The 70,107-nt window shown below is 48.1% G+C and overlaps 2 protein-coding genes across 2 annotated transcripts; both read left to right on the top strand.

Annotated features, from left to right (window-relative positions):
- Positions 1–12,799: 12,799 nt before the first annotated feature.
- Positions 12,800–49,262, top strand: SYT17 (synaptotagmin 17). Its single transcript, XM_054391195.1, has 8 exons — positions 12,800–12,814; positions 15,882–15,899; positions 17,270–17,418; positions 22,422–22,570; positions 22,983–23,602; positions 35,140–35,260; positions 36,052–36,207; positions 49,066–49,262. The coding sequence occupies exons 1-8, from the start codon at positions 12,800–12,802 to the stop codon at positions 49,260–49,262; spliced, it is 1,425 nt and encodes a 474-aa protein (XP_054247170.1).
- Positions 49,263–53,803: 4,541 nt separating this feature from the next.
- On the top strand, positions 53,804–61,288 carry CLEC19A (C-type lectin domain containing 19A). Its single transcript, XM_054391309.1, has 5 exons — positions 53,804–53,894; positions 58,834–58,999; positions 59,480–59,573; positions 60,348–60,480; positions 61,209–61,288. Exons 1-5 carry the CDS (start codon positions 53,804–53,806, stop codon positions 61,286–61,288), a joined length of 564 nt encoding a protein of 187 aa, XP_054247284.1.
- The last annotated feature ends 8,819 nt before the right edge of the window (positions 61,289–70,107 follow it).

Raw genomic sequence — 70,107 nt, 5'->3', positions numbered from 1 at the left:
TGATTGGGTTTTTTTTATTAAAAAGGGCTTCCAGGCTCAAAGTGGCAGCTCATTGTAATGAGACATTTATAAACTCATTTCCTATCCAAATACATTTTTGCTTTTATTGTTGCCATAAAAAGTTGGTGGTTTTGTTTTAATACTTTATTGTAGGAATGAACAGCATCTATGCCTCGAGATCTAGTTTGAAAGCATCTGTGCCTCAAAATCTACATTCTTTGTTACCTCTTTTTTTTTTTTTCAGTAAAAGCTACCTGCAGCCACAAAAGTCTGATCTGCAGGTTTATGCACACTATAGGAGCAGATTACTCAAGTGGCAAAACCATGGGAAAGCAGGAAGTCCACACCTTGGGAGTTGTGCAGAGGGATGCAGGAGGAGAGCCAGGAGGGAGACTAGAGTGTGACTGGCACTGACCCTGCTGTTGTTGAAGTTTGAAATGGAGCAGGTTGAGGTTTGTGGCTGTCTTGCCACAAGGCTAAGAAGGATTCAGTTGTTTCCCTGTCTCCAGTTTCAAGTTGCTGCATAAAATCTCTTTTTTTTATGGTGCTTAATGAAGAGCTAGGACTTCATTTCACACTATCTGTGTGAGCTTTTCAGCATGGCATGTACAGACACATCTCTTCCAGACTTCATAGGCCACACTTTATTAAATTATGGAAAAAGTCCTGCTGAAGTCAGCAGGAGTTTTGTGGACATGCCAGCAGGTTACCTGTCCTTCATTAGTCTTTGATAAGATGCCAGAACTATACACTTGGGGCTTGTGCTGATGTTCCCTATTAAAGAATGAAATAACAGCAAGACCACTAGCTTTTTAATCATTAAAGCTAGATTGAAAATAGCTGTCTCCAGATCTTTGCATGCCTGCCTCTTGCCTTGCAGGGAGTAGCTTCTGTAAAAGAGGGGCAGCAGTGATTGGTACAGTGCTGAGGCAGCCCAGGTGACTAACAGACTTCTCACCAGCCAAGACTGGAAGAATATAATTTCTTTAAAGTCAACACTCAGTCACCCAAATCAGCATGGAGGAAGTGTATTTAGATCTTTACCTCCTTAATAACGTTGTCTCTTACTAATGGCTTGCTTTAAGAACCATCCTCTGGTCTCCATTCCTTGCTCTGCAATACTTCTGTTTGAAGCCTGAGTTTCTATTCAGCAGAAAATCATTAAAGAAACACAAGAGTTTCCTTTCATGATAAATCTGCTAACAAAAAAATCAACTGGCCTGAGGACTTGCATGCTTTAACACTTTAAACTTGGTGTTTAAAGAAAAGCCTGTTGGCATCCAGCTCATTGCATAAATTGTTTAAAATCTTTCCATCCCTGTGCAAATACTTCTCTTGTAAGGCAGCCAAGGTCAGTAGTGAATTGCTGATTAAGTACTGCTAATGGCAGTTAAAGCTGCCTGGAGGGGAAGGGACTCTCATTTGTGTTCCTTTGTCCTAAGGCTCCAGAAGAGTTCAGAAGGGAGAAATTTGCTTCTTTTTAGGCTGTTTCATTTGCTGTGTCACCTTTAGATATCTGCCTGGTGAGTCTTCCCTGAAGTAAGTGGCATTCTGACACATGATTATTAATTTGAGCAGCTGCTAGAAAAGCAACCAGCCCCACTTTTGTAGGGCTTGTTAGCACTGGAAAGCTGGTGATTGATTTAGGGGCACAGACCTGCACCCCTTTGAGCATCTGGGTTCTCTTTCAGTGCTTGATGATGCTTCAGAGCACAGCACTCTGCTTACTGGAAGGGTCTGAGTAGCTCACCACTCAGAAATAAGCAGGGTATGGAGGGCTGACCACAGATCTGCCTGCACATTATATTACCATTGTGGGTTTCTCCAGCATATGGTATGCCTAAAGAAGAGACTACCTGTACTCTCCTGTGTTTGCCTGCAGTGTCCTACTTTAAATACATAACCAAGAATTGGCATCTTTGCAACTGCTCCTTCAGCAGCAGAGCTGTTTTGTGTCTGTGCAACAGTCTGGGAGGATTCAAATAACCATGTACAGGCAAAACTAAAGGTGGTTACAAATGTGTGTGCATCAAACGCCATCCAGTACCAGTCTTCTGTGTTAAGCCTTTTTTTTTTCCTTTCCTTTTAAAGGATACCAATGCTGATTCAGAGCCTCAGGCAATTTCTGAGTACTCAAGTTACAGGCTGCATTGCCTGAGACCCCTGGGAATTTCCCTCTCTACCCCTAAACCAAGACCAAAGCTGCATAGAGAATACTCAGTTCTCTAAGCTGTCCTGGATATAGTAAGGCTTTGCTAATGTTTTCATGATACTCATGATCCTTTGTTGGCTCCTATCCCTGCCAGAGAATTCATTACAATAATCTGTGAGGGGGAAAAAAAGGAGTAAGGAATCAAGAAGACAGGAGTGACAGGGATTATGCTCTGGAGGTTACTAGCTATCAAATTAAAGAAAAAAAAAATCACCCTGTATTGGACTTCTGGGGGAGAAAGTGGAAGAGTTCACCTGAAGTCCTGCTATACTCAGAGAAACCCTCTTCTATAGAAACAGGAAGAAGAAAAGTAGCAAAACCCAAGCAGACAGCCCACTTCTCCACGGATGTTTCAGCCTGCTGCTTGCAAGTTTCAGGTAGAGGGGAAGAGAAATTTGGAGCTGAATTCCCTGTCAAATCAGTGTGCTTATTAGCCACACTTCAGGGGAGGGAAAAGGAGGCAAGGGAGAGGGTAACTCTTGGCTTGCTGCCCCCAGTGTTTGTGCAAAATTAAAATGCTGGGATCCAATGCTTCCATCAAGGGGAAAGCATTTGGGAAGGGTTTATGAATGTTTCCTGTGCTATCCCAAATGCCAGTCTGGGATGACTAATTTTAAAGACAAATCCTGGTGGAAATTCAGCTAGCTTACACATGTCAGGAACCATCACAATATAAACCCCTACAACATTCCATTAACATTTCTCATCTTCCCCATCATATCACTTTCACCCCCTTTGATCCTCTCACCTCTTAACATCTACCAACCACACAAACATAATCCCCTTCAAATAATATCCTCCCCCCCCATCCCATCTAAACTTTCACACACCAACCATCACAATTCCTAACACCCATTAACTTCACCCCACCTATCCATCCTTCTAAACATTTCAACCAAAACCCACTTATATCCTCCATTCAAATATTTTCTTATACACCCTCTCCCCCCCCCCCCCCCCACTCCCTCTAACCACCTACCCCCATCCCTTATCATTAAATTTTCAAAAACCCTTTTAAAAATACTCCCCCCCCCCACACCCCACAAATCCCTACCCCCCCCCCCCCCCCCCCCCCCCCCCCACCCCCCCCACCCCACCCACACCACCCCACACAAACCCCCCCCCATCGCCCCACACCCCACCCTTCTCCCCAAACCCACCCCACCCCCCCCCCCATTCCACCCCCCTACTCCCCCCCCTCCCCCCCCCCCCCCCCCCCCCCCCCCCAGCCCCCCCCCCCCCCCCCCCCCCCCCCCCCCCCCCCCCCACACCCCCCCCCCCCCCCCCCCCACACCCCCACACCCCCCCCCCCCCCCCCCCCCCCCCCCCCCCCCCCCCCCCCCCCCCGCCCCCCCCCCCCCCCACCCCCCCCCCCCCCCCCCCCCCCCCCCCCCCCCCCCCCCCCCCCCCCCCCCCCCCCCCCCACACCCACCACACCCCCCACACACCCCCCCCCCCCCTCCCCCCCCCCCCCCCCCACCCCCACCCAAGCCACAACACACCTAATGACATCTCCTGAATGTTTAATATTAAAAAAAAAAAAAAAAGAGAGAGTAGGGTGTGGGGAGGGTGCAGAACTGAGGAGAACAGCAGCAGTAGACTCACACAGACCCAATAAACCCATTTCTCCCCTTTTATTTCAGAGTGATGTTTTCCAGAGCACTGCAAGCAGACACTAAACTGCCTGTTGGCAGGGTGGCTGGGTTAAGAGGCATGGTGCATATGAGGCATTAGCTGGTAAGAAAGCATCACCCCTCTGTCTCCTCACTGCTGCCCAGTCATCTGCAGGTAGATGACTAAATAATGCAGGCTGGCACTCAGTTGTCATTTCTGCTGTGAGAATGCAGGAGATCTTGATAAGAATTTGGCAAATGGTCCATTTTCAAATGTCACAGGAGTCTAATTTGTTCAGGAGCAAAGCAAGTCTTGGCCAAAACTATGTATATGCCCAAGGATTAGTTTCTTCTATCAGTCTGCTTATCTCTCAGCTCCTGGAGTGGCTGGCACCTTGAAGGGTAGAGCAGCAGCAATGCAGCTTCACTGTGCCATTTACCCCTTGCATTTTACAGGTCCTCCTTAAAAAGTTTCCACTCTCAGTGTAGAGACATGGTGGGTCCTAAAGGATGCTGGTAACAGAACACACCACCTTCTGTGGTTTGCTCCTTGGAAATGCTCCTGGTGCTCCAAGGAATCACATATCTCTGCAGAGCTTGTGTGAGCAGCAGGTTTGTTAATTTCTCTACTGACATAATTCTCACTAGCCTAAACATTTGCAGGGTCGCAAAACAAACTTTCAACACCCAAATAATTCCTCACAGGTGCATAGCATAGCTATGGTCTTCCAAAATGATCCCTCTGTTAAGTGGCAATTAAGAGCTAATTATCATGACATCTTGTGGGTTGAGATTAGTATCCAGTTTAGAGTGATAACAGAAACATCCACATAGATAAGATGGAGGAAAGGTGGTGGGAGGAAGGGGAGAGTAGGGAATGCAGCAGCTGTGCTGCCAAGAAGGACATGTGTGCCATCTTGGAGAAGATGGTGACTAACTGGGTGGTCAGCCCTCAGTGGAAAACTTTTTTCTGAGAGTTGACTGGGATTTGCATGAACTTCAGCCAAAGCTTTTTGGGTTTGTAGCTTGCATGGGAGATGTAGTTTGAGTGCTGCTTTCTGCCTTCTGAAATGCTGGCTGGTGAAAGTGCTGTTCATCCATCTCTGGAAGCTGGAGGGGTATAATGTCTGCTACCTGGAAAAGGGCCATTTTGGGGGTGAAGTTAATCTCTTTGGCTGATAAAGGGCTTTATAATGAGTCCTGCATATCAAAGGGCTCTGGCAGCACATCAGTTCGAGTATCTGTTTGCCTGACTGCCACTGGAGTGGCTGCATGTGAAGTGCACAGGTATTTTATTTGAATAAAAATCCTTGCTCTCAGTTCTTAGCAAACACAGCTGCCCCAGAAACTTAGCAGAAGGTTAATATAGGGTGCAGAATGTGCTGCTCTGCTTGAAGACAGGAGCCTGCACACACTGGGATATACTGGACTGGCTACTCTGGCACATCCTTGCCCTTGTGAGCAACTAGGATCTGCTTTCAGCAGATTCTCCCCCTCTGTTATGGGCCTGGGCTTGCAGAGGAGGCAGCGAGCGAATGGATAACTCCCTTCTCCCTCCCACTCAGTGTTTTTATAACCTTTGAATGGCATCCTGGTGGAATGGGGACAAGATGGTGATCACACACTGGCCACAGCTGCCCCACTTCTTCCAGTGGTGGAAGAAGCCAGAATGAGAAGAGATTTATTTTTTTCCCCTTTGTGCTTGGAAACTTACTTGTCTTGTTAACCAGGTCCCCAGTTCAATTCCATAAAAAGGATGCTGCAGGGAGGAGGACAAGCAAGCTTCCTCCCTTGGGAAAGGGCTAATGCAGTCCTTTGACTCATTTAAACTGCCTTTCTGGGGTCAGTGAGCATGCAGTGTGTCACCTGTGATGGCAAGTGATATGAGCTGAGCTATTGGAAGCAGACTGGGCTGGACCCACACCAAATCATTACTCAGGAACAGAGACATCTTCCCTGATGGCATCACTTTATCAGCTGGAAGTTACTGGGCATAATATGGGGGAAGAACATAATATGCTGCTAGCTATGTAATACATGGGGGGCAAACCCAAGACCAAATGTGTTACCACCTAATATCTAAGGAAAGGTTTCTTCAGAAAGACAGGGGATGCCCAGCATCAAGGAGGAATTTTGTCACCTGGATTTGAGCAGAGTTATATTTCAGGTTGCTGCAGTCTGTGATGAAGACAGGTTTGCCTTACAGGTACAGCTCTATATCTGAACAGCAGAGAGCACAGTGTGTGCTCCTGTGTATAGTGATTGTGGGTTCCATTAACGTTCAGGGATGAGATTCCTTGTGAGCTGGAAATTTTAGTTGGGAAAGGACTCAGTTCATTCATTTTGTTCTTATTTAGCTGGATTTGCAGCCTCCCTCTTCAGCAGAGCTGTGTCCTAGTGAAAACACTGCAGAGTAAATGTGTAGGAATGAGGAAGAAGGAAGAAGAATTGAACAGCATAAACAGATGTGTGAAGCTGTGGTCCCTATGAGGAAGAAGTATTCAGTAACTCCACCTCTTTCCCAGCTATAGTATTGCAGTGCTTTAAAACACTTTAGAACCCACCAAGCTGAGCTCTAGTGAGTGACTCAGTATTTTGCACATCTGCTTAATGAGATGGGAAAACCAGATGTAATGGTCTGCTGCTGGGAGGGGACAATTGGAAACAGAGCCTTTTGTCGTAATAGTCCTGCTCTTTTGAGCCTGTTGAATTCTGACACTGTCATAGACATGTTTTTGCAAAGGATGATTTGGTGTTTGTAGCAGAATGATCCCAAACTCATTCCTGTAGCTGTTCCTCCTCAGCTCAGAAGTGGGTTTCATTGCTGTTGATAGTAGTTTTTTCTTTTTTTTTTTTTTTTCCAAAAGCTTTAAGCAATCCCTATTTTTCTGTTTTGGTCATTTGTTTCACAATTTCAAAGCTTTTTTCTTACTAGCCATCTTTAAATGCTTTTAGACAACTTTTGCTGTCTTTCACAGCTGCACAGCCCCGGGGCTGTTACAAAGCCTTGCTGATTTAGTTGAAGAAAGCCTGCTTGACCACATCTGTTTCTGTGTTAGCTCATGGTTTAGGTGACTGCTGGAAAGGAGAAAAGTATAAATGCCAACTCCTCCCCATCCTCTTTCTAAGTTGGATCTAGTTTTTGGTGTTCCTATGAATAGGAAAGGAGTGTTTAAAATTGTGACTTATTTCAGTGTGAATCAGCTTCCAGGGGATGAGACATCTGTGATTTTGTAATGCAACATAAACACTCTCAGCATTTATCTCACAATTTTATCCTTGAGTCTCAGAGGGATGGCCTTGGGTGAGTGTGAGACTTTTTAGAAGATACTCTCTTTTTAAGGTGGGCACTGCAAGGATCTTGAATATTTATCTCTAAAGTTGTGTCGCTTTGGAGACCTGATTTCTGTCACCTGTTTGCTCTGCCCTCTCTCCAGGGTCACACTACATTCTCTGGGTCTTGGGAAGCCACATCTGCAGCTCCTATCCAGCTGTTCTTGTTAGGAATTACTCTTGTTCTGCTGAGTTTGGCTTCCTGAGAAATAGGGATGTTACCTCTTGGCTTCAGGCTGATGTTCCTTGTTTCTCAGTCATTAAAACAAATACTAAGTAAAATTTTTCTTTAAAAATAGAGCTCACTTCCTTAGGAATTTGCTTCAGTGGGGACTGTGAGATATTCCCTCTGTAATGATTTACATTACAAAAATAGCTCTGCCCTGTGTCTGCAAACAGTTAGAAATGTGAGCCTGGAAAAGAAATCTAGCAGCTGAACTCCTCAGCCCTACAGCTTGAATAAACCAGTAATAAACCACATGAATTACAAAAGCAACTGAAAAACCCAACTTGCCTATAAATACAGTGTTCTCTCCTCGGAAGTCTGAAAATACACCCAAAGTGTACTGTATCCAAGCTTTTTTGGCCTCAATGCAAGGAGTGAATTCCAAAGCAGAAGAGTCCTGGTGCTGCTGTGCTTTCTCCAGAGGACTCTCCTGCTGCTGAAATGGCACTGAGTCGCGGGGCCCTGTGAGCAAGCGAGTCACAGGCCACAGAGGTCCTGTCTTTATTGCTACATCAGGTCAGTGAAAGAAGACCTCAAATTCATATCCAGACATTTGACCCCGCAGTCACCATCTGCCTTCAACACCCTCAACTGGTAACACTTGGGCTTGCACATGGGGACATGGCGTGAAGCCACCAAGGGCTCTGGTAGGACAGGGCTAGTGCTGGGACCTGGTCAGCATGTTGGGGTGGGCGCTCCCTGTGGGGACAGGTTTCCTTTGAGCAGGAACTTGGACTCCAGTTCTTGAATTACTAGTACGTGGTGCCTGCTCCCTGAGAGGCTGTGTGCCCTTTGGCTGTGGTTTTAAACTCTGTTTACTATAGAAATAGCTTCAGTAGGTTATGCTGTGTCATTCGGTTCCCTGCCAGAATGTATGTTCAAGAGAAAACAGAAAGTGTGTGAGTGCAAGTGAGTAGCTCTAGTTTTTATGGCATAAGCAGGGCCATTATAAATTAGATGAGGCAATGAGGATCTGAGGATTTTAGATCAAATTTAGCCACTTTTTTCCTGGAGATTTAAGAAGAAAGAAAAATGTGCTTTTACTAATATTGCCAATTAGGGAGCTGCCAGGTGGCCAGTTAGGAACCCAGATGCCCTGCAGAAAAGGCAGCATCAGCAGAGGCTGTTGCTGAAGGGAAGCTGAGGAGGGCTTTCCAGGGCACAGTGACAAGCTGGGGCAGGGCCAATGGTTTCCTGCCAGCTGCAGGCATGATTTGGGTATGGGAGATGTGACAAGACAGAGATCCTGGGGTAGGTAATGCCAAACAAGAAAGGATAAGACCTTAGGCAAATTGCAGAGAAGGAGGAGGGGAATGCAACGAAATCTAAAAAAGCAGTTCGTTACTGGAAGTGCAGAAGCCTGGGAAATGGTGTCTTGGCTTCAAATCAGGCAGGTTCACAGGTGTCCATGGAGTTGATGGGTTAATTTAGAGGCAGTGGAGACCAAAAGGCTGGATGAGTCATGGAAATGATTTGTAGTGCTATCCCCTTTTACCACTAGCTGGAATCTGTGTCTGTCACACTGATGGCAGCCCAGATCCTGTTGGAAACTGCATGGTCGCTGGCACCAGCCCGGCTGCAATGACCCTCGCATGCCTCGGGGGGACCCGAGCTGGGGACCGAGGTACTGCAGACCCCAGCTTCTTGCCGATCCCTGGAGCACATCAGGAATGATCTGAGAGAGAACCTTTCCATACTCTAAACAAAGCTTTCTGGGCATGCTGCTACGTGGGAATTTGGGAGAAGGGATTGAAGGAATCAGCACATAAGCTTGGGCTGCAGCTGACAGGGTTTAGCTTGCAACTTTGCCATCATCAGGAAGCAGAACCCAGCTCAGGTCACCCAAGATGTTTTCTTCACGTGTAACAAAGCATGACATACACCCTGGCAGTGAGGCAGTTTTAGACAGGACAAATGCAGGTTCCTACTGCAAAGTCAAAGCTAATCCTTGCTGCTGAAAGACTGTGAGGTGTGGGCCAGCAAGGCAGAGCTGTCCTGCAACCTGTCCTTTCTTACCAACACTGTTGGGTCTTTGCTGGCACACAGCTGGGAGTAAAGGCAGGTGAGCAGAGTTTGCTGCTTTCTACTTTGACAGCTGGGGTAGTTCTGCTTCTCAGGGCCTTGCTTGCCCTCCCAAATAGGGGTATTTATCCAGTTCCTGCTCCCTCTGGACTGCCCTGCTTCTGGTTGCCCAGAACTTCTGTAATAAAACCTCATGGACTTGCCTCTTCAGGGTACAAACCCAAGGCAGAAAAAAAAATGAAAAAACACAGAAGGAAGCTGCATTTCTATGAAACCTACAAGGAGACAAACATACTGTTAGAGAGAGCTCTGGAAGAGTAAGTTGAAGATGCTTTGTTGGAGGAATGATGCTGAGTGGGAATGAAGCTAATCCTGTAATGATGAGAGAGAAGCTGGAGCTTTCTGGACAGCTAACAGCAGTGGGGAAACACCAGCTACAGTGGCTTGCCATTTATAAAAACATCTGGAGATAAGAAACTTATTTTAAGGCAGAGTGGAGCTGGGTATTCCAGCAGGCTTAAGTGAGATGATAAGGATTTGGCATATGAGCAGAGTAAGACATCTCGTCTTGCACCACTGCTGTGCTCCTTGCTTTCCCCCTTGCAACAGAAAGCACTGCCAGTTGTTTTAGAAGGATTCAAGTGAAAATCCTTTGAAACAGCCATCAGGTTTTCTTCTTTCCCCACTGCTCATCTCTCTTAACTTTAGGGCACAAAGCAGCTCAAAGTCTGACTAGGGTTTGGAAGACCCTAGTTCCTGGTTCTGGTTTGTCTTCAAAGCTGCTGAACTGATTTGCTGTGCTGGAGGTAGATTTTACTACAGGCTGGGCTGGTTGTAGGGATTCAAGTGCATGGTCTGGAGCTAGCTGCTGTTGTTCCTAACGAGTATTAGCATCAGTAAGAACAGATATCCATCATAAATTTGTATTCTGCAAAAGCAGTGTTAATTTGCTTGTTGTCTGTGTAGAAATTTGGCATTTGCAAGCCTCGCCATCTGCATTGCAGCCATTACATGTGGGAAGTATGGAATGTGTCTTATCAGACACAGTGTGCGCTGCAAAGGACATCCAAAGGTTATGTTGTCATCATGTCAAATGGGTCTGTTTATTCTGAGTGCTGTGGGAGCAGAGCTTAATCAGAGCATCAGCCATATGCAGATTTGAAATTAGATTTTACAATAACCACCTGTCTGCTGTTTCAAATCCATCATAGCCTTTGGTTTAGAGCTGTGTTTGCTCAGTGAATAGACGTGCTGGGAGAATGTAATCCAAAAGCCTTCAAGCAACAGTGTGAAAGGCACTTAAATGCAAGTGTGTGCAAGGGGAGCACGTTTGTCTTATGGCTTTGTGCTACAGTCTGCTACTAAAGATCATGGGGGGGGGGGGGAGTGTGAAGAAAGGATTTTTTTCCATGGAAAAATCAACAGTAATAGTGCCACCCCCCCCCCACCCCCCAAACTTCTTTTGCTTCTCTTTTTGGGTTCATAATGCTTATATATGCCAGGCACTAAACCAGTGGGTGACAGCTGAGGCAACAGTTCATCTTTCTCTGTCCTAAACGTTTTCAAAGGAGTAAGCACAAACATGCACATAATGTTTATATAGTGAGGCATGCCACAGTTCTTGTGACTCACAGCATTTTGCCTTTAAGGAGTCAAAAACAAAAAAAATCTGTCTGAAAAGTTTAAGCCTCACCCCATGACGCTGTAATAAGGAAAAACAAATAAAAATCCCTGAGTTCATTTACTGCAAGCTGCATCAAGGCGGTTGTGAGTCAAGATGAAAAGAGCAACAATATTCAAAGTAAAGGCTGGCATTTGAAATCCCAGCACTTGGAGAGAAGTGGAATTAAAAAGAACTGCAGAGCAAAAAACTGACAAACAGCTTGTACCATGGTTTAATCATATGCTTTAAACTGCCTGAAAGAAGTAAGTACTTACAGGTTTTTTTTCCTGCTTATCTCCACCGTGGTAATTATTCTCCAAAAGTGGTAGCTGCCCTCTCTGGGGACAAAAGGAGAATTTATTTTTTAAATGCAGAGTATAGTCCTTCCCACAGAAGTCAGCGGGAGTTGCACTGAATTCAATGAGAACATAAATCGGCCATTAAAGGAGGTCAGCAGTGCTTTCCAAAGTCATCCTGCCTCAGCAGCTCCCTCCTTAGCACAAGGAGCAGTACTGACCCGTGCTTTTAGGCTGGTCAGCATCTGCAGCTGTACCTATCCCCTCCTCCAGAGCAGAGACCACCATTCCAGTGTTCTTAGCATTCACCACAGTGAACTGAAATGTAAAGGGGTTGATGTGAGTCCGGGAAGTGCCCTGTAGCACATAACTGCTGACATACATCTGGGCGGAGCTGTAAGCCTCTGCCTCTGTCCAGGGTTTACTGTAAATCCATGTGCCTGGAAGGTGCCAGAAGTGGATCTGGAGAGTCCTCCAAAGCTGAGGGCAGAAGCCTTTGTTTACAATTGCATGTTGGGAAGCCTCTAATTTGTGGTACCAAGGTGGTGCTCAAGAGGAACGCCTTAGACCTCCACCTTTTCTGTGCTTTCCTTTTCCAAGCAAGAGTTTGCCCTCAAAAGAGCATTTTCCCTCTTGAGTTCTCCAGGTCCAGCCACCCACGTGTTGGGATCTGCCCATTGCGGGACCACATCCCCTCCCACCCTGCCTCTGGCTAGGACTAGGACGGAGACATAGATTCATGAAGCCAAGCGATGCTCAGAGTGGTCTGTGGGCTACAAGCTTGCTCTTTACACCAGCTTCTCAGCTCGGGAAGATGCTGGCGTCTGTGCTTTAACTTTGTTCAGCTCACAGAGCACCTGCATCCGAGTTGAAACTCAGGTGTGTTGACGGCATCTCCTCACGCAGCTAACTCCTGGAAGCGCTGATATAAAAATCATGTTACCAGACTAGGCCACCACTCTCGCACTGCTCCGCCACCTGCGCGCCTCTACTTCCACCGGCGGTTCCCGCTCTCCGGGGGCCGCGCCATGCTTCCCACCCCGGGCTGTGTCCCCGGGGCCAGGAGGGGTTTCCAGCCCTGAATTTCCGCGCCGGGCCCTCTGGAGGTCAGTGTTCTCCCGCGCTGCAACGGACCTGTTGCAGGCCCGCGGACGCTCCGCGGGCAGGGCCGGGCAGGAGCCGGCCCGCTCCGAGCCTCCGCCAGCCCCCTCGGAGCGCAAGCTCCACGCGTATTCTACCGGCCCGGCCCGTCGAGAGGGGCGTCGGGTCCCCGCGTCCTGCGGCGACCCCGCGGTGCCTGCGCGGCCGCGGAGCCGCTCCTCGCCCCCCCGCCCGGGGCGGTGCCGCACCGCGGGGCGTACTGCGGCGCGGGTGGAGCGGCGGGAGCGGCGCGGCGGGAGGCGCCGTGCGCGCCCGCGGAGCGACCCGCGGAAGATGGCGTACATCCAGGTGGGTGCGGAGCGACGCGACCCCGGGATGATCCGCGTCCCTGGGCGGGGCGGTGGGGTCTGGGGCGTCTGCGGGACGGGCGCTGGCGCCGCGGCGGGGTCCCCCGGCTCCGTGCCCGGCGCGGGTGCGCAACTTCGGGTTAAGTTCTGGGGAGGAGTTCTCGCGGCAGCGCCTGGGGAGGGACAGGTGGTGCTGGGGCAGGCAGCCCTCGGCCGCTCCTTTCTCAGCCGGGGGCAGCGGGGGAACCCCGAATGGGTGCGCGCCCGGCCCAAGCCCGCACAAGGACTTTGCGGGGAGAAGGATGCTAAGCCCCGCGGGCAGGATGCGAAGCGCTGGGGACTTCATCGGCACCTCTAGCCTAGGCATAGCCCGGCGGTGTGGGGGTCACTGATGCCCTAGCTGGCATCCCCGCCGCAGCGTGAGGCGGATTGAATTTCGGGCCGGTTTAACCCCGGCCCTGCAGCTCCCAGCAGCTGTCTCCCAGCTGTAGCTCTGAAGGCTGCCGCCCAGTTTCAGGATGAGCCCGAGCGGAGCGTTTGCAGCGGCGGAGGGAGCCCGCTGGGGCGTTGATGGGGACACCCGCTGGCAACGCCACCCGTGACCCCCGCTCCAGTGCGGCCGTGCCCACGACTCGCTGCAGTCGGGGCAGAGCCGCGGCTTTTGGGGACCCTCGCCTGGCGGGGATCTCGAGTGGTGCCGGGTTGGCGCTCTGTCTGCCAGGTGGTGTGCTCGGATGGGGAGGAGGACAGCGGGGGCATGTCGTTATCTCCATCCTGTGGTATTAGTCATGCTCGGGGGATCACGCCATCCCTAGGCTGCAGTGGTCACTGTGATGTGGCGTGTGAGCCTTCCTTGGGGATGTAACTGCAGGGGCACAACACGGTCTGTCACCAGTGGGCACCCCACTCTCCTGCACCATCCCTGGGGACACGGCCGTGGCGGGCTGTTGTTTGCTGGTCTCTGGACCCGGTTGTGACTGGTGGCTCGGCTGACTCGGAGCAGGTGCTCCCTCCACGGGCCCAGGCAGAGTAGGGGGACCGAGCTTCTGCAGCAGGGTGTGGAGATGGCCTGGGCTGGGTGTGAGGCAGGGGTACAAGAGATGCGGCAGGGAGACAACGTTAGTTGGCCCTCCATGAGGGCTTAGTTCTCTCTGGAGGCACACATCTGGTTTGTTTCCTGCTTGCCCAACTGAAAACAAGGTGGTGGGGCACGATGGTGCTTTCCCAACCCCGGGAGCTGAGCTCTCCTGAGGTGCTAAGTCCATTGTAGCACCTTTCCTCCCTGGGATCCCCCAGAACCTGCCTGCTAGAGCATCCTTCCCAAAATCTCAGCCCTTCCTCAGCCCCGACCCTTCAGCTTGCTGTGAGCCAGGTGGATGAGCACAGCTTGTCGTGTTTACTTTCCTTTCATGGGCCCTTGCATTTGAGCCACGATGTCACAGGTTGCTTGTTTAACTCTCATGCACTATAATCTTCAGTTCTTACTGCTGCCCTTCCTCCTGTTTCCTGGTGGAGATTTATGGGTGGTCACAGACTCACTTCATTAAGGTGCCTGTCGGACCCCTGTGTGTGCTTTCGGGGCTGGTGGCACTCCAATACGGTTTCACATCGCCGGTGGCTGATTGTGACCAGGAGGGCTTTCCGACAGGAGCCTACCGTGTGGCCCTGCGGGCCCTTAGGAAATGCCCCCTCCTTCACACAGCACGTGCTGCAGCGTTCCATCGGGTGGCACGGATCCAGCCACTTCATCTCAGAGCGGTTTAAATATTCACGTTGCAGCTTTGCTAAACCTCTGCCACTTTGGCTGCAACATCGCATGAATAAAGAATGATGAAGCCCTTTAAACCACTTAAGAGTTTTCTTAAACAGTCGGTCTGTGGGTATCTGGTAATCACTGTCTTGTCACATTGTGCTGCAGCATTTCCAATCTCTTAATCTCTACTTCTAACAAGAGGTGGCCTTTTCACCAGACACTGGTTTCTGAGTTTATAAAGGGAGGCTTGTGCCCAAATGTGATCCGTGGGAGAGCTCTTGAAACTAGAGGCGATTCCTACATCCCAGCTTCTTTACACAGGACTGCTCTAATCTCTGTCACCAGCATAGAGCTAGAAACCAATTTCTGTGTGGAGCAGAGTGGGTGGGTGGGTGGGGTAGGTGTTTTTTTTTTTTTTGTTTCTTTTGTGTGGTGGGTTGTTTGTTTTGTTCAGGGATTCCCCCTACAAAAAGGCAGCCAGGACAATTAGGGTACTCTTAAATGTTGTCAAGGGAAAGCAATGGGAGAGAGATTTCAGCAGGCGTCTGAAAACCTACTAAATCTCCATGAATAAAGTGAATCAAGTATAATGTTCTCAGGGTGGCTTTGGGAATAAACTGCTGGCTTGCAATGATTTCTTCTTTGCTGTAGATTTTTTTTTTCTGTGACTTGGGGAAAGTGGATGCAGTGCAGGTTTTTAGTGTGACTCAAGTTTTAAGTGCTTCTATTTTTTGTGTTCTTCAAGTCACATCTGAGGATGAGACCAAAGGTGCACAGCTACCTCAAGTGATGTGTGTGTAATGGAGAGTATTCTGAGCCTGGAAATGCTGGTTTAACAAGTTGGCATCAAAACTGTTGATGTGGACTGAGTCTGGAGGAAAGACTCTTTTCCACTGTGGCATCTAACTGGATAATTTGGATGTGGTTTGCTGGCAGTAGTTGGTGTAATTAGAGAGAGGTTATTAAAGGGGAAAAAAAAAAAAAAAGTGGTGGCATCTGATACCCCATTAGCAAGGGACAATGAGCAGGATTTTTGTGCTCCAAGATGGGTTTAGGGAGTTTGTTCCTCGGGAAGGAGGAGCAGAGGGAGCTTAGTGGAGAAGGCCTGTAAACAGGAGAAGCCAATGCCTGCTCAGGAGACCTCTCCTGCCTCTAATATCTCCAAGGTACTGTACTATCTTCTCAGAAATTCAAGCTCATCCCAGGCCAGGGCATGTCATGGCAGAAAATTTAAAGTTATTAGAGCATTGCTAACCTGTTTTTGTCTTTTTCATTTTGCTCCCCTTTGCTTGATCCTGGATGTCTAAAAGGACAGTTGGAACCAATAAATGAGGTGAGTTATCTGATGATTCACTCTCTGCTCTGTCTCCTCACTCCATCCTGAGGGGATTGTCTTGAATTTTCTGACTCTGCTGATGTCCTAGATATAAGTAATGCACTGCATTTTGGGCTGGTGATTCTTTTGATCTTTTTTCTCCCCCAATGTTCAGGTTTTGTTCATGGGAAGAACTGTGTGTTTTACTGGAGCAGAGAGCAATGTTCTGTGGAGTCTCCTCTGTGTTTCTAAGAGGAACCCCCCCATTGCATGGTGTCATAATGCCCTTGTATCTGCACATTTGTGAATACTGCAAGAGTTGCCAGTTTTTTGGGGGTTATCTATGGAGAAAATTGCCCTTGCTTTATTCCTTCAGCTTCTTGGGGACATTTCAAGGTCACACACAGTTGTAAAGCAATTTGACCCTGGATGTGCAGGCACTGTGCTCTTCTTGCAGCTGTGTGTGTCCTCTCTGACCATGGAGTTTTGCCCTTTATTAGCAGTGCCCTTGTGCTGCTTCATGAGTCTTACTAGCTGCAGATGTTGGAGCTGGTATGGGTGGGAAATGGACTAAGATTTGTTTTCTGCTCCTCTTGAAGCAAACAGAGCTGTGAAGTGGTGACAAAGATATAGGGATAATGTGGACATGGGACAGCATCTTGCTACCCCTCCCATGGGGTGCTCACACCCTGTGGCAGTCACAGCAGAGCAGCACTGTTACAGGTGGTGCTGCCAGTGGAAACCTAAGGAATGAAATACTTTTCTAGGTCAAGTAACTTTTGGGAAAAGAAAAGTCATTGAAGGTTTTTCATTAAATTAATCATAAGAGCATAGGGGAGGCATGAGGATAGTGTGCTTCTGTTACAGTGGCAAGTTTTTGGGCTGTAATGCTGCATGTATTTAGATCATACAAATACCACCTACTGATACGTCTGCAGGGATGAAATGTGTTCAGATTGCTGTGTTAATTAAATAGACCCTTGATGGATTAAATCAGAGCTTTCCCTTACCTTCTGTTTCTAATTCCTTCTGTTGTATATTTGCTGATCTATTAGTTTGTTGATGTGTGTGAAAGAATAAGCATGCTTTCACTCCAGCATATTGCTGTGCCATAGTGTTTTGTAAATCACCCTCTTGCCAGTCTACATAATAATACATTGCTGCTAGAGGGGAAAATACCTGTGGTGAATGCTTATTTTCTCCTGTCTAGTTATGACATCAGTGTAGCTGGGCTGATAACTGCATAGCACTTGTCTGTTGATACAGGTGAAATAAATATAGTTCTTAATGTTCTCTTGCAGGAACGCCACCATAAATACAGCTGAATGTTATTTTTCAATAGCTATTGATGGGTTGTAATCTTGTACTTTGGTTTCCAATGGCTTCAGGGTCTCCTTGCTAGGATCTCGGATCTCTTGCTGTGCCGGTGGACTTGTAGAAACTGTTGTCAGAAGTGCTTTGACTGCACCTGTTGTCAAACAAATGAAGATGAAGTTGAAATCCTGGGACCTTTTCCTGCTCAAACTCCAGCCTGGCTGTAAGTTGAGAGGCACAATTTCCTAGCTTTCCCTCAGGAGCAGGGCTACTCAGCCCTGAATGTATATATACAGAATGTAAATAGGACATTCGGAGGATACCACGGAGAAAGGAGGAACCTTGTGCAGGGGATGGGAGCTTAGGCTGCTCAAACAGCAAGGTGAAAAAGGGCACCCCTCTTAGATCAGGCAGTCAGGTTAGTCTTTGTAAAACACTTTTCTAATGGGTAAGGCAGAAGTGATTTTGTAAACTAGCTGATAACTGGTTGAGCTGTGCACCCTTTCTAAAAGATGCTGTTCATCTTCAGTCCTATTTCCTCTTCAAATGGACCTGCCCTTCTGAGCACTTCAACTTGGATGAAATCCTCATGAGGTCGTTTTGGAATATTTTCTTTTCCTAGCATGAAGGTGGTTATCATACAGGCAGACGAAAGGCATAGCCCATACGTGCTCTAAAGGGGAAATTAATTAAAAGTTTCATTTGGCAAGACTTGATCTCCTGCGTCAGCTTGGTGCTCATCAAGATTTCCTCTCGAATCGTTAAAGAACAAGAGAGGCAGCACCAGGTTTTATCTGGGGCTTTGATTAGTGCATTTGCAGATCTATTACAGAGAGAGTCAGTGAAGCCTTCTCTGTTCTGCTTCCTTTCATTTGGGAATCTGCAGCACAGAGGTGACCCCTTAGCGGCATTAGTGAAAACAAGAAAGGAACGAACAGAGGTCACCTGTCTTCTAGTGGCTACTCTGTCAGCTGGGCTGTCTTCTATGAGAGCAGATGACTTGATAGGCACAGCTTCAGTTTGTTCAGAAGCTGTGGCACAGGAGATGCCTATTTAGTGTGTCATATGATGCTCAGAAGTTGGTATACAGGCACTGAGGCGCTCAGTTAATTTTATCTGCTCCTCTGAGTACCTACTGTTATTTTGTGTCAGATCTGGAGGGTCCGTGTCTTGATGCTGCAAGAACTTACCTCACATTTAAATCACAGTCTTGTCTATCTTCTCTTTTGAATCTGTGTAGAATAGGGTGGTAATTAATACTGAAGCAAGGAAAATAGAGATATCCAAGATGTGTTGGTGTTGTCTTCAATATGGAGCAGCATATTGAAGAGTATGATACGTGCACAGAAGTGAATTCACCTGCAATCAGTGGGGAATGGAAACAAAAATCAATGCTAAATAGGAAAGCACTGTGCAAGGGGGAGCACAGTGATGAGACTGCAGCACTGAATGTCAAAGGATTGCTGCAGGAACAGTTACATACATGAGAAACAACTAGCTGGGTTTGTTGTGAAAGGATGCTTCAGAGTTTCTCTGGTGTGCTGAGGGGCAGGAGGGACATCATGTGTTTGGGAGTGTGGAGTGATTGTCCCATGGTGTAGTTTTTGACTGCTGGATCCTTCTGTCTTCAGCAAAGAGGCATTGTAAGGATTGAAGGTCTGTTCTTCTGATCTCAAAACATGGGTGTATGGTAATAGCAGATGAGGAGACTATGCCACAGGCAGAGAACATGGAGACCTTTGGGCTCATAAAATGGCTGTGGTGTTTTCCCCTTGTCCTGCTCCATCTGAAAGCCTCTACAATGAACTTACTGGACTAGTCATAAGCAGAAGAAAAGGAACTCTGGGGGGAAAACAAAACAAAACAAAAACAACCCAGTTTTTCAACCATGTTGCCTTTTTATGCTGAACCTACTCATGCTAGTAGCCTTGGGTAGAGCCCCTGGGACCACAGCCTAGGTCATGTGTCTGTATTTCCTCCCCTCTTTGTGTGATCCTGGTGTAGTTAGGATCTTCCTGTTCTGCTCTAGTGCTGAAAGAAGATGAGTTCCCAGAGATAATACCTGAGAGGGGCAGCAGGAACCAAAGAGGAGGACACATGAGAGAGGCAGCTTTGCTTTTTGAGAAGGTGTGGATGCTGCCATGCCTTGGTATCAGTGAAGCTGCCATCTCCTCTGGCACTGTTGCAAATCCTGTGGTCTCTAAGGATGTCTGTTAACACATGTTGGTGGAAAGCTGGAGATCAAGCTTTGCTTGCTTGGAAAGGCTGTTGGCTCCTCTTCTTGAGCTGAGAAGGAGCCAGACTGGTGCCAGGGAAGATGGAGATGCTTTAAGCTTCCAAGGTGGAAGCTGGTGAGGAAACCCAAGAATGAGTCAAGTAAGGAGGGCAAAGGATGAGATGAAGGAAGGGAAAGGAGACAGGGTTATGAGAAGAAAGAAGGGAGAAAGTGAGCCTGTGGAGGAACAGGAGTCTGAAAGACAAAGAGGATTAGTAGGAGGGCCATGCTTTCTGTGTGTACAGGTTTAGGGTGGGAATGATCCCATGCAACCTTTGGCTCAGAATTCAGAAGCCAATTCAGGTTTCTATTGTTCACTGTGTTGGTTGTAAACTCTTAAATATCTGCATGTGTTTTTGGAAGTAGGAAACAATGTCTGGAGTTAGATGTGTGAGCAGAGGAAGAGTTTGGGGTTGGTCTCAGAATAAGGTGTTTAATAGATGTGCTTTTTAAGTTCTTAGAGATCTGTACATGCTAAGTGACCCCTTGCCCTTCCCCCCCCCCCTTATCTTTGAGAAGGTGGCTTTAGGATTCAGTGGAAACCCTCACCATGGAAGATGGATTTGATATCACTATGCCTTGCATTTAGATGTATGCATTGAGTTTGGGAACAAATCAATTTTATTGTATTTCCTGCTCACAAGTATTTTAAAATAGATCTGGGTTTTCAGCTGAGATCTTTTAGTCTTGCCATTGCTTCATGGGCTCAGGACACTGGTGTAATGCAGAATGCAGTTTGCTTCTTCCATGCCCTACACACCCAGAAGACTGCTGTTATGGTCTTCACTGGCCTACTAACAAACACCCAAATGCCCTGTGCTTAATAATCTATCTTGTATTTTTTCCCTTTGTCAGCCCTGAGACACCTTAGTGTCCTGCAAATTCAGGAGGGGATGTTGAAGCTGCAAGTTTGAGCCCTTCTGGGGAGATTGTTGATTTTTCTCACTTTCTAAACTTTTTACAGTGGTGTCTTAGGAGGAAAAAATTACTGAAGTGAGGGTGATCTTAGTGACTTGAATGCCTGATAACCTCTTGTGTCATGAGGAGCATTTGTATCCTGGTCTTTTCAGAAGTGGTCTGGGAATGAGGGTGTGTGTTGGAGCTCCCTGGTATGGACTATTATATACAAACCCCAGAGATAAACAGCACAAGCTCTGTGAGACTGGATTTGACATCAGGATGCAACTCCTCTTCCTAAAGGTTCAGATTAAACAGAAACAGAGCTGCTTTAACCAGAGCCAAAATTTATTTGAGGAAAAATTATTGTGGCTCAGTAGCAATTTCCTTACTAAAGGTCATCTGTATGTTATTAACTTACTATTACGTTTACCCATTGTAGAACATCCTTAATGCTTCTCTTCCTGATTCCCTTTTCCCTCTGCCTTCTCCTCATTCTGTGCATTTGCTTCTCAAACACTGGGACATCCAAATGCTACTGGGATTGTGCAGACCCTCATTTCTGCCTGAAAAAGCTATTTGTGTTCCAAGTACGTGATGATATGTCAAACCACACGATCTGGGCTGTGGAGCTGTGCAAATACTGTGTGCTCCTTTTAGCACAGGGTTTGGTTGGGGTTATTAACAGACTGGTTTGTTTTTCATGTGGATGAGCTGTGTCACTCTGCTTTGGTGAGATTTGCATGGATCCTGCTGTGAACTTTGTGGGTTTGGATGAGAATCTCCAGTTTAAATTTGTTTTTACATTTGGGGGCCTTTTCTCCAAGTTGGCTGCTTTTTGCAGAGTGTATTTATTGCTCTACTCAAGTCATTGGTTACTGAAGCAAATGATTCAACACATTACATTTATGCCTAGGCCATGCATGTGGAGGGTGAATCAGGAGCAGAGCTCACCTTCCTTTTTGCTTTGCTCATTTCACAGATGCTTTCCTCATGATCTGCTGCTATTTTATGCTCTGTCTCATGGGTTAACCACAAGGCTCATTTGGCATGATACACTACACATCACCCAGCATTATGTGATTTCATTTCCACCAGCTCCCCTCTGAAGGTGCACTTGCAGGCTTTATCTCTGGTAGTTGCTACTGTCTACTTTGGCTCTTCCTTCAGGCAAGGCTGGGAGGTCAGGACTGCTTTTGTGAGCCACTATGGCTGTGACACATTGTGTTGTTTTTGTTTTTTTTTTTTTTTTTATCCAGAACATTGTTTTATATGAAAACAAACACTATGTGTACATAAATAAAACCAAATTGAAGTGAGACCTATGTGTGGACTTCTTTGTGATGCCAGTCTTCTCAAAGGTGCCACAGCTCTCATGGAAACTTGCTTTGTTATTCACATCCTGGCAACTTCCCTGCTCCCACCAAAACCCTTGGGCAGTAAAATTACTTTCTGGTGGGAATCACTTTGGGTTTATAGAAGTGGATGAAAAGCAGCCAGTTAGTTGAAAATTCATGTCAATAAATAACTCTTAATGAATTGCATTTGTAAGAGAGGGATTTGAAACCTTAGTGGTGCACCTGCAAAACAGCATCTTACTGAGAGCTGTGTGGCAGGTTTGAGAGGTCTGAGCATGGTGGTTTCCCATGCTGGGTCATTCATAGTGAAGTCTGTGCTTCCCAAGTGTAGCTGTGAATTAAGGCCAATAAGCTACTGCTTGGGGTTTATGGTTTGTAGGGGTTTGTTTCTTCTTTCTTTTTTTTTTTTTTTTTCTTAAAGACATATAATGCCTCTGAGGATCTGAGCCACATGTGCCTGTGTGCTCCAATAATGATATAAGTGTTTGAAAGACAAGCAGAGAGATAAAGAATCTGTTTCCTATGCAGATCTGAAGTGAGTTGTTCAACCTTTTGCTTACCAGATAGATCAGCAGATATCCCACAGCATCCAGAGATGTGAGCCCAAGATTAGAGCCAGAATACCAGAACGCATTTTACTCCTAAATATACTCCTTTTGCTGGGTTGACTCACCCAAAGGTCTCTTGTTATAACAGGATAAGCAGCCAAAATGAGGAGAAAGATGGAGACTCTGATAATACAATCAGTGAGCTGCCTCCCACTCTTCAGGATGTTTCCCCTGACAGAAGGCGGTCATCCTCAGATGCATCACGGTCCACTTACAGCCTCACGAGGCGGATTTCAAGTAAGGTCGTCCTTCCAACACTAATGTAATTCTTGTGGGCAGGAAAAGCTAACTCTAGTGCTTGCTCTTTCATCTTTGAGACAGGGAATCAAGTCAAGTTGAGGGTACATTGATTAAAACCTCCTTCTGTCCTGCAGGAAGGCAGTGGAAGGGGGCAGCTCTGTTTTTTCTTGCTGAAGCATGCTCTTGGTGAAAGTGTTTATGGGGGGATATGTAGCTGAGCTTGCACTTCAGTGTAACTAAGGGTACTGTTAATTGTTGGTGATGTAGTGCTGAAAAGTCCCATTGGGGAGCCTGCTGTGCTGGGCATGGCACGGACACAGAATAGCTGTACCTGAAGAGGCACAGCTTGCACCTGTAGTGGCTTCAGCTGAGTTTCTAACAGTCATATTTGTGCATTTCTCCCATTTAGGTTTAGAGTCGAGGAGGCCAAGCTCTCCGTTAATTGACATTAAACCTATTGAGTTTGGAGTAATAGGAGCTAAGAAAGAGATAGTTCAGCCAACTGTCCTGCGGAAAACCTACACCCCAGATGACTATTTTAGGAAATTTGAACCGAGGCTGTACTCTCTCGACTCCACTAGCGACGATATGGACTCCTTGACGGACGAGGAGATCTTATCCAAGTACCAGCTGGGCATGCTGCACTTCAGCACGCAGTACGATCTGCTGCATAACTACCTGATCGTGAGAGTCATCGAGGCCAAAGATCTGCCTCCTCCGATTTCCTACGACGGGTCAAGGCAGGACATGGCTCACTCCAACCCCTACGTGAAGATCTGCCTTCTTCCTGATCAGAAGAACTCCAAGCAGACCGGAGTGAAACGCAAAACGCAGAGCCCGGTGTTTGAGGAGAGGTACACATTTGAAATCCCCTTTTTAGAAGCCCAGAGAAGAACTCTGCTTTTAACCGTAGTGGATTTTGACAAATTCTCACGCCACTGTGTTATTGGCAAGGTGTCAATGCCCTTGAGCGATGTAGACCTTGTGAAAGGCGGACACTGGTGGAAAGCCCTTGTGCCTAGTTCTCAGGTAACAGAACTTGTCAGATTGTTGCCCCAATTTTTTTCTCACTCTGTTTGTCACGGTTCCCTTGCTTGTTGGCAGGTAATGGAGGGGGGTTTCTAATTAGTCATTGTCATCTCGTTAATGCACCATCTGCTGGGTTGAATTAATGTGGGCCTGTAACTGGTCTTACAGCTAATCCTGTGAGGTCAAGGAGCTGCCTTTCATATTCAAAGGAGGTGACATGACAAAAGATCCTGTGTCGGCTTTAATGAGAACAACTCAAGACTGCTTTGGAGGTCTGCACCTTTTTGGAATATTTTTCTTGTCACCACAGTGACCTGCATCCATTCCCAGACACTGCAGTGACACCATCCTGTCTGGGGCACTCCTGTGGTTGATAACATGACTCCGCTCTGCGGACACGAGGGGAGCTGCTGGTGTCAGTTCAGTAGTGATTTGATTCAGTAAAGTGCATAGAAGACAATCTCTGCAGACTTGTGGCATATGCATGAGCAAAAAATGGTGAGAGAGTGGTAGATTTATTTCTGTCTTTTTTTTTTTTTTCTGTCCCCTGAAGGAAATAAACCTGCCATAGATTTATATTTATTTTTTTCTGATACAAGTGGCATGTTGCATGCTTCTGTGTTTGAGCATGTGTTTTAAACTAGATTCAACTGTCCCATGGAATGGGAAGAGAAGATGCACAGAGTCTGTGTGCTTCCATGTCTCTTCTCAGGAAAGGACCCTGGTCAGTGCCACCTGCTTGCCAGTCAGTAAAAGAGCTGTTCAATCGGAAGGTCTGAGCTTTGCAAGCAGGGACAGTGGTTAGTTCCCAGGTTTGCTGCTGGCAGTTACCACCAACATAGCCAGAGGCACAGCACCTTGTAAAGAGCCAAACTAAGAGCACATCATGAGCAGCATCTCAAGCATTTGAGCTAAGGACCAGAGTGCCACTCAAGGTTCATCTAACAGGGTTGCTTCTCCCAGTTCCTTGCCAGCTCTGAGGTTGCAGTCTCTAATTTTTAGAGCCTTTGCTGAATCAAAATCCTGTGTGAACTTGGATGGTCCCAAGTTCAAAGATGAACTCATCCAAGAATGAATGCTTTGATTTTTTTCACAAAGGATGCATAGCCAGAGGTATTAGATGAGATGAACAGTAAATCATTGACCTCACTGCTGATTAATGGTCCAGGAGTCTGATTTCAAGTGGAAACTTGTGATCAGACACTTGTGGAAATAAAATTTGTTGAGCGGTGTTTATAGATAAAGGCTGCTGCAGGGTCTGTGACTCTGCTCTGTGTGTAGAGGGGCTGAAAGCACTTTGAGTGCTTGCTCAGACCTTCTGCAGTGTTTGAGGGGTAAGATCAAGACCTCAGTAACTGCAAGAGAGCAGACTAGATTGGCTGTAGCTGGAGCAGGGGCATTATGAGATTAGCCTGAACAATGTTCAGGCAAAAAGGAAGGTTCTGAAAGTTGTCCCGGAGTCAAAACTTAGGATCACTGAGCCTGTCTTTATGTAAGCCTTGTGTTTCTGGCAGTAGGATCTGCTTTGCTTTGTAGTGTGGCAGTGGGGTGTGGGGATGGCTGTGGTAGGAAGTGGATCATAGGGAAAATGGACAAGGACAGATGTTCCTGGGCTCCCTTCACTCACTGCCTGGGCTTTTTTCACAGAATGTTGTAGGGGGGGTTGTTGGTGGTGTGTTTGGTGGTGTTTGTTTTTTTTTTTTTTTTAATATAGAATTGTTAGGGTTGGAAGGATCCTCAAGGATCATCTAGTTCCAGCCCCCCTGCCATGGGCAGGGGCACCTCACACCAGATCAGGTTGCCTGGAGCCACATCCAGCCTGACCTTAAAAACCTCCAGGGATGAGGCTTCTACCACCTCCCTGGGCAACCTGTTGCAGTGTCTCACCACCCTCATGGTGAAAAACTTCTTCCTAACATCCAATCTGAATCTACCCATTTCTGTTTTTTCCCATTCTCCCTAGTCCTATCACTACCTGGCACCCTTTTCTTTTTACAAATACCTAAAACGATTTTGCGTTTCTTTTTGGATTAGGGTTCAGCACAGGCTCTGTGTTGTGTATCTGAGGACAGAGCTCTCCTCTTTGCATCCTGTTATCTGCCTGTGATTCACACCATGCAGCCTTGCTTCTCCCCCCTGCTTTTGCATGATAAATACTTCTCTGTATTATGTATCTCTTTATTAGTAACATGGATTCATTCCACAGCTAATAAAGACTTGATTAGACAAGATCATCTCTGCCTTGGTGTGCCAGGCGTGGAGCCAGCCCCTCCTCCCTCCCCCTCCAAAGTTTCATTGAAAGCTGCTGCTGTACTCAGCAGTGCTGTCTACTTCACCAGGATTCAAGATAAACTATTTATGCAGATATTGGCATTTCTGATTATTTATAAAAGGAAAGAGGAAAAAGAGAAAACTCCATTTGAATGGGCAGGCCTGACCTTGCAGACTTGCATTAATTTACTTGCTGTCATGTGGAAAAAAATTAATTGAAGCAAAAAGTCCTTCACACCTTGGTTTGTGAAGTGCCTTGTTGTGGTCTTTTCATGCTGCTTTGTTCTTTTTGCATTAGCTGGCACACTGCAACTCCAGATAGAACATCAATACTTGTACTAGGAAATCCAGGGAGGATGTGTTTGGTATCATCTTCCCATGGTTTCACAGTGATTAAGATTTTTCCTTTTTTTTTTTTTTTTTTAAAGTTTATTGAATCAGGTATATTTTTTCTTAATGGTGATTAAAGTTCAATTCATTGATCAGAGGGTTGAAATAAATCCTGGAAGAAATAAAGCAAGAAAGCTTATTGCTCTGAACAACTTCATTTTTAATGTCTTCAATAATGGTGATGCTTGTGCCAGAAACTTGTGAGGGCTTTTTGATTGCTGGTTGAAAGATTCTGCCTGTGGAATGATAGATTTGACATGTTGACAATTCATACTTTTTTTTAATATACATCTTACTTTTTTTTCCCTTATTATTATTATTTTCTTGTTGGATTGAACCTGAGTCTGCTGAAGTGTACTTTGTGAGATCATGACAGACAGGAACAAAAAAGCCCTATGTGCGACAGTACTTTATTTTGCAGAAGCTGTCTTTGGGCTCTGGAGAGCAAGGCAAAGCCTCTGTGGTGCAGTTCTGATTGTTAGTCGATTGCAAATTTGGCAGGCTGGGTTGGCTGCCCCGGGGCTCTGACATGAAGCAGCAGCTGGCAGCAGCATCCCCCCAGTGATAAAGATCATGTTGGAGAAAACGCTGAAGCAGGTGCTTGGAAAACCAGTAACAGGAGGGAGAGGAAAACAGGCAGTTGTAGATGTGATATGTAAAGAGGAAAGACACAAAATGTGTAATTTTATTTTGTTGTGGTTTTTTTTTTTTTAATTGGCATTTATAGATAGAAAGATGAGCTGGAGAGATGGAGGAAAGTGAATACAGATGGCAGGAGGTGTGAAGGTTTTTCTCTTTATACCAGTGGGAGTGGGATGGGACAAGGTGTGTGGAAAAGCAAAGTGCCTAAATGGTATGGGTTAAGATCTGCTCTGCACTGGCTGTATCCTTCTGGAGGCCATTGCCATAGAGTGTGCTGATAAAGTCAGGTGCTTAGTCCTTGTCCACTATCATCCTGAGCCCCATGAAACCCAGAGCTGGGACTGTGTCAGCATGAATGAGCCCTACTGAAAACATGGGGGATGCCAGGAATCTTTTGATGCATGTGGTGCTGGCAGAGATGGGTGGCTTTCTCCTGGGCTGAGGCATGGTCCAGCTTGTGCAGCCAGTGGTTCTGTTGGCTTCACTGAAAGATGGACCAGGATCACAGGACCACAGGATGTGTTAGGGGTTGGAAGGGACCTCCAGTGTTCGAGTCCAACCCCCATGCCAGAGCAGGACTATAGCATCTAGTGCAGGTTGCACAGGAATGCATCCAGATGGGTCTCCAGAGAAGGGTAAGGTCCTTAGGTCTGTGGATGGGATGTAGAGCTCCTCAGTGGCTGACAGCCTGTTGTCATTAGTAGCAGAATATCTTCATGATTTAGTTGCTTGTTAGCTAACAGCATGAGAACTTGTCTTGGGTGTAACGAGGTGGGCTGTGCAGTATTGCTGTGCTCATTATGTTGGCCATGGCTTGTCAAATTTGGGCAAGTGGAATGCTGTCCTCTCAGCCTTGAGGAATCAGTGCCATAAACTACTTGATGCTAAGCCTCAGGCCGAAGCCTGTATCTGTTCATAAGTGTTGTGGTTTTTTTTTTTTCGTTTGGATCGAGCACTTAAGGGGACTGAGTCCAAAGCAGAGGCAAGGAGGAGCTGGCATCCCACTTGTCATCAGAGCCAATAACTAAGCAGAAGGACTTAGTCCTTGTAGAAAATGTCAGTGCAGGTATTGCCAAATTCTTTTTCCTTGCTTGTTCTGGGAGGCTTTTTCTTGCAGGGTAATTAAAGCGTTTCTAAAGCACAGTAGCTGTTCATGGAGTAGCTCTTCAGTCCAGTCCCCATAGGAACACTCTGCACTCCTTAAATATCCCCTTAAACGTGTGTGGCTTTGCTTAATTACCATGAATGAAGTTGGCAGCCCTTGCTGGAGCTGGGCTCACATTCACACATTTCACTGATAAGAATAATTTTGAAACACATGTTCAGGACCCCAAGTTTTGTTGGCATATGATTCACTTCTCTTTTGGCAGATTTGAGTGGGCAGGAATGAAATGTTTTAGGCCAGCAGTAATGAGAGCTTGGAGATCCTTCTGCAAATGGGGGGAAAAAAATAAAAATTGGCTGGTCGTGGTGGGAAGATAGCATGAAAATTCCTTCTCCCCTCAAATTAAGCCAGTTTTGTAGTGAAGGGGTGGGGTGTGTGTATTGGACTTGTTGTTTTTTTTTTTTTTTTTTACCCTTGTGCTGTGAGTGCTCTAGAAGGAGCTGCCAGCTCCCTATGGTCAATATGGAACGTGCTCCACAAATGGAGTGGCTTTGTTATGGCAGCTCTCTGCAATTTTTTGATTCCCACCTTGGGGATAAGCCTATGACAAGCACTGCACTGTTGTTCTTACCATGCCATGGCTGGGAAGGAAAAGAGAAAGGAATTTGACATCCTTGTAATTACTCATTTCAGAGCATTCATTCTGGGTGCTATGTTACATTCTGCTGTGCAGCCAGGTGGTGATGGCATGTGGCTTGGAGACCTTCAGTTGTGTGTGTACCAAGTCAGTTCTTGGCACCCTTGTTCCTTGGCTTATCCACTGCAGCTCTGACAAGGAGCCATGCTTAGGGGGACATGGATGATGCTTTATGTTTGGTGGCACAGTGTATTATTGAAAGTAATGTCAGCATCCATCTCCTGTGCAGATGTAAAGCAGCGGACGGGCAGAGACTTGGTTCAGAGAGCTGCCACAGCAGTTGGCTCAAGGTTGTGTCAGCATGCGACAGGGGTCTGTGTTCATGACAGTCACGGGAAATTAAATATGAAAGTGATGTTGTCAGGGATTTTCTTGTTCTTCCTTTTCTTTTTGGCTGTCCAAAACCTTAGCAGCTGTTTAATGAAAGGAGCAGTGCAGAACTGCTGCTGAGGATCATGGGTTGGTTACGTCAGGCAGTACTTGTTCAGTGATAGGAGGTTAAAATCAACCTGGCAGCTTTCCTGTGTCCAGTGGGTGAAATCCCCTGGGCAAAGCCTGGCTGGAGGTGCGCTGCCACCACCCTGCAGGTCACTGGAGCTGAAGAATGCATGGTGTGATTTGTTGTTGTATTTTGGCTTTGACATTCTACCATCTTTCTTTCACTCTGCATCTTTCTTCCCCTGATCATTTCAGTAACTTTCTCTCTCCCTGCTTTCCTTTTCCAGTCCTTAAAGCTCTAGTACTGAGAATTTTTCTCCTTGTTATTTTTTTTCTTCATCCTTATCTGTTGACTTCCAGCTTCATCTTGGTTACCTCATCCCTTCTTCTCTGTGCTGTTGGCTCCTTGTCCTTTCTGCAGAGGACCAGGATTCTGCAGCGTGTATTTTGCTGAGGAGGAGCACAGAGAAAGGGTCAATGGGGATCATGGGCAGGATCTCCATAGGAAATCTTCCCAAAGGTCTTTGCACAGGAGAGTCTGATGTCCACCCCAGCTGATGCAAAGCCATTAGCCTTTAGAATGGATTTTGTGACTCTTCATCATACTCAGTTTGTTACATAGGTAACAATATTCTTATCCATTGGTAAGTTGGTTTGTGGTTTTTCTTTCTGTGTTTTGTTTGGTTTTGTTGGTTTTTTTTTTTCCTTTATTTTTTTTTTCAGGTTCTAGTCCTTAATAGCTCAGCCTTCCAGAAATAATTGCTGTGTGTCACAGGATGCTGTAGAAAGCCTGTTAGAGCAAACTGTTCTAAACCATCAGTTTTCTAATGTGCCTGGAGGTACCATCACAGATAACCTTGAGGAGGAAAATCAATCTGAAACTTCATTAGAAACGTTGCATAGATGTTTGTGCTGATGTAATGTGCTCTGGTTCCCGTCGGGAACCAGGAAGGGTTTCAGCTGCAGAATGTTGCTCCTGTTGTAGCAAAGCACAGCAAACAGTCTGGGTGGGGGGTGCTGTGTGGAGACAATTGCCCTGATCCAAACGAGATGTGCAAATGGCATTAATTAAAAATTCCTCTTCCCTTGGGGAAGCCTCCTTGTGTTTCACAGATGACAGAGGGGAAAAAAAAAAAAAGTCTCACATGTCTGGTTCAACCCAAACGGTAACTGCAGAAGGTTCTGGATCTACAGGCAAGCCCAAGGTTGCAAGCCCAAGGGCTGGCTGTGTAATGCAGCTGTGGAGAGGAACAGCCAGGAGTGAAACGTTAATCGGAGCTCTAGCAGAGTCTTGGACATCCCAGACTTGATGTCTCTCTGGCACATCATCGAACAGGAAATTGCTTTTCCAGGGTCATCTGGGATCTCAGCACAAATCAGCATAACAATGGTGACTAAAATGCTGTCTTTGCAGGCAGTGCCTGGGTGGGGGGGACACTTCTGCATGCTGCTTAGTCAAAGCAAAACCAACAGCAGTTTAGTTTCCTGGTGAAAAGACCTAGGAAAGGTAAAATTCAGGCACTTCCTTTCCCTGTGGTGGATGACACCTCTTGTGCATCCCTCTTTTCAGCTCGGCCCCTGTGTAGGTCTGAGGTTTAGGTAGACTCCAGTGTGTGACAAAACAAAAGCCATGCTTCTGTGCCCCCAGTTTCCCAGGAAGACGTCTTAATGCCACTGCTGGTCAAGGTGCCTGTGAACAAGGTGAAGGGCATGGGGGTCATTGGCTAAGGCAAGAGAGTGTTGCCAAAGTGCAGGTGAGCTCAGTGGGCTGGAGGAGCCCTCTGGGCAGCTCCTATGGCCACACAAGCCACTGGAGACCTTTGTGGCTGCTTGACCCTCCCTGCCCTGAAACAAAAAGCATCCTGTTCCTCTGGATCACAGTGAACCTCGCTGTGCTCTGAGTTATTTTGCCCCCTGAGCCAGCAAGCGGAAGCTGCAGCTCTGTTGATATCCACACCTTCGTTTCTGACACAAGCTGTGCCACCAGCCTGCCCTATTAGCAGGGCTGTCACGTCAGCCAGGGCACGGCGTGACGTGAGCTTGTCGGGGGAAGCGCAGCCAGCTGCAGACTGAGGAGGCCTGCCTTGTACCTCGGGCTTCGTGGAGCACCCCAGAAATACAGAATCACAGAGTAGATCTGGTTGGAAGAGACCTCAAAGATCATCCAGTCCAACCCTCATTAGCTCCTCGCTTGCTAATGATCACAGGTGAAAGCTAGTGAGCGTGGTGCAGTACAGCAGGCTGGAGGCAGTGCTGGTGCAACACGCCAGGTTGGAAGGTGTGGTGGCTGCTGGCTACTGATTCATTTCTGAGTGCTTGATGTCCCCTCAGGCACCCTGGCAGGATGTGAAGCACGTTTCCTAGATCCTTGTGGCTAAACTAGAAACGATGTGTTTATGAGATCAGAGGCAGCTCACTGTGCCTTGAAAAGGCTGAGTCACTTGTACTGAGGTGAGCTGCATGGGGAGCTGGGCTGCCTTCTCCAAACACCTTTTGGTACCACTGCAAACAACGAGGCTGCTCTTTCTTGCTGGCTTTGAGCATACCTATCCTGATAGCCTCTCTGGGTTGGACTGACTGTTCCTTCCCTTAAAATAATGAACAGAAATCAGGGCATGCTTGAAAAGCAATAAGGGGCAGAAGATGCTATTGAGGTTTGGGAAATAAGGCCTGATGTCAGACTCATTAAAGCTGGTGGCAGGCTGTCTTCTGCTTTACAGAGTGTACCATTTTGTGTCTCACCTTGCTCAAATTCAAGCCCCCATAGTAAAAAAGTTTCTTTTCTAGAGGTGCCACTGTCCCTGTTATGTTCTATGGAAAATCAGGGATTTCTTTTTACCTTTTCCTGCCATAGGCATGAACTTCAGACCTACACAGGGGCCAAGCTGAAAAGAGGGATGCACAAGAGGTGTCATCCATAGACAGCAGGATGGTGGTTACATTATAGTGACTCCTTCCATAATATCTGCAGGGGTTATGGGCACAGTGCTGGGGAGGGTTCAGGTAGGGGAAGATGCCTCTGTGGGTATTATGTGCCTAGCCTGATGTTGGTAGTGTACAGCATCAGACTTTTTTTTTTTTTTTTTTTTTTTTCATGGAGCATAAATGTAAATGTGTCAGAAGCATGGAGGTCTGCCTTACCTTGCTGAAATTCATCATCCTTCCCTAACCCAGGACAGCCCCTTAGTTCCTGCAGGTCTTGGATAAGGTCAGCAGGTTCCTCCAATGGATAAACCCAGAAGCAATTACCCCAAATCTTAATGTGGGTTTTCAGCACTCTAAGCTTAAGGGACTTGAAAGGTCTGACATCCCTGCCCAGTGCCAGCCTGCCACCTGGGTATTCCTGAAGCTTGGTGTTTGCAACTGGAGCTGTTTGATTGTCTCTTCCCAGCATGTAATAACAGTGCTGATTAGTTTCCTAATTTGTGCTGTCCAGATGTACCTGAATTTCTAGGAACTAAAGCCTGCATGGAACCTGACACAATACTGAATGCAAGTGGAAACAGGAGCAGATATGTTAAAAATGTTGTTGATATGTTATAAATAAAAGGAGCTGTGGTCGAGGGGGGACCCCAGGTGGATCCTGTTGTGGGCTCTGCAATGCTTTGTTATTGTCCTGGTAATAGATTTAGAAGTCACCAGCTGTTCTTGATGATAAACATGTCTTCAGGCTGTTCCAGCCACAGGTCTGAGAGGAGCAGCTTTGTGGAAAATCAAAGATCGTAGATTAAATTAGATGGATGAAGTTTGAATCACCTTGAATGTGCGAATCTCCTAGGTCCTTAGGTTGTGTTGTCACTGGGCAGAACAATGTGTGTGGGTATGGCTTCACCTCACAAAGTCATGAGCATGATATGTTTATTGGGTCAGGTTTGTGGTGGGGGATGGATTTCTGATGGAAAGAACTTAAAATGTCATGCACTGAACAGGACTGTGATGTGGGAGCTGACAGAGGCTGGCAGAAGAGGGCTGCCTTCTCAGTGAAGCAACAAGAAATTGCAAGTGGCAAATGTGCGTGTGTTTGTGCAGTGTAGTTCTACACTGCCACACTGTGATCCAAGAGATGCTGTGACAGAGAGAGTCTGGAGTAAGAAATTGGATGGTTTTTCTTGTGGGGTCAGGCAGAAGATGTGCCAGCTAGGGTTGGATGCTGCCAGGTTGGCTCTGGCTCTGGCTCCAGGGGTGGTGGAGCATGCAAGGAGGGCACACGTGGGTTTGCCCTAGGATCTGTGATGTAGATCCATGCTTTTAGCATGAGGGCTGGGTCAGGATGCTGCCATGCTCAGCCTTCACCCTGCTCCCCACACAGTGCTTCACTCAGAGGTACAGGGCTGATTGCAGAGGATTTACTTTGCCAGCTCCCAAAACAGAGACCTTTGATGTGAAGCCAGGCAGCCTATTGCTATATTTTCTGTGGAGAGCAAAAAGAAAAGGACATTAAATTTGTGTTATGTAGAGTCAGAGGTGCAGGACTTCCTCAGTCTGCCACCTGTTCCTGCATGCCACACACGTCCTCATGCCTTCTTGAGTGTAGTCAGCAGGAACATGAGAGGAGACACTGCCTCGGGAAAGACTTCTGATGCTATTACCTGATGTTGTTTCTAGCTCTTGGTTCCTTAGGTGAGGAGCTGGCTATCAGTGGGAGCTGCTCTGTGCTGCTGACTGGCCAGGCTGAAGGTACAGGGCTGCTCCTGGCAGAGGAATGGGGATTTTCCTGGAGTGCTTCCTTGGATTTAGTTTGAGCCCTCTGGTTCATCCACACTTGGTGGAAATTCTGCTTTTCTATTTGCAGATGAATAGCTGTGAGCTGGTTGGGCTTTCCAACAGCCCTAGCCAAATCCTCCAGGAGCTGTTGATAGCTTTGCTGGGGGGTGGGTACCTCATGTGCTGGCTCATCTGCTGCTGAAGCTGGTTCTTTGGGTCAGTTCAGACTGTGGCTGTGTCTCAGAGCTGTTTTTCTTTATTGCCTACCCAGTCCTTTTCTCTCTGATTTCTGTAATCTAATATTCGGGGCACCAGTACAGATATTTAAGACTTCTGTTAGACTGCAATGCCACTATAGCTCCTCTTCCTTTGGGAGTGGGCCAGAACTCTCTGATCTAGGCTTGGTTTTGAACTGTTTGCCTACTGGAGATGAAGAACTGGCTCTGCACTCCTGCATGGCCCTGAGACAAGGCAGATGGATGGATGCCTTGCCCAGGCTGCCTGGTGTCTTCAGTCTCTGGAGTTGTTTCTTTGTGTGTATTTTGCATCTGAGAATAAGAGCAGCTCAGAGCCAGGTCATGCTAGTGGGGAGAGGTGGTTTTAAGCTGTCATGTCTGAGCAGCAGTGATGTCAGTTCTCCAGCTCCTTTTTAATTGCTAGTTTTAAGCATCATTAAGTAAAAGGAAAAGAAATAATGGCTGAATAACCATAGTGATGTGGAGCTACAGCCTGATGAACAGCGAGGGCACAGCTAAGCTGTGCTGTGGTCTCTGGGTAGAAAGGGCTGGATGCCAAGGGGGTGTCTCCTCTGAATTGCCTTCCTGTGACCCACGGATGCATTAACCATCTCATGCCTGAACTTCCCAAGTGGCTGGTGTGGCCCTTTGAGGCTGGGAAGGAAAGAAGATGTCTTCTCCAATGGGTCTGTGTTTTGTACATTATTAAGGATGTGAGGTTGGTAAGATCAGAACCACCTGGAACCATTCAGAGTGGAGCAGGTAGAAACTACTGACCTTGTATTCATTCCTCCTCATAGGTCCTCTTTGCATGACTGCTGAAAAGATAGTGAAGGATCAGTGATTAAGGAATGATCTTTACCTGGGAATAATATTCTTTCTTGTTTCTGCTCAGCACAAGGTACCACCAGCTAGTTCTAGGTTGTAGTTTAGAGCGTGACTAAAATTTATTTCCTAGGCACTTAGACAAATAGGATTTATTTAATTTCTCTTCCTGTTCTTCCCTTCCTCCCTGAGCTCTGGTCTGAATTTCCACCTTCCCTTTTTCCTGCAGAATGAAGTGGAGCTGGGAGAGCTGCTGTTGTCACTAAACTACCTACCCAGTGCAGGAAGACTGAATGTGGACATCATCAGAGCAAAACAGCTTCTTCAGACAGACATGAGCCAAGGTTCAGGTAAAGGGCAGTGCATTTCTCACATTACTCCTGCAGAGATTACACGTGCTTTTCAAGCAGATGGGTGGTGAGGCTGCAATTTGTGGAGGACTCAGGGGCATTTGGATGCTCAGTTCCTGTTAATACAAGGCTCTGGATATTCATTTTCTATATGCATAGCCAGCAGCAACTGAATTATTTGGAATGCTTGCCCTGAGATCAAACAGGGGGTACAGACACTGTATTTGAAGTTTAAAAAAATCCAAAATCTCTGCACTGATGTGAGGAAGCAGGAGCTGTGAGTTGTGTTCTGCAGGGCAGCCCATTTGTGGTTGTGTCATGCAGATGCTGCCTGAATGTTAATGTTGCAGTGGTTTCATTTAAGGTATCTGGCTGTTCTGGGGATGGTCTGAGGTTTTTCCCAGTGCCCATGCATTGCTCCCTGCTGTTTCTGAGCCTGCTGGGCTGGTAATAGCTTTGTGTGTGTGTCCTTAGGTGTTTTTCCCGTGTTCCAAGCCCCAGCCACTGGTGCTGCCAGAACACTGGCATTTTCCAACAAGAACAGTATGCTTGGCCTCTACCAAGGCTGTCATCAGTTGTGGTTTTGGCAGGGAGCATTTTTCAGTCCAGCTGTCTGACTTCTATCTGCACTGCAAATCCCTGGGAGCAGTGTGGTGCTGTACCACAAGCCCCAGCCACTGCCAAGGGCTGTTTTCCAGCATGGTCCATCCCTGTGGTGCTCTCCCTTCGGAAGCAGGGTGCTGACTGATGATGGCTGTAACACAGAGCCTGTGTTTTGTGTTCTTTGTCAGATCCCTTTGTCAAAATCCAGCTTGTTCATGGACTAAAGTTAACAAAAACCAAGAAGACCTCCTGCATGCGCAGGACGATAGATCCCTTCTACAACGAGTCCTTCAGCTTCAAAGTTCCACAGGAAGAGCTGGAGAATGCCAGCCTGGTGTTCACAGGTAAATGGGGTGCTGTTACTGACCTGGCAACGGTCTTGGTTCTCTTTGAGCTGAACAAAGAAACAGTTGTGGGCCTGCAGATCACAGTATATCAGAGGTTGGAAGGGACCTCAAGAGATCATCAGGTCCAACCCCCCTGCCAGAGCAGGATCACTTAGGGTAGTCTGCACAGGAATGCATCCAGGTGGGTTTGGAAAGTCTGCAGAGAAGGAGACTCCACAACCCAGATAAGCCTGTGCAAGACAGTGTCCATCCCAGTAGCCACCCTGCTAAGAGGTGACCATGGCTGGGGTCTCCAGGGAAGCTAAATTAGCACTCAGTGCTCTCCAGAAGCTGTCCCAGCATTGCTGCCTGATGGCTGGAGCTGCCTGGAAGTGCACCTTGGTGCTCTTGTGCTTAATTGGTGCCACTGGGAATGCTTTTGTGCAGAGGAGGAAGAGGCATTAATTGCACTTCTCAGCAGCAACCAACTTGGGTATAAAGTCACAAATGGGAAGAATGAGAGGGAAGTACTGAATGATCCCAGAGCCCAAACACTGGCAAAGGTAACTTCTGGTACCTGATAGAAGTTGCAAGTGGGATGATGTAGCTTAGCTATAATATAGGTGCTATTGCCTGTTCTGTAAGCAGTTTATTTTTAAAGGGCTGGACTTGGTTCCAAGCCTTGTGTGGCACAGCTGAGATAGACCAAGACCTCAAGAGCTTTGTTAGTGCTGGAGAGGCTTGGCCGGGATGGGAATTCTTATTTTTAAGTATTTTCTGAACCTTCTATTTTGTTGTTCAGACATGAAAACAGTCAGTAGGAACTGGCAGTTGGGCGAGCTGCTCAGAGCAGGAGTAGCAGAGCACAGGGATGCATTCCCCAGTTCTCACCTGCACACTGGGCAGCATCAGTGGGGCTGAACTGAGGCCATGGACCCACTGTGGCTGGTGGCCTTTCTACAGAATCACAGAATCAATAAGGTTGGAAAAGACTTCAAGGATCATCAAGTCCAACCTGTCACCCAAGACCTCATGACTACTAAACCATGTCACCAAGTGCCACATCCAACCCCTCTTGAACACCTCCAGGGATGGTGACTCCACCACCTCCCTGGGCAGCCCATTCCAATGGCCAACCACTCTCTCGTTGAAGAACTTTCTCCTCACCTCCAGCCTAAACTTCCCCTGGTGCAGCTTGAGACTGTGTCCTCTTGTTCTGGTGCTGGTTGCCTGGGAGAAGAGACTGCTCTTCCACAGTGTGGAGTTCTTGGGCAAGGCTGCAGGGACCCCTAGGAAGTGGTGGGTTTCTCTCCCATGCCATGACTTCAGTCACCCTGTGTGTGCTGTGGAGCTTGGGCACCATCAGGATCAGGGTCAGACCTTCTTACCCTCTGGAGGAACGGAGGGGCTGGGCAGTAGGACCCCCATGCTTCACCACACTGGGCTCCCACACTGCACAAAAAATTTTGGGCAGCTTTCCACCCACTACTCACCATCTTTCAATGAAGAGAAAGGAATCTGCACCTGGGAGAACATATTTTGAAGTGTATTTAAATTTTGTTCCTTACGTGACAGATACAGGTGTCAAAGCTGGTATGAGGAGTCCAATTCCAACTCATTAGTTTGTTTCCAAACATGTTAGAACAAAAGGGATGCTGATCAGCATTTTAAATCTTGCCCTTCATGCTCAGAGATTTCCTCAGCCAAAAGTCTATAATTAATCACTGCTTTGCATGCACGTCACCCTGACTGTACCTTGCATGTACAATGACAAATTTGTTCTTGGAAGCTTCCATCAGGTGATTATGAAGGGGTGGAAATACTTCTTTGTTTTTCCCTTTTCCTAGTAGAAGGAGAAAAGGCAAACAGAGCAGTAGCTCTGTGCCATTGGAAGGGTGAGGGGGATGTGCTGCTCCTCACCATGACTGATGAGGCTAGCATTACTGAGTGGGGGTCTGGTTCATTTTTTCTCTGTGCAGATGGTCCTCAAGTCAGTCAGTGGGCAGTTAGCTGGTTTATAATCACAGGTAATGCAGCTGGGTTTCAGTGATGTGCTTTCTAACTTGGGCTTTGCTTTCTAAGGGACATGTTGCTTGCTTTAAATGTTGCAATAAATAATCCCAGGCCAGAAATGTCACCAGCAGCTGCAAAGCTGGGAAGCAGCATGCAGAAGCTCTTGGAGGAGCAGTGGGGCCAGGTTCTCGTGGCTGCTCTTGGACTGACATGTGATGGATGGCCCAGGCATGGTCCTGCTGTGGGTGTCGTTGGGCTTAGAGCTCCTGCTGCCATCTGGACTCTTGTTTGAGATTCTGACTCCAGAGGTGTTGGTCACATTGTGGTGTGTGCATTCTTCTGCTGGTTTGGTGTCTGTGCTGCCTCCTGTCGTTAGAGGAGGCAAGAGCCTGCCTTGTTGTGAGGACCTGCAAACCAGGGCTCATGCATAGGCATCTGCAGTGTCACAGGAGCAAGGTGTTTCAGGAGATGCAGTGGTGGTAAAGATGCTGAGCCACATTCAGTGTTGACCTAGGTGATGAAGATGCTCTGGATGTTGGTAGAAATGTGTTCCCAACAGTGTGGCACCAGTTTGGTCTTGTGTGCATCGTGAGGTTTTAATAAAATGAGTATCAGCATGCAGCTTGGCTGAAGGTCTGAGGTGGGGATGATGGTGTTCCCCAGATAGCTGCCTCTTGACATCTCAGCACATTGTGCAGCTGAAAAGCTTGTAAAGACTTGGGCATCTTATGCTAAAACACAGTAAAGAGCAAATGGTTGCCAGCATGGAGAAGCAGAACCTTGCAACGTGAGGATCTTTTGTGTCTCGGCAAAGCAGTAGCGTAAGCCACATCTTTTTCTCTAGGTTTTGATCTTGCTTGGGGTTTTGTTTGGCTGCAGTGGTGGCTCATTCTGGTGTGTGTGTTTGTAGGAGCTGTTTTTTATTTCTTACCTTTTTTTTTTTTTATTTCAGTCCACAGCTCTAGTCCATTAGGTCAGTTAATTAAATTTGCTGTTGACTCAAAGTCCAATTGAAAAGGAAAATAATCCTGCTTGAAGGGTGGGTGATGATGCTTTAAATAAAGAGATAGCTGCAGAGTGGGTCCAAAATATGAAGTTACAGAAAAAGTTCCTTCTGCAGCTGTCTTTACATTGGCTTGGCTTTACTGGAAAGCAGTGGAGCCATGCCAGCCCCTCTCAGCTGAAGCTCCTGGCTCCCTCTGTGTGGCTGGTACCACGCTGCAAAGTAAGACTGTCTGGACAAAGTAAGATTAATTTTTTTTTTCCCCTGCTCTTTGTGTTTTGGTGTTTTTTTTCTTTCCCCATTTTTTTTTTTTTCCACTGAATCAAACTGCCTGGGTTTAGTGCACTGTGGTAAGGATTTTTGCAGGATTTTGCTATCAGTTTAGCAAGGCCTCTTTGTGCAAACGCTGCAGGTGGGCACTTTTCTGCGCAGCACTGCTTCACTCCCTGCTTCCCTGGTGCTGCTGTGGAGAGCTGGACTTTGGACTGAACACAGGGTTGAAGTGCAGTCAGACTAGGAGACAGGCGGTGGGTGCCTCCAGGATGGGGGTGAGCTCTGTGTTAGCCAAGATTTGGGGGGGTTGGGCTGGTTCTTAAATCTTTTCTTGTCCTTAGGCATGCTAGGATGCAACACTGTAAGTTCTTGGCATTTACAGACCAAAATGCTGCCTCTTCCACATTGGTGCAGGACACCTTGTACAAGCTGTTTTTCTGCCTTCCCCATCTGTTTCTACCTCAGGTGCTTGCTGGAGCTGTCACTAACTCACATTTCTCAGTTTGGTGCCTAAAATGAGATGGGATGAGCTCAGGTGGCGATGTCCCCCTCTGGGAGGAAGCATCCAGGGTCAGGATTGCTGCTGCAAGTATCATCTGTTCACAGCTTCTCATTAAAGAGGCTACAACCAGGAAAGTGACTGATACTTGCAACAAGTCTAATGCCCCAGCAGAAAAAAAGATGATGACTGAGGCAATAGCTGGTGGAGATGTTTGACTTTCATTTACTCCATCAAACACATTGCCTAGGTAATGGCCATCCATATATGTACTGTAACAGAAATGTGCTTTTTTGGATGGTTCCTTTTTTTTTCATCAGTGTGATGCATATCTGCCATGTGTCATCATCTGCTCAGGTGCAAGCAAGTCCTGGGTTTCTCTCTTTTTCTCAGAGAAATAAGGCAAGGTTTAAAGGACAGGATGTTCTCCTAACCATATACCTTGAACAAAGGTAGTAATTATTCTTTGTTTCACAGTATGGGGGAGGTGGAGTTTGGCCCTGGCAGCAAGGCTGTCAGCTGCTGCCCAAGGTCATTTCCAAGCAGGAAAAAAGGCTGAGGTGCAGCTCCAACCTCTGCACTGGGGAGGGTTGCATGCTGGGCTCTCAGACACCACACTCTCCTTGCTGAGGGATTTTTGGGCAGACTGTCCTCTGAACCCCAGCCTTCAGACAGCCTGAGCTGTGCTGTGGGAGGTGAGACAACACCTGAAGTCCAGGCACTGTGGAATTTTGTTAATGATTATAATGTTGTTAATGACCGTGGTTGGTAATGCTGTTTGTGTTGCAGTAAAGCCCAGATGGCCCAATAAAAAAAAAAAAAAAAAAACAGTGCTCCAGGGCAAACTGCAGCTGGGTGACTTGTTAACATCTTTTGATCACTTCACATAAAAAATACAGCCTTCAGGGCTCACACTTAGGCAGGATTCATCTCCCCGAGGTCCTGTGGTGACTCAGTGCGTCTTTCTCCATTTGAATAAGCTCTTCTGCATGTTTACCTGACAGGATCCTTAGGGCTTGTGAAATAAGCAGGATCCCCAAAGAGGGGAAAAACGATTTTTGTGTTCTGGGTACCATCTGTGCTTTGCTGTCTGACCTGGCTGAGACTCACTGGAGCTGGGGCAAGCATCAGGGCTGATGGTGTCTGATGAAGAGTGGTGGTGGGGCTCATCCTGCTGCACTGTTCCCCTGTGAAAGGTGGCTGTGGCTCTAGCAGGGCAGGATGCTCTGCCCAGGGGAGGGAAGCAGGCTGGGACAGGGTTTGCTTGTTCATGGAGAGATTGGCCTCAATGTTTGTGAGATCTTCATCATAAGTGCTGGCTGAGGACACAGCTCACAGGCACTTGGTCTTGTGAACCACTTGTAGGTTTCTATATGATTCTCTTTACTTATAAATATGCTTTTTAAATATACCATGTCTCCATCTTCTATAAAGATTTAGGACCAACTTTTTTTCATTTTATCACATCTTAAGTATTTGGGATCCTGAGGGAGTGCTGCTGAAGAGTGAGGCTGCATGGCTGTACCTGTGCTGCCAAGGGCTGCTACAGAGGAGCACTACCACCACCCTCCCCTGTCTCCTTGCACCAAGTGCTGTCACAACGTGAGTCCTCAGACCCTGAGATCACTTGGATGCTTTATCCCAGGGCTCTAATTAACTGCCAGTGAATAAGCAGCCCTTGATTGCAGTAACAGATTGCTGTTCAATAGCATATACCTGGTTCCTCTGCTGGGTTATTTTCCCTTTCCCTTGGCCTTTGGGAAAATGTAAGGACCATTTAATGATGTTTAAATTTTTAGAAAGGTGGGGGAAATGTCATTGTTGGTGCCTGTTGCTGATGGCACAGTTCTGGGTAGTTTGGTTTGATTTCACTCAAGTGTTTTCTTTTTGCCTGTTTGTTCTTTCTGTGGCATTACAGCTTGAGAGGGGAGGAGTTGGGTTTGGGTCTTCCTTAAATCCTGCCTTCTTGTTGGAGGTGGATGCTTTGGGGTGGTGTTTTATGTGGAATAAATGACCATTCATGGCACAGACAGCCCCTGGTGAGCACAGCTGTGGCCTGCTGTCACCCTTCACTCTCAGGGACGTTGGAGCCAAAACTGGTGCCAAGCAGTTTTGGTTTTATATGTTGTCTCATAAGTGTTTTTGGATGTTTGATGGAATATATTTTGGGATGATTGTGATCCGTGACAGAATTTCTGGAACAGTTGTTGGAGATGAAGAGGAGGAAAGCAGCCCTGACCTGGCAGAAGAGACTGTATGGAGGTGGTCATCAGCTCCAGACCTCACTGTCCAAGCATGCCCAGGCTAGGCAGAGAGGAGCAAATTGCTGTGCCAAAGGCTTGCAGCTCTCAGACCCACGCTCATCTGTTACAGCTGGAAATAAAACTAACTAGGATTCATTCTGGCAGTTCAAGTTCTGGTTGAGGAGAAGATGGCTGAAGCTCCTCAGACCTTTAATTTTTTTCCCCTATCAGTCTGGTGATCATAGTTGTGGTGTAGCCATTGGGGACAAGGTGATGCTGTTGGTGTTTGCTCACACTGAAGTGGGCCACAGAGCTAGCAAGGCTTTGCAAGCTTTTTAATTGACAGGCTGATTTCCAAATGTCCCAATTAGCTCAGCAAGTTGAAGGCTGGAAATGGTTTTGTCCTCAGGCTTCTACACCTGGATTTGGATTTGCCTGGCTGTGTGAGAGGATGACCTTCAGATGCCAGCATTATCTTTAGGTGCCCATTTGCAGGGATGGAAACTGCTATGTGTTTGGGGTCATTACACATCTGTGCTTTGTCTTGCTGCTTCAGATGCTCATCTGTCCTTTCTCCTATTGCTTTTTTTTCCCCCAACACACACAAAATACTCATGCACTTTGTTTTTTGCACACATATATACCGGCGGGGGAAAATCCTCTAATATATAAGGCAACTGAAATGTTGTTTGTTTTTTTTGTTTTCCCATGCTGAAGTGCAGGAGAAAGGAGTGGTGTCTGCTTTGAAATGCCATCATGTTGAGCACTATAACATCTCTTGGATGGATAGATAATTAGGAAGCTTGCTGCTAGGAAATTGTTTCTGGTTGTCTGCTAGCTGTGTGTTTCTAAAGTATTTGACTGTCTGTATGTTCTGTATCTGGAGCTCACAATCAGCATCTAATTGTGCTTAGAGCTGTGTAATCCTGTCTCAGCCAGAGAGGGGGAGAAGGACAAAACCATTGATGTCAGCACTTATACTTTCTGGGGCTTTCTACCTGCTGAATTTGTATCAGAACTTGGCCTTTGTCTGGCATCATAAATACTTCATGTGTTTATGCACTGGACACCATATGGTCTGAGTCTGGGGAGAGCAGAGTGCTCCCAGTGAGCACCTCCCACATCCTGGCTGCTTTGTTCCAGGTGTTGTGGCCACACAAGGTGATCCAGCAGGTCTTGTGAGGACATCTGCTTTTGGGGTAAAAGGACAGGAGCACATGTAGGGTGCATTGGCAATGGGAGACCTTAGCCTCCTGGAGAACCCACTGCCTGGCATGGTAGCAGCAGGTATGGTGAATGAGCTTCAAAACCCTTTTGGGAGGAGGAAGGTCTCCATTGCTCTCCATCCTCCAGATCCCCATCTGTGCCTTCCTGGTCTCCACAATAGGTACAGTTTGTCAGCCTGGAACAGCTGACAGCAGAGCAGAAATTGAGGGTTGGTTGTCAGAGATGCTGTGCAGGGTCCTGCAGCCCTGATCCTGCTTTGGGGTTGCTTGGGGAAGATGTTCCAGGGATGGATTTGACAAGGAGGAGTTGAAACACTTAAATCCTGGTGAGAGCAACAAGATGCTGATGCCTCCTGAGCCAATCTGTTGCTTGCTTGTAAGGCAAAATCAGCTTCTTCATGTGAACTGACTTAGCTAATAACTGTTCTTTGCTGCAGACGTGGCTGAAGCAGCTTATCCTGGACTTCTCTGGAATTTGGGGGGAATCTTTTTCTGCTAGAGGAAGGAGCAAACCCTCTGATCCTCAGTGCTTGCTCATTTTGCCAAGCCCATTAATTTAAGCAGTGTCATGCCTCTCTCAGCCTCATCCTTTCATCTTGTTTGGCTCCTGCTGTGGTGAAAGAAATTGTTCAAACGTCTCACAAAGCCATAAGCTTCCTGTATCTCAAATGAGGAGAAACCTCAGTGACAGTAGCTGCTCTGGGTGGTAGAGCAGGGTCTGGAGATGAAATGTCTCCACCTGGCCCTGTGGCCATCAGAGGAGCTGTGTGAATGTGCCTGACAGGTATGGCCTTTGCTTACTAATGCTGCAAGGCATTGGTGTTGGAGCTGTTCCTGTGAGGTCTGTCAATATCCATGGCACCGTGTTTTGGTGGATCTGGGGATCATAGTGCAGAGGACTAAGTTACAGTTTAAAATAAATAAAAATAATTTGAAGGTAACAATCCAGCTGTAGATACTCCTGCCCAGTATCCTCCAGGCTGTTGCAATAGAGGCATCCAAGTTTCTCCTGATCAGGTAATTTCATGAGGTGTCAATTCCTGTGTGTCTTTGAGCTCTCTGCAGGACACACTTGTGCAGCTGCATTTCCCCTGCTCCCTGGCTCCCTTCTCTCTCTGATGCTTCTTTCTGCTCCCTATCTGTGGCCAGCCCCTGATTAGCCAAACACCTCAATCAGGGGTGCAGCACTGGGTACATCTGCAGGGTCCCCTTCCCAGGCTGCTCCAGCCAGAGCACAGGGGCTGCCTTTACAGGAGAGCAAGAAGGGAAATGGTTTTCCAATGAGTTTCCTTGGCGTGGTGGTGGTGGTCTCCCATGTGGAGAAGCAGCTGGATGCTGGAGCTGCGATGGGTCTGTGCATGGCCAGGATTCAGCTGGGCAGGATCAGAGATGCTGGAAGGTCAGTTTTATGTGCACCTTTGAAGCTGGATGGAAATTAAATTGAGAAATGTGAAAGCAGTGCATCTTCTCCTGTGCTTATCTCTTCTCTACTAAATATTACTGGCCATGCCTAAGGAGCAGGGCATGGTCCATTCCTGTGACCTTTGCAGTGTGTGTCACGAATCCTGCTGCTGCCTGCTCCCAGCAGCACCCACGTTGTGCTAAACAGCTTTTTAATATTGATGTCAAGCAGTTCACAAGTAGGGTTCAGACCTGCTTAACCTGACAGCTCAGACCTGCTAGCTGCTGGCAGAGCTCAGTGGCTGGCACAGAAAAGGCTCCTGCCTGTAGAGGGTGGGGGACAAAAGCATTGCCTGCCAGAGCGTGTGGATTAAGGCACTTTTTGAGCCCCTGCCAAAGTCTCTAAAGTGGAGAGGTACAGGGAGTGTTGATGGGTCAGTGCTAACAGGATTGTGGCTCCTGCCAGAGACATGTCTTTGCTTCTTTCTCCCTTTGCCAGTGGTTTGGCTGCAATCCAAGGATGTCTGGGCACAGCATGCAGTGTGGCCACCTGAGCAGGATGCTGATGGCTCCATGTTTCTGGGGGTGGGTTTTGCAGCTTGCAGCACAACCCTGGAGGTGTGCAGGCTTAGATGTGCTTGTGCTGCAGAGCCCTGGCAGTAAGATGTTTACCATATAGGTGTCTGTTGGGTTCCTGGTCTGGTGGGCTGAGGGTATCAGATGAAACTTTGACAGCAATTGCAGGTATGGAAGAGTGGGCAGGGTTTTTAAAAATGATTTTCTGGCCTGATGATTGATCCAGGCTGCCAACATTCCTCTCTATAAACATTAAGCTGGATTTTTTTGCTCTTCAGTATTTTGGTTGAATTATCCTTCAGTGGAAAGGAAGATTCTCTGATTCTCTGGGGGTTTCTTGGCCTGGGGAGCTGGTTCCTGTGAGTGGCTCTGTAATGGTGCTGGCTGGCACATTGTGTGTCAGGGGGCATGTGAGCTGCACCCAGGGGAGCTCTGTTTATTTAAGGGCTTTTTAAAATACACAGGATGCAACCAAATTAGTTTTTAGCTAACTAAAAACAGCTTTGGGGACCACTTGTTGGAGAGTGGGTGGTGGTGGTGTGCTGTAAATAAACTGATGACAAACTAGTGTAAATTGGGTGAGGATGTTGTGTGTGATGTTCTAGCCTGAGTAGGAGGGCAGATGAAAAAGAAGCACCTTCCTTCTTGTTGTTTTTCTTCTTCTTGAGTTAAATGGGTTTAATTACATTGCAGGTTACTTATGTAGGTAGCTGAAGAAGAGGTAAATTATTTGTGCTGGAGCTCCCACCCACTCCAGCGTGCTGAGGTTTCTCTGCCTGTTGTTCCCAGGCAGCAGTGGAGGCTCAGGCAGCTGCAGGTGGCAGCAGAAGCCCTCTGTGGCTGTACTTGGCAGCAGAGCATGGGTGTAACTGCTGAGTAACTGCAGGGCATGTCTGGCAGAGGATTTTCAGGAGATGCAGACACTTTGTGGCCCCAGCTGCACAGGAGGAAAACTTGTCCCCCATCACAGAAATGGCACTGATAGCCTTGAGGTTAGCTTTAGGATGTTTTCTGGATGGGTGTTCCTTCCTGATCACTTCAAGGTTGCCAGTATGATCAGTCAAAAGAGGCATTAGTATAGAATCATAGAATGGTTTGGGTTGGAAGGGATCTCCAAAGGTCTGGTCCAACTGCCCTGCAGTGTGCAGGGACATCTCCACTAAATCAGGTTACTCAGAGCCTTGTCAAGCCTGACCTTGTCTCTAGGGATGGGGCTTCCATTACTTGTTGCTGTCTTCCACCACCCACATGGTGCAGAACTCGTTCCTCACATCCAATCTAAATCCCTTCTTCTCTTTTTTTCCTACCACTGCCCCTCATCCTGTCACTGCAGACCTTTGCAAACAGCTCCTCTGCAGCCTTCTTGTAGCCCCCTTCAGGTACTGGAAAGCCACTATCAGCTCTCCCCAGAGCCTTCTCTTCTCCAGGCTGAACAGTCCCAGCTCCCCATCCCGTCCTTGCAGCAGAGGTGCTCCAACTCCCTGATCATCTTTGTGGCCCTTCTCTGGCCCTGCTCCATCAAGTCCTTATTGTGTTGAGGGCTCCAGAGCTGGAGGCAGCACTACAGGTGAGGTCTCATCAGAGCAGAGTAAAGTGGCAGAATCACCTCTCTCCATCTCTGGCCATGCTGCTTTTGCTGCAGCCCAGGCTGCCATTTGCCTTCTAGGCTGCAAGTGCCCATTGCTGGCTCATGTCCAGCTACAAGGGTGGTTTCTGGGAGAAGCTGCTAGAAGCTTCCTCCATGCCCAATAGAACCAATGCCAGCTATGTCCAAGACAGACCCACTGCTGGCCAAAGCCAAGCCCATCAGTGATGGTGGTAGCACCTCCAGGATAATGTATTTAAGAAGGGGCAAAAAACTGCTGCACAACAGCACTCAGAAGAGAGGAGAGAGAATGTGTGAGAGAACTCTGCAGACAGCAAGGTCAGGGAAGAAGGGGGGGGAGTGAAGTTAAGCCTGGGAAGAAGTGCAAGATGGGGGGGAGGTGTTTTTAAGATTTGGGTTTATTTCTCATCCTGCTCTGATTTGATTGGTAATAAATAATTTCCCCAAAGTCAAGTCTGTTTTGCCTGTGATGGCAATTGGTGAGTGATCTTCTCCATGTCCTTATCTCAACCCATGAGCCTTTCAGTGTAGTTTCTCTTCCCTGTTCCAGTTGAGGAGGGGAATGACCAAACAGCTTTGTTGGGAACCTGGTGTCCTGCCAGGGTCAACCCACCATGACTGCATTGCTTGTCCTCAAGGATTCAACCCTGTTAATGGACATAAATGAACCAAATTTCTGTTTAAGCATTTATATTAGAGGTGTTCTTAATTGTTTTTATTAAAGAAGCCTTTCTGCTCCCAAATGCATCCCTCAATAAAGAGCAGTTGCAGAAGGAATTGGTTTGACCTCTGCATCCTTAATTGCTTTTTGCTCTGTATTGCTCTGAAAACGAATGTTGCTATTGTGTAAATTACTGCATTGGTGGGAAAAAGAGCTCATGAGATCAGGTGTGTAGTTTCTGGCAGGAAAATAGGTTTCTTAAATGAAAAGCAGTGTCTACCTGTCTATAACCAGAGTCTGGGTCAGTCTGAAAACCCCAAATGATAATGACCTCATTTTGTGCTTCTGAGCAGCTCCATGCAGTTACTGTTTTGTTTTGTTGTTTTTTGTGGCTAAGGGCAGATTTAATCTGAAATCTACTCTAAGGTTCTTTCAGATGCTGGAAGGGGATGCTCAGACATCAGAGAATACAGCTCAGTCCCCTTGTACCTGGCCTCAGAGTGTGGCACAGCACCCAACTGCTGTGCTGTGGGCTGGACCATGAGGCTTTCTCCACCTCTACTTGTGGAAGAAGCTGAAAGGAAGGAACAGATGGAAAAAATAAGGAAACAAAAGTCCTATACCAAAAAATTCGGAGAAGAATTTGCTTTGGGGGTACTTTTGTTTGATTTTTATCACCATACTGGATTTCTCTAGGATAATAAATCACAGCAGGACCTTTAGCATAGTCATACTAGCTACACTTGTGATCCATTGCCTTGTAGAAGATCTTGTTAACAACTCTGACAAGCTGTGTATTAGTTGGAGATGGATGGCTTAAAATTCTTTACTGCATCTTCAGAAGGTGGCCTTTCTAAATAGCTCCAGCCTGGCCTCTTGACAGGGTCACTTCCTTGGCAGCCATCACAGAGCTGATGGCATCCTCTCTAGATAACTGATGGTGACAAACAGAAGTGATGTAATCCTGCTTCAAGGCCAGGTTGCATCCTTACTTTGAGTAATCTGCTCTAGTGGAAAGTATCCCTGCCCATAGCAGGGGAGTTGGAACTAGACGATGTTTAAGGCCTCTTCCAACCCCAATCGTTGTATGAGTCTACCTCACCTATTCTAGTTAAATACCATAGGAACTGTGGGTTTGTGTGCTGTGGATCTCAGCTGTGCTTCAGTCTCTGTAGCACAGCTTATCTCATTCCTTCCAAACTCCTGGTTCAGTCCCTCTAATGTTTCTGAGGTGCTGAGTTACCCCATTGCTGCTGGTGTGTCTGGCATGTTGTGTGAGGGGACATTTGCAGGACCCTTGGCTTTCTGGAGGCAGGGCTCTGGATGGACAATCAATGCTTTTGCCTTGACCAGTCTCTGTCTCTGCTCTCCCCAGTCTATGGGCACAACGTGAAGAGCAGCAATGACTTCATTGGGAGGATTGTGATCGGGCAGTACTCCACAGGAGCCCCCGAGTCCAACCACTGGCGCCGGATGCTCAACGCGCACCGGACGGCCGTGGAGCAGTGGCACAGCCTGCGGTCCAGGGAGGAGTGTGACCGTGTCTCTCCGGCTTCCCTGGAGGTAACATGAGGTGGAGGACCAACAGCAGCCAACCCAGGCAGCCAAATGAGGAGAAAAAGCCCCACTGACCAAAACACCCCAACTCTCACCCTCCATGCACCCCACAGCAGCTCCGTTGGATTGAAGCAGCTGCCAGAACCCTGCTGGCCACGCTGACCTCTGTGAACCGTGTCCCATTGGGTTCTGACCATCCCCCTGGGACCACCAGTGGCCCAGCTGGCCGGACCCTTTGCTGCTCACACCCAGCACCACTCAGCTGTTTGCATCCTGCCTGGCAGAGCGTGTGGCCGAGCGGTATGGGCTGCACGTGGAGGTGCCGTGGGAAGCCCTGAGCGGGTGAAGGAGTTTGGAGTTGCCTCCACTGTCCTTGCAGTCCAAATCCGTGGCTCATCCTCTCAAGAGATATAAGTACCTGTGTGCTCTCGTTGGTGAACGTCGTATTTAGACTAGAATCTTTTTTCAAATGGTAGAACCTGTGGTGCAGTCGATCCTGGCTCCAGTGTTGTCCTTGTCCTAGTTTCAGCAGAGCTAAGCTGCTGTTAGTCTGTCTGCCTGCGTGTGTGTGCCGGGGTGCCCGCGGCCGATGGTGCCAGAGCCGGTGTCGCCTCGGCGCTGAGACCTGCTGCTCCCTAGCAGTCTGTGTGTGCCCAGTAGATGCAGTGATGATATAGCAGAGTAAACGTTTCCAGTACCATTCGTGCCAGGCCAGCCAGCTCGTGTCTTTTCAACCCTGTGTCGTGCAAAAGAAACCTGCCCTGGGGACTTTTGTGGTTCCGAAGCCCCAAACCACAGGATTTTAATTCTTTCACAGACTGCAGTGGTTCTTTCTGTGTTGTGTGTGTGTTAAGCCAGGTAGTCCTTCAGGTCACCAAGTGAGCTTAGCTGTGGTCGACATGTCCTGTTGGTTGCTTCTGTACATTTTATTTTTCCACAGTGTGTTGTCTGGTATGATGATGCAGATTGTATATTTATTGAAAATAAAACTCTATTTAACTGTGGCATGTAGGCTGAGGTGGTGCTTGTTAGCAGAACTCATCTGTGTCTTGTGCTTCGTTGTTTATGGCTGTGGCATGAGAAAAGCCATAACGTTGGCACTTACCCACCCTGTGACTCTAGGAACATTTGGAAATGTCTTGCTGGAGATTGGTCAGGAGAGCAAGCCAGATGTGCTGGTCCCCAGCCAGAGCACACCCAACATGCTGTGGGTCACATGTGTCAGAGTCTCTGCACAGGGTGCTGGGTCTTGGCTTTTACAGGATTTGGCCTCCAATTGTTATTTTTTTACTGTTCTATCAGCATTGAGAATGTATAATGATTTGTATCTTGCTTACAGTCCATTCAAGAAATCGAAGGAAAAAGACATCCTGAAGAGGGCTGGGCCTGGCCCGTGCCTTTAGAGTCTTTTCCATGTGTTCATGTTGGAGATGGAAGCATCTGTTTTGTCTTCAGCAGTTCTGATCTGCGTGGGCTGAAAGCCTTGGGGTGTTATGAATGGGTCAGCTCTGCTGTCAGTGTTGCTGTGACCAAACAGAAGAGGTGGGGATGACCCTGGGTTCTGGCTGAATCCTGCTCCCTAGATCACCTGTGGAATTGCTGGGTGGTAGCCCACCTCCAGACCTGTGACCCACTCTTCCTCCTTGCACTCTGTGGTGCAGAGTCACCCCATGGCCATGCTGGTCCACAGGGGCCCCATCAGTTGCCTTGTTGAGATACAAACCAGCCTGCTCTCCATCCACCCTGGCCCCAGTCCCTTTTTGCTAGAAACAGGAGAGTTGCCTTGAGGAAAAAGAAGGTGGTGTTTGTGGCAGGGATGTGGGGCTGGCTGCTGCAGGAGGCTTTACCTTTGCTTGTGGTCTTTTGACCTTTAAAACTGGAAGGGCAGAGTGATGACAGTGCAGAGCTGGTACACTTTGGGGCAGTCATGTTGCTCTGTTGATCAAATGAAGCCCAGAAGCAAATCCCATTAGCTCCTGTGCTTTTAATAGTTTGATTTTTAAAAAGAAAACAATACATACATATACCTGTTCCACCTCTGGTTGTTGCTCCAGTTAGGGACAGGTGCAGGTGTGTCAGTCAATAGTCCTTGCTGCTGTCCAGAGTGTTTGTGCTCCAGCCTGAAGGTCTGTGTTGTACCTCTGATACCAGCATGCCTGCAGCACACCTTCACTCTGGGATTTGCTGAGGTTTACTCTGAGTCATGGGTGTTTCATTGCCTTCTAAGCTCAGAGCATCCCTGCACCTTCTCCATATGACAGCCAAGTCTGATATGGTGACCCTGCTATTTTGGAGGAGGGAATGCAACAAAATACAAGGAGGCTACAAGATTCTGCATCCAGAACCCATCTCTCAGTGGCTGGGAGAGAGTGGCAGTGTAGATGCCCTGCTCCCAAGCAGAGCACAGCATGGCCTTGGACAGAGGATGGCAAAAAAGGATCTTGGTGACCTCATCACTGAAACATCTCCCTGTGGCTGAGGGTAAACACAGGTAGGAGCTTCCCTTGTTGGTGTGGTTGTGCATGCTGTCTCCTGGTGAACACCTTCACTTCTTCCTGACACCTGCATGTGGCTCCCTGCTGCTTGCCAGCACAGCTGGTGTGTCATAGGAGCACAAAGTGATGAGGAGAGTGATTGCTGCAGGGCTGTCCATGGGCATCCACTTCTCCAGCATGTTGTGGGTGGTGGGTTTTGATTGTAACCAGCCTCTCTGCAAGGAGAAATTTCTACTCTGTCATGCAGCAAGGTCATATAAAAATCTCTGTTCTTTGGCTTCCTCCTGGTTTGTCTCATCAGTAAGTCACAGTGGTGAAGGAGCCCATGGGGTGCCCTGGGCAAATATGTGCTGCAGGAGGCCAATCTCTTTCTATAACTCAGAGGCTCAAATAAGGGGCTGTGATTTCAGCAGTCACTGCTATTGGCATCAACAGTTTTCCATGTGAGGTCTGTGGGCAGCATAAGATCTGGGCATTCACAGGGGCTGACCCGAGACCTGCCATGTGCTTTGATCAAGTTCTGGGGATGCAATGTTAACAGAAGGCCCTCTTGCCTGTTAGTCTGTCCTTGGAGCCATGAGGTATTCATTTCACAGGGAGGGGGATGTCATGTACATATGATGCCAATAACTGGAGAGGGAACCCTAAGGAAAGGTCAGAAAGCAGGATGAGAGCACACTGAGGAGCTGCTGACTTGGAAGAAAATCAGAAAATGGTGTGGGGAGGGAGGGGAGCAGAGCAGAAAGGCTGAATAAATGGGACATGGCTGTGCTCCCAGGACTGCATCCAGCAGGTAAAACACATCTCATGTTTTGTGGAATCAGAAGACAACACAAAGTACAGCTGCAGCTCCAGCTGGCTCTGTGTGCATGATGTGCATGTACTTTCCCAGGGAGCAAAGCTGGTGCCCAGCTGCTGTGCTGGGCAAGGAACTGCCAGCTCGAGGGCAGTGCAGAAGACTTGGGGGTCCTGCCTCCACTGAGGGGATGCTCCATGCTCCTGCACTGGACCTTTAGTTAGAAACAGGATTATAGCTATTTTGGATCTCTGTTTTCTCTGTGTCTCTGCTCCCTCTTGAAGCATGCATGTTTATGCTTTAAAAGCAGATTATTCTCGGAGTTTTATGGAAGTTTGCTGAGAGTTGCTCATAACACCAGCTGTATCTGGTGCAGCAGCTCAAAAAAGGCTTTATACAAGAGCTGTAAACATCTGAAGTTTATTTCCAAAAAGTTTTTGAGAGAAGAGATGCTAGATACTGTTAATAATATTGACTGCTGCCCGCTGCTAAAGGCTTTCCGCTGTTCTAGCACTGCACGGACCTGGCAAGCACAAAATGGGGCAGTAATGAGTTAAACCCCACTGCACAAAGCCTTCACGAGACAGTGCTCCCCTGCAGCCCAGGGCACCTCTCCGCCAGCTCCCCGCAGGCACAGCCTGCCTTACCCAGCTGCCCTGCTGCACCTTCCCCTGCTTTACCACCTTACCACAACCGTTGCCTTCCAGCTGCCCCCTGTTTGAAGGTATCATGGATTTAGTTGCAGATTCAACTCAATCCATGACAGAAGGGCTGCTGCCCTTCCACAGCAAGCAGAAGGGGCACGTTTTTCAGGTACCCCAAGGTGAAGGTCTGCCCCGAGTTCCCCTCAGTACCTGGTCACTGATGCCTACCGGCATCTCTGTGGGGTAAAGCATCATCACAGCTTAGCAGTGCTAAACTGGAGATTCAACCGTTGTGTCTCAGGAAACAACTGGTGGGTAGATAAAGGATCTTTTTGCTTGCCTGTAGCTTCCAATGTGTGCCAAAAACTGAGAGACGTACAGCTTGAGCCAGGCTGCAGGCTCAGGTCTGGGCTCAGGGATGTACCGAGCCTGCCCGGGCTCATCCAGCGGTGGGTGGGAGGCGGGTGTCCTGGAAGAGCTGCTGCTTTGGGGGGAGGGAGTAGCACCGCGCCTATATTCACCTCCTCCTCCACAGCCTCCCTGGCACAGCTGGGAGGTCCCGGACTGAGCAGTGACCCCTGCAACCGGAGCCGGGCGAGCCCTCGTCCTGCGGCCCTGGCGATGGGCAGCGGCTGGGACGTGTGCGCGCTGCTCACCGCCGCGCTGCTCGCCGCCCAGGCTTTCCCCCAGACAAACATAAAGATCAGCCAAGGTGAGTGCAAAGCGCCGGTTGTGCCCTGGGGAAGCAGTAGCCTTGAATCGTGCTGGCTCCAGCCGGGAGCGGAGCGTGGGTCCCTCCTGCAGGGTCAGCAGCCGGCGTCCCGTGCTCTCCAGCTGCTCCAGCAATCTCGGATTCCACTTGAAATCAACTTCTTCACTGCGGGCTTGTGCAGGAGCAGCCCTGCGCTCTCTCTCCCGGGCTGTCGAAGCTGTCTCTGGGCTGGCTTTGTTTCTGTGTTTAGGAAGCTGCGCTTTCGCCTTCGTCAGCCTGTACCTGTGTCACTCCTGCCGTCCCTACTGCGAGTCCAGCGTGGACGGCGGTGGGGACAAATAACGGCGTGGGGGCACACGTTGGTTGCAACCACACAGGACAGGCTGGGGCAACTACCGGGGCTGCCTGTTTATTTACTCACACTTAATGCATTTGAAAGGTGGCTACAAATAGAGCATTCCCCTAATTTTCCTTCTTCCCCCCTCCCCGAGCTGTTGGCGCTGGTGACAGCTATGTCACTTAAGTTTCTTGCAAACTTTTTTTGTGGGGCTGGTGCAAGTGAGAGTTGCTGCTATGAGTTTGTTCATGCTCCATGAGGGGCTCCTTCAGTGCTGTTCAGTGAGTTCATGAGGGGAAAAAAAAAAAATCACTAGGAGCCCAGCTTTCCTGCCAGACACCTAATTTCTGGGAGCTTCACCAAAACTAATGAAGGAGGAAAAAATTCTGCAAGATAACTCCTATCTGTTCGTGCTGGCTGCAGGAGGGCTGCTGCTGCTGTCTGCTGTAGCCTCACAACTCCACACACACCTGGCTGATTTGAAGCTGTAAACCCAGCTTGGTTTTGTAGCAGGATTTTAAACCCAAAGCCCTCCATGGGAAAGCATGGTGCTTCTAATGTGCTTCAATTGGTGTTTAATATTTTACTTGTAAATTTGGAATAAGTGCCTTGAAAAACACTTCAGAATGTGTAAAAATACTGGCCAGTCATTAAATGAGCTTCATATGCATCAGTGGTCAAACATCCCTTCCAGCTCCATACATCCCTCAGAAATAAGGACCAAGCCCCCTCCCCTAATGTGCTAGTTTTGAAGGTGGATGCTAAACATGAGACTTTTTTTTTTTTTTTCTCTTAATGAAAGAGAAATACTGTAAATAACAGGAATGGAGGATTGTTTGTCTGTAGTGACTACAGTGTAAGAGTTCCTAAAGCCGTGGGTGACCTGAGCCATCCCAGCATCACACAGCAGCACTGGCTTAGCCCCTGCTACATGCTGCTGCCTATCAGACCCTGGTTTTAATGTTGCTTCTTTGTATTTATTCAATAAAGAGGATGTGGGCTGCTGGATGTGTTGAGGCTGTGATGGGATGGAGATTTGGTTCAGCTGGCACTTTGAACCCCCTAGCCTCACCATAAGCTGCTTTGGGGCTCTCCTGTCCCAGCCCTGTTGTCTTGCCCATTGCCTATAACTGCTCACTGCTCCAGCAGTGCCAACACAGGCTAAAGCCATGCTGCCAGCCGTCCTCATGGTCCTGACCTGGTAAGAGGTGACTTGGTGTTAGTGAGGGTGCTTGTTCTGAGCCTCAGCTCCTGCTGCCAGCAGGGCAGTGTTCTCCATCCCTCACTCAGCACTACAGCCCTCAGGTGGTACCAGCAGAGGGGCTCTGCCACGTAGCTCTGCCCTGGGAAAAGGACTCAGACTTCCACGTGGCAGGGATCTCCTCAGCTCTTCTCTGTTGGCATTAACTTCAGAGAAGCCTCTTGAGTGTTGATGGACACTTTCCAACCCAGCCACTTGCCAAGAGCTGAAGAGGTTCACTTGCCTTTTCAGGTCAAATGGCAGTATTAGCTTATCTATTTGCCAAGGAGGGTGTTTCAAGTCTGTGCCTTTCTTTGAGGTATCTCCTAACATCTCAGCTTTTTTGGAAAGCATCAGCTGTTGATGAAATGGAGCTCTTCAGCACTCTGTGGCAAGAAGATCATCTGCTGTCTAAAACCCTCTGATGGAGTGACAGTCTCCCAGGAGTCTTCCTTGCATGGAGATTTCCTGCCAGCCTTGTCCTAGCCCCACATTTCATAACTCGAATCTGTGGATTGCTGAAGGTGTGGAGCACAGCATCTTGGGATGAAGCTGTTCAGAAAAACCTGCTCTTTGCTGGGTGAGTCAGTGGGAGTCACACAGCTGATATTTTATCTTTTTCAGAAGCATCCTGGAATAAAAAAGCCCTGTGAAACTGGCTGGGAATTTCTCAGTTAATTAGTTCTGATAGGAATGTAGCCACTTGGGGAAGTGAAACTTTTTGGCAGAGCTGTGCCATTTTCTGCATGATTTTGACAAGTGATTTTCCTGATGGTTATGCAGTGGGGCTCAGCTAGTAAATGAATAAGAAGGCTCCAGTTCTGTTGGCACTGGCACAGATTCAGAGAGCACAAAACTTTCTCTCACCTGAAAATTCTTCTTTCCCAGGTTTTCTGAGTTAGTAGCAGCTCCTTGTTAGGAATCTTATCCTCTAGCAAGTCTGGACATCTTATGGTGGTGTTGCATTAAAACATGGCTCTGACCTTAAAATTGCTGCATTGTACAGAAGCAAAAGGAGGAAAGATTCTTCCCATTGTTCTTCACCAGGAATCTGGGGACAGATGGATGAAGTGATGTGGAGTTGGCAGGAGCCCCAACAGTAGTGGCTGTGCTGCTCCTGCCTTGTGCAGAGGACCTGATGTTGCTGGGTGACCTTTTGCTGGGATGCTTAAAAGAGAGGATCTGGTCGAAATAGCTCCAAAATGCTCCCCCTGCCCCATTCAGATCCAAATACTATCAGCAGCTGCTGGCTTGGGTTATGAGGTTTTCCTGCAGGGCCATGAGCAAGCTCCTATATTCACAACCAGTCATCCCATTTCTTGTGGCCTCTCTGATAAAAAGAGCACCTGAACACTTGAGATAAAGCAGCATCCCAAATTATTCCTGCCTGTAAAACCGGGAGCAATAGTTCTCTTCCAAAGAGACAGCCAAAGCCTCTGATCCTGACCTAACAGAAAAGATGCTAATTAAATGCTGACCTCCCGTATTTTCCTTTTCAGTGTATTTAACCTTAAATTCCTCCAGGCACCTCTGGTTCACTGAAGCTCATCAAATCAATGCTACCTAATGGGAAGCAGCATGGAATAACAAAGAAGGACTGTCTCCATCTCTGGCTCAGTTTTGGCTACTCTGATTTTCACAGGCAGTCGGGGTGCTGACGGACCTGGCTTGGAGCCAAGGCACTGGGACGCCACCGCTATTAGCACTTGGAGCAAAGGGCCCCATTTGCTGGGGATGCTGCTGGGTTAAGCTCTGTGAATTTTGCCACTGTGCTGCTAGAGGTGAAGAGTTCGTTGCAGGGATTTCACAGCCTCTACTATAAAATCCCTGCTGAGGAGCTGATGGTGCCTCTCTGCCACAGACCCCTGGGGTGTCCTCAGCAGGAGGGCACAGCAACCTGGTGTCACCACAAGCTGGGGCCAGGTCCTAGCCCTGTGCTGAAGTGGGGGACATCCCTAATCCATGACCTGGCAGTGAAGCTAAAGCTTTGTCCTGTGTTTGACCCTCTGCTTCATTTTTTGGGGGAAGAGGGACTCCTGGCCAACATCACAGTAGAAGGGCTTGGTTGCAGGTGTGACAGGAGGCACCCAGGGGCTGGCTGGTGGCTGTTTGTAAAATGCTCAGAGCTCCCCATGTGGAAAGAGCTGATGGATTATGAAATTATCACCCACAGCTGCCAGCACTGGCATGGGTAAGGATTCTGCTCCTTGAACATTCCTGCAGCTGCCTTGAATTCACCTCACCTCCCATGCTGCTGTCACCACTGCCATGACCCAGATGGCTGCTGGCAGGGTTTTGCCCTCCCCACCCTTGGGAAAAGCCATGTCCACCAGCCCCTCAATACCAGAGGCCCTGTATCACCACCCTGACCTCTCTGGGCTTGAGCCTGTTACCTGCTTGGATAGTTTCATGGCATCTGGTGTCTCCTGTAACATCTTGCTACCCTCTGTTCTGGTATCAGCCCTGACACCAGGTTAGGACCCCACAGGGCTGTGAGAAGTGGCTTTGGGGGGAGCTGGAGGTTCCCCAAGGCTCAAAACTAGCAGCTGAGAAAGTTAAGCTTATGTGCCACAAGACTTGGGGGTCACACACACGTTAGTGCTGGAGCCTGCTGCGTCCTCTCTGTACGTGACATGGAGGAGCCAGAGGGATGTGTTAACCTGCCCCAGTGTTTGCACAGCGGCAACTACAAAGGCTCCAGAAAAGTGTCCTGCCCCCACAATGGCCTCTTTTGGGGTGACTTCCCTGCTGTGAGAAGTGGTGAGGGAGGAGGCACATCGCCATGGGCCCCAGCTCTTATCTGGTAGCAGGAGGCAGATAGGCCAGCACCGCTCCTGGCTATTTATGGGCTGAAATCCAAAGTGTGAGTACGTGCACCCCTGGGGACACAGGGACAGCCAGGGGGCTTGGCTGGAGGGAGGAGGTGTGTGCTGGCCTTGCCCAGGGTGGGAGCAGAAGGGTAGAGTGCAGACCTGACCCTGCAGCCCCTAGCTGTCACCTCCTGTCCCAGCATGGCAGCTCTGGTGATGCCAATATTGGCGGGAGGAGTCCTTATCACAGCTTCCACAGAAGTAAAAATTAGAGCCTTCATTTGATGCACTCTCTGCCTAAAAGGATGTGAAACTGGCTTGAAAGGCCCCTCCTGAGAAAGCCATAATTTTTTGCAAAATTTGTTTTGGTTTCTGCAAACTTTTGCAAAGCTTCTACGCCCCCTGGTTTGTCCAGGCATGGTTTTGGTGGTCATTAGCCTGGGTGTGAGGTGTGGGGAGCAGGGCTGGGCGCTGCTGCCTCCACTATCTGCTTGGCTGTCCAGCAGTGCTGCTTCCCCCTCAGCTGCTGGATGTCCTCTGCTCTGCCTGCAGCCATGCCAGAGCCTGTCCACGCCTACTCCTGCCCACTCTTCTGGACTGAGTATGAAGGGCATTGCTACCGGTACTTCCCCATCAACAAAACCTGGGCTGAAGCTGACCTCTATTGTGCAGAGTTCTCTATTGGCATCAGATCAGCCAAGCTGGCTTCCATCCACAGGTGAGGGACACAGAAACTTGTTATCCCACCCTGGCATAGCCTGGGGAAGAAGGAAATGCAAATGAAGTCCCATCCCCACAGCAGAATCTCTGTAGCAGCTGCAGGCTTGTGTCCCAGTCTGAGCATCCCTCTGCAGCCATGACTGGGTCAAGCCTGATGCAGTGGGCACACAAAGGCAATGTAAAAAATGCCTTTTCCTGGGCTGGTAGGAAAACTGCCATAGTAGTCCCCAGGTTCCCCAAACCTGCATTCTTTTACTCTTGGAAAAGGAGTAGAAATACAAGATGGCTACATGAGTTTTCCCTTCCATTCCCTCTCCCCTAGCTCTTGCCCACCCCATGCAACTCTTGCACAGCAAATAATCAACAGCAAGTAGAAGAGGGAGATCCATCTGTCCCTGTGGTCAGGCAAATACTTAGGGGCACGTCTGACCATTGGCCTCACATCACCTCAGTGGCTCTGTGCTGCTCTGTTTGCCAGCTGGGAAGAAAATGTCTTCGTGTACGACCTGGTGAACAGCCGCGTGCCTGGCATCCCCACCGACATCTGGACAGGGCTCAACGACCTGCGGCAGGTGAGAGCTCCCCGTGGTCCTGTGGGAAAGGGCTTTGGAAAGTTCCCTTCCTTGGGTTTTCCCCTGGAAAGCCACTTAGGCTGCTGCTTTTCTCTGTATAGCCCCATTAATCAGCTGATGGTGTAGGCTCTGTTGTGCAGCACTTGGGGGAAAGTTGTTTTTTCATCCCCTCCACTCTGCTTATAGAAGGAAAGCATTTCTATAATTAATTAACAATTGCTAATTATTCACATGATCTTTTAATAATGGATAACAGGAAGGGGATTGCACTGCTGGTCCAGCAAGAGCAAATAAACTGGAAATGTTTTCAGTGTCAAAAATATTTCTTGTAATATGCTGCATCGTTTCCAAGCTGACATGTTGGCAATATACGGTCTAATATGTAACAGAATATTACTGTTATATTAGTAATATACTAATACATTGCTAATATAATATTAGTAATGATACTAATTACTAGAGAGTGGTCCCATATCAGCGATTTTTTTGTAGATGTTGGGAAAGGAATGGATAGGAGAAGGGACACAGAATTGTGTGGATGTGTTGAAAAAAGATGAGAATTTAATTTCTGGGTTTTCCCTGGTGGAAAAGCTGTGAATGGTGGCACTTTCCAGGGTAAGTTTTCAGTTGTTGAGTTGGTGACAGTCTCTCCCCGTCTCCCTGGGCTGTGTGGCACTTGAGGTGGGGCCACGGACAAGGGTGTGCATGGGAGAGGGGTGCCTGCTGCAATCGCAGCTCTGCCATCACGGCCGTTCTCCACTCACCCCACGCCAGGAGGGTCACTTCGAGTGGACAGATGGCTCCTCCTATGACTACCACTACTGGGACGGCAGCCAGCCCGACGACGGGATCCACTCGATTCCCGAGGAGGAGGACTGCGTGCAGATCTGGTACAGGCACAGCAGCGGTGAGTGCCGCCGGGCGGCGAGGGCAACCTTAACGCTCGTTTGCATGTCAATAAATGCCATCCACCGCGGCTCAGGCCTTTCGGAGGGGGTTGGCAGGCTGAGGATACGCGTTTGATTTTTTTTTTTTTTTAATTTTATTATTATTATAGAGAAGGGATGCTTTTTCTCCTTCACCACGTAGATACACAGACACTCACTTTCTCTCTGCTCACAGCCCCTCTCCCTCTCCCGGATGGGAGCATCACTGAATCGCTGCATTTAGCCAAAGGTCAAAGCTTCAAAGCTTCCCATTTCCCCTCCCACACACAGCCTGTAGAATCACTCCTCAGCCTGCCAGCTTTCCCCTCCCTTGCTCAGGCCAGGGACACCTCACCAAAACGGGCCAAGACCCTGCTCATTCAAAAACCCCACTCCACACCAATCAGGTGTACCCAGCCTGTGGACATAATTAAATGTCCCATCCACCTGTGACCTGGTGATATTTTGTGCTTTATGGGACTGTGTTTGTAGATACCTCCCTGCTCCCACATTCAGGCTGAGGAGAGGTGTCCTTGCCAGCATCACTGGGATGGGGATACTGGGAAGGGGCATGGTTGGGAGCAGCCTGAGGACATCCAGGGAAAGCCCCCTATAATGGCAGGAGGTCCCAGTCCCAAGGGCAGAGCATGGTTTCTTTCTGGCACCTTTTTTTTTTGGCTAACACCGTGGGGTTTTTTTGGGGGGGTAGCGCTGCGCTCCTGGAATGACAACGCCTGTGGCAGAGCCTTCCCTTTCGTCTGCAAGATCCCCTCGCTGGCCCTGGACTGAGGCTGCTGGCTCTGCCTCCACCCCTTGCATTTTGGGTCACCTCTCTAGCTGTGCCAGGGAAGAACAGCCAGGACATGGCATGGGTGATGAGATCCACGGAGCTGCTCAACCAGCCTCTAGCTGCAAAACTATCCCTGGCAGTGCCATGGGGATGGCTGCAGCACTCAACCTCCTCATGGGCAAATGGTGCTGGGAGCTGTGTTAAACAGTGAAGGAGCTTCCAAGCCTGCCTTTGAGTGTCAGATCTGCTATCTCAGTGCATTAGAGGTAACCCATGATTTTACCAATACACTGAAGTGCTAGCACCAAAAAATAGCCGTGCGTAGGAAATTGTTTTGCCCGTTGACGTGTGAAAAGTGGAGGAAAAGTGTGATTTTCTGTTAAGTTATACAAAATGCCTCTTGTGTGTTACTTTTCTCTCTGTTGAAATAAACAGTGAACAGCAGGTGGAGGCTCCTCTGTCTTACTAGCACTCGAGCAGCAGCAAATCCTGGTGACAAGGGGTCTTGTGTGAAAGGATCTGGTTTTAGGTTTTAGGAAGAGGGAAGAGCTTGTAGCTTTTGATGCAGCCCTGTTTTCTAGTTGAGATGATGCTCTTTCCTGAGGCCATTGCTGATGTCTTCCTGTTCTGCACTGGCACCAGAGAGATACTTTTTATCTTCCAGGTAAATAATTTTTGTGGAAGTGCATCTGGTCATGGCAGCTGCAGGGTGCCTCCTTTGAGTTGCTTGGCAGGGAGATGGGTCCCTGCTCCTTGCATGTAGGTGAATTTGCAGGGCTTGGGTGCTAGTGGGGCTGTGGTAGTGCTGGGGCCCAACAGAAGGCCTGTGATGTCAAGGCAAAACCATGCTTCTCCTTCAGGGCACATGACTGCAAGGGTACTACTGGACCCAGTCAAATGCAATAAATCCAGAGCTCCCTGGAAAGCCTCTGTGCTGTGTCCTTTAGTCCCCCACAGGTCTGTGGCATACAGGTGGCTTTGCAAGAAGCCCCATGCAGAGGAGGCTGCCTCCCCCTCTGGCCCCTTTCCCTCTCTTGGGAGTGGGGGTGTCCCTTTTGTCCCTGCATTAGCATAAGCCCCAGGTTCTCACAGCACCAAAGCAGCTGGGATGGTCCTGAGCTGCCCCTTCTCAGCCACTGTTTGCAAAGATGAGTAAAGGCACCTTCATAAAATTGTCTGGTCTCCCTTGATGGCACTGTCTTAGAAACATAACATTTCATAACTGAGGCTTCCTAGATTAATTGCCCTGGCTATAATGAGGCAAATAACTGAGGCTGTGCTGGCAACTCCTAACTGCTTCCTTGGGCGTCAGCACAGCTTTAGGCTGTTTCCATTTGGAGAGAAACTGTAAATGGTGGTGTTGTCACTGGAACATGTGTGGAGCAGGTTTCTAAAATAAGGAAATATAGTCATCCCTGATCATGTATTTTCTATGTTTATGTAAGCAGCATTTTATTATACACCATATATGAATGCATAATGCATCCAAATGTTTACTGGATTATCCATCTCCACACAGTGTCCAGATTCTTACATGGAAAGCAAGCAGTGTGCATTGTTTCCACTCCTGGGTAGGAGACAGCATTGAAGATGATTTCTTGAGGCTTTGGATTCATCTGAAGGTGTGGAATTACATAGAGATGTTAAGAGTACATAAAGAAACTACTTGGATCTAACAAGCTAACAACTGCAGGCGTGCAGGCACTGATCTGTGACAGGAAAAGGACTTGAGGAATGGTTTTGGTGGCTGCCCTCCTCGAGGTCACCTGTGAACAGGCCCTGTGCCCTCTGCAGGACAGCAGGGATCTGTGATCTGCCTGGCATGGGACATGTCTGACCGACTCCTGGTTCCAAGTGCTTGCTGCAGCGTGGTGCTATCTCTGGGGTGGAGATCTGCCATCCACAGGGAACAGGATCCAGCACACCTTGCAGAACCCACCTCGGGCTTGGCCATGCCCAGAGGGGAGGCTTAGCATGCTGGAGGGGCAGCTGGAGAGCCAGGTGGTGCTGCCACATGCTGTCAAGCTCTACTCCAGGCTGCCTCTCCCTGGTTTCTTCTCCCTTTTCCTCCCATGCCTCCCCATTCAGAGGAGCTGGGAGTTCGTCTGGGCCAGAGCTTGGTATGTCTGGAGCCAAAACCTTTTTTTTTTTAATTTTCCTTTTTTTTTTTTTTTCCCCCTGGAAGTGACATGCAATATCTCAAAAGAAAGGTTAAAACCTTCCCTTGGGAAAGTGTTTGAAGCCTTGGGCCCTACTGTGGCTAAAAATATTGCTAATAGGGAAGTCTATGAAAGCTGTCAGCTACAATTAACATCTTCATTTCCAGGTAAAAAGAACCCAACAGGCATGACCTGAAAGTCAGGACCAAAGTTATTAGGGGCTTTGTTTTGCATCCCTCCCAATTTCCCACCAAGGCTCCAGGGTCCTTCCTTAAAAAACAGCCCTCTTTCCTCCCTACTATCTTCAGTTTCAGAGTCATCAAATAAAATTCAGGAAGCATCAGACATTTTCACCTTCTTAAGGAGTTTCTCCTGGATCTGATGAGGTCAGTACTCCACGGAAGATGGGAAGTGCCCTTCCTCTCAGCATGGGTAGTCCCAGGTTTTGGGTGGCCAGAAAAACCTCCAGATTTTCAGGCTGAACTCTTTTGATTTTATTTTTCTGCACTCTTTGTCCCATAACCCCTAACTCCCCTGTTACCTTGAATTTCTCTGTCCTGACTTGCCATATGATGCCAGCAGTGGAGACCCCAGCAGCAGCAGGGCTCTCCCACACCTCTCCTGCACATCACTTACAAGCAACCTGATGCTTGAAAGTCCTTTTATGTCACTGACTTTTTCAGGAGCTGAACATCTTCCTTTGTAGCTCATAAAAGTTGGAATAAGCTGTGAGTAGTGTGATATAGCCTAGAGGAGAACAAAGATAACTGTCTCTTGGTGGCAAATGCCTTTACCCTCCTATACCAAATTTCTTGGTCTGCAGAGACACTGTTGGCCTCAGGCAGAGAGTGGCCCTGGTACAGCAGGCAGGAGGGATGGCCCTGCTGGCACCATTTGCTTTTTGCTGCTTTTATTCCCCCCCCTACTGTTATAATTCTTTATTTCCTGAAATACCCTGCTGGATGTCCAGGGAGGGGAGCTTACTGGGGTGCACTGCTGCAGCTGGCTGGCAGCAGCCTGCTTTGGCACAGGCAGCCTGGTGAGGACTTTGCTCCCCAGTCTCTTATCTCCATTGCTCAGGCAGCTGGCTGGGCTGGGCTGGGTTGCCCTCTATTAATTCTTAAGATTTTTCCTCTTGAAAATTCCTGGGAGGGTGAGTGCTGCACAGCTGATTCTGAGCTTTTCCCTGTGCCTTGCCTTCCCCTGCCTTGCTTCCCTTGATTTTCATTGCCTGAGCTTTGGCACAGCTCCTGCCCCAGGGCAGGAATGCTTCAGAACTCTACTCTTGGACAGGGAACAAAAATATCTCAGGGCCAAAAAAAGGCTTCCAGCAGCTCAGTGAGTACATTAGAGGTATTTACTGGCTGTGGCAGTTAGGTCCATCACCAAAGAAGACAACAAAACTGTTTGATAAATGGTGTTACCTATCTGTGTGATGGTGTTTGCATTGGACCCCCCAGCTTTAGTGTGTCCCAAGTGTGTGGCAGGGAGAGAGGGAGCAGTGGGGCACAAGGAAGGCAAGAAGGATTTGTCCCTGTGCTGTGCAGGTCCCAGGAGATGTTGGCTTAACCAAGATGTTCCTCATGTTCTGTAGGGGGGGTTTCTCATTCCACTTTGCACCAGCTGCTCCCTGCTGCTGACAGGGAATGAGCAGGATCATGGGAGCCAGCAGGGACAAACCTGCTGGGAAATACATCTCCTCCTGGGCACATTTGAGCCTAGTGGTCCCTCAGACAGGCAGTGGCTCAGCTGACATGACACCAAGAGAAGTGGCAGAGGCATGATCAAAGGTGGATTTGTAAACTGCAAGCTGCTGGTGTGTGACAGCTCCTTAATCAACTGCAAAAGTTCAGTGAGACTTCAAGCAGCACCAGTGTCCCCTGGAGAAGCTTGTCACTACCGGGTGCCCTTCCAGCCTGGGACACCCTGGGACAGGGCTGCCTCAGCACACGGGCTGCGCACACCAGCACCAGGGCTCATTTTGCTATTGATTGATCCTTATTGGTGCCCCAAAAGCTTCCCCCCTCTTTTGTGGCTGTGGATTTCCAGGCTCCCTGTGAAAACTGTCTTGCTGGGAAGCGCTGGCCAAGGTTTAGCAGCCCCATCCTGCTTTGGCACAGGACTCTGCAGCACAGCCACCCACAAAGCATGGTGAAGGTTTTTCATGAGCAGGGGCTTGGTACTTGGCTGGAAACTTTCATTCCTGGGGGCTAATTGTCGGAGACGCTGCTGATCAGAAGTAAAGCACAGCGTGAACAGGAGCATGATCCCTGCTGTGGGCTCTGCTCATAAAACTCAATCAGTCAGCCCTGAAGGGCACAGAGCCCAAGTGCAGGTGGGTGAGAGAGAAACAACTGGCAGCTGGCACCCTGAGCTGCAGTCCCTGGAGCCAGTGAGCCAGAGTGGAGCTTTCTTGGGCAGGCTCCTCAGCAACACCTGCTTGCTGTCCCCAGATGAGGTCCCAGATGCCCTGCCCCTGCTGCATAGGCAAAATGTAGATGTATTTGGTAATCTGAAAAATAAAACCCCAAGAGTCTGGTTCATCTCTTGGGGTTACCATGGTGACTGGGTATTTGCTCTTTTGTATTTCTTGAAAATGATGTTGGGCTGTTGATTGCATGGTTTGTGAAGCTCTTTGTCAGGAGCCTGATAGATTGTGGTTTGTCAGGGCTGTGTGGCAGTGACTGGTGCTGTTATCTAGCAGCTTTCCAGGTGTGGGAATTTTGATGGAGTGTGGCATGTGTTACAACTGCATCCCTCCCACAGAAACCCAGTGTCACAGATCCTGGCTTAGGGAGTGTGTGCCTCCTCTGCTCATCCCCTCTGACAGCCATTTCTACTTGTGCAGTTGCTTGGGATAACAAAAAATCTGAGTGGCTTATGGGAGACCTTGCTAAGGACAGGACAGGTCAAGGCTAGCAGGAAAAGCTTTCTTCTTGTTCCTCTGTAGCATGAAGAGCACTCAGATAAAATACCCTCCTTTGGCTGTGTTCAGAAATCTACTGTGGGGTAGGAAGGTGAGGGGGTTTAACTTGAAGGTAGCCTCAGGAATCACCATTCCTGCATGACTGGGAGAGGAGGTGAGACCACATGGCTGGAGCCTTCCCTGGAGCAGCACCCACCAGACACAATGGGAGGGTTGTGGCCCCCCCATTGTGGTATATGGGAATAACCACCATCCTCTGCTTCTAGAGTGCATGAAGACTTGGAGACTTGGGAAAATGCCAGCTTAGATTAAGTGCTTACTAATTTTTGGTATTGCAAAGCCAGCACTTGCTGCAGAACCCTGGGGTAGAATGGTGCTGCAGAGCTGGCTTGGATTTTCAGAGGTGGCTGTTGAAGAGGACAGGGAAGAGGTTGCTTTGTTTTGTTTTGTTTTTTTTTTCATCCTGAAGACAAAATTAATTTTATTTGGATGCTGTTTGGACTCAATGGCCAAAAGTCTGTTGACCTACAATTCAGTGGCTGTTTGAGAGCTCAGCGTTCGTGGTCAAGTATTTGTTTAATGGCAAAAGTCCACTTGCCACTAATTCATCTTTTATCTCTTTGAGATGATTAAATTAGAAAGCAGAACACTGTGGCAGGTCTGTAGAAGTTGTTTTAGGCAGCTTTTCTGCAAGGGGATGTAACAAATTTGTGAGCTCCCAGTCCGCTTGGTGGTGCTGAGTGGAGCATGGGGGCTGCTGGACCTCATCCTCCTCATCCCAGCCAACCTCTTCCATCCTCCCACCACCAGCCATGGGTTGCACCCGGCAGAGTCTGAACATGAAGATCATGGGCAGAGAGAGGGGAAGGAAAAGGCAGAAGTGAGGATTAAAGCAATTAAATGTGGTATTTTGTCAGTGTGGAGGGCAGGTGCTCCCAGGAAGGGGCCATGGCCTTTGTTAATCTCCAAAGCATCATATGGAGTCATGCTCCCAAATAAATGCTGACTGCAAATGACAAAGGTATGAACCTGGCGTGGATAGTTACCTTCCTTTAGCTGGGCTGTGGAGGTGATTATAATTTGGTAAGAGCAATAATATTAACAGCTCTAATGAAATCTTAAATGCCAGCCTCTTTTTTTTTTTTTTTTTTTTTTCTGCATTGGCTCCATCCAGCAATCAGCTGCAGCTGCCTGGTGTGAGGAGGTGTCGCTGCACAGGATCCCTCTGATCCCTCATGGACCCTGGGCTCAGTTGGGATATCAGCATTACTGGTTACCCTGGGCCCCATAACCACACAGGTAGCAGAGTGGCCCCTGCTCTGGCAGTGACACAGGCAGGGCACCAAAACCTTTTGCTTGGATGACACATTTCTGGGTGCATCCTGCATCGACAGTAGATTCACTGCACATCGCCCTGCTCCCTGGGTGCTCTCTGCTGCAGGGATGTCCCCTGCAGGCATGACTGCCAGGGCAATAGCCATCAGGCTCCCAAAGCACCTTGGCACTGGTGAGTTTAGTCCCTTCAACCCTAGGTACCCCCACGGTGTGACTTTTGAGGAAGGAGTGATGTGATGTCCTCCCTTTCGGAAGGACTGGAGCGTGTGTGGGTGGAGGGTTAGGGTTAGGGATGGCTGCTTGCAGTTTCTTCCACTGCTCATTTGAGCAAACATCCACAGAAGGCACAAATGCCTGTCAGGGTGGGGTTCTTAGCTTTAAAATGCCAGTGCAGACTCTCAGTGCTCAGATAATTTGGCAGCCACAGCCACCACATCCCTGCTGGTGTTACTTTCTCCATTTCCCTGGTTTAAACTGGGCTAACCCCCCAAAAAAGCTGCTGTGTGGTTCCAATGCATTGCTCAGTGCAGTGAATGATCCATTTTTCTTCTTGGGTGAGTCATGGATCCTCCTCTGAAAGATCTCATTATTAACATGCCATTTGGGGCAGATGTTTGCATTTTCCAGCAGTGCAGGCAGCCTTCTCTGTGCTCACTAAGGGAACCTACACAATTAATGGCACATGCCAAATGGCTGCACCCTAAAGCAACAGATTTAGTATCTGTGCATTGTTAAGGGATAAGTTGCTTTTTTTCTTTTAATGGGCATTTTTAGATACACCATGCTTAACATTTTTTTCCTTATTAGAAATTTGTTTGGCACATGCTGTCTCTCCCTCTCTCCACTCTGGATTTCTGAGCAAGCATTGCCCATATGTTTTATGAGCCATTATGGGTTGTAGGGCATGAATCACAGCTTCCAGCACTCAAATGAGGCCATCCCCAGCTTGGATCTGGTCATTATCAACTATATATGACTGTTTAGGGTGATGGTATGGTGGTCAGACCTGCACTATGGGGTTAGGGTCAGGCTGGGAAGGTAACCCTGAAAGAGTGAAGTCAGACTTGGAGCATTTCTGGTCCTGCACAAGGTCTGGTCCAAAGTCAGTCAAAATCCCACGGACTTTCCTGGGGTTTGAGCCAAACTGCAAGGATGGAAGCGTCTCTCAGCTGGGTGGAAATCCAGCTACTGCCCCAGCTTCTTGGATTTTCGTAGCCTAGAATAGAAAATCCCACTTGGGTGGCAAATTGACCTCTATACAGGCCTCAAACCTTCACCAAGCCTTTTGAAGCCTGACTCTGGAGTGTTCTAGTTCTTGTGGATTATGGCAGTTTTGATGAAATCTGCTCAACTCCCTTGGTTTTCATGGGTCTGAGAAACCAAGCTTGGGGTGTGGAAGTCAGTGCTCAAGCTGAATTTCACTGTAAGCTTGATGTGTTTCCTCGTGTATCTGATTAAAGGCTGAGTTGGTTTATTTTTTTTTTTCTTGTTATCACCTCCAAGCAGCCCTGAAGGACCAGGAAAAAAAGGTAGGGCTGATTTGTTTTCCAATTCCTTTGCCATCATCCAAATTGTTATGTGAGCTGAATTTGGCCTGGTGGCATTAACTAATTCTGCAAGATAAGATAAAGTAAGATGCTATAGCTGGATGCTATGAAGAGCAGATGCAGGCAGGGTTGTCACAAGTACCTGCCCTGCACTTGCCAGACAGCAGCTTGTCTGGGCAGCTGAAAGCTGCTTCCCAGCAAGCACTTCCCAAGTGATGGGAATGTTAATGGCTTCTTCCTTTCATGCAAGGATTAGTTGCTGGTGAGAGACTGCTTTTCTGTCTGGAGTAAACCAAACAGGAGTGGTTTGGATAAGATACCACAGGTGAGAAATTGCAGCCAGAGGGCTGCAGCGGAGCAGGGATGGGAAAAAACAAACCTAAAAATTAAACCTGACTGAGAGCTTTCCAGAAGAGGGAGGAAAGTACATGGAAAATAAAAAGAATTGGACATGCTGCATGGGAAAATACCCAGAGTGAAAAATCCCTGTGAGACAGGGAGTACCAGTGAGCAAGCCCCAAAGGAGGCAGTGCAATTGTCAGTGTGGAACTGGTGACTGAAGAACAAAAGCAGTTTTCTCTTTAGGTTTCCAAACTGCCCTCGCAGCAGTTTCTGTTAGTTCAATGGTCCATCCCTGCTAGCTCATCTGGGGGAACTGGATTCTCTGCTAATGACAGATTTTTCATGGAGCCAAATTCTGCACTCATTTACTTCATGCCCTTTCAGTGATTTCTCTGGTGCTGCCCAGGGTGTAAAGAGCACAGGTCCTGTATGTCAGGCTGAGAAAGATCCCTGCTTTCATCATAAAATGCCTTCTGCAATATCAATGAGCAGTTTGAAAACAAAGCCTA

The sequence above is a fragment of the Indicator indicator genome, chromosome 22, assembly GCF_027791375.1.
Source record: "Indicator indicator isolate 239-I01 chromosome 22, UM_Iind_1.1, whole genome shotgun sequence".
Classification (NCBI taxonomy): Eukaryota; Metazoa; Chordata; class Aves; order Piciformes; family Indicatoridae; genus Indicator; species Indicator indicator.
The sequence above is the reverse complement of the archived record's forward strand: the minus strand, read 5'-3'. Positions and strand labels throughout refer to the sequence as shown.

Excerpts from the sequence above, each read along its gene's own strand:
- SYT17 (XM_054391195.1), top strand. Across the intron at positions 17,419-22,421 it reads GCTCAAACTCCAGCCTGGCT|GATAAGCAGCCAAAATGAGG; the intron begins GTAAGTTGAGAG and ends TTGTTATAACAG. Across the intron at positions 22,571-22,982 it reads CCTCACGAGGCGGATTTCAA|GTTTAGAGTCGAGGAGGCCA; the intron begins GTAAGGTCGTCC and ends TCTCCCATTTAG.
- CLEC19A (XM_054391309.1), top strand. The coding sequence starts at position 53,804 with ATGGGCAGCGGCTGGGACGTGTGCGCGCTGCTCACCGCCGCGCTGCTC. Across the intron at positions 53,895-58,833 it reads AAACATAAAGATCAGCCAAG|CCATGCCAGAGCCTGTCCAC; the intron begins GTGAGTGCAAAG and ends CTCTGCCTGCAG. Across the intron at positions 60,481-61,208 it reads CTGGTACAGGCACAGCAGCG|CGCTGCGCTCCTGGAATGAC; the intron begins GTGAGTGCCGCC and ends TTGGGGGGGTAG.